The sequence below is a fragment of the Euprymna scolopes genome, chromosome 26 (assembly GCF_053919585.1).
Source record: "Euprymna scolopes isolate OS-2025 chromosome 26, ASM5391958v1, whole genome shotgun sequence".
Taxonomy (NCBI): domain Eukaryota; kingdom Metazoa; phylum Mollusca; class Cephalopoda; order Sepiida; family Sepiolidae; genus Euprymna; species Euprymna scolopes.
In genome coordinates, this window is record NC_136507.1 from 90,852,657 (window position 1) to 90,924,745 (window position 72,089).

Here is a 72,089-nt window from a genome sequence, read left to right on the forward strand (position 1 = left end):
CCTTCGACAAACCATGCAAGCAGCAAAATGCAACCCCTTAACTCTATGTATGTGCCTTCCGCTTATCTCGGCATTGCTTTCAGTCGTCCTGAAATTTCTACTTGCCGATTGAAGAGAGATATTGTTGGAGATTGCGCAAAAGTTTCACGCGCAAGTCACAGCATTATCACTGATCTTCTATTCGGATGTTTTCTTCCTTCGAATTCTAGACTCTAGAATCCCTTAAGTTTTTTTTCTGTTTTCATCACTCTACCAACATGCAATTATTTAAATGTAATGTAAACAGATATCCCACTGTTCACTTCCCTACGTCTTGCATCTGTAGATATCGCCATGAAAAGTGGGCAATAGTACATATATGAGATTTCGTCAATAGGTTTCCAGACTTTTTCCGTATGCGAACTTTTATTGAAAGTACACACATAAAACGCTGATCCCCTTCGAAGTAATCTCCTCCAGCTGCAATGCACTTGTATCATTCTAACAAATTCTGGAAAACCACATGGAAGTCCCCTTGTGTGAGCGTATCATCTTTTCGATTGTCTCATAGCGCCAGTTTCTAAGGTTTTCCTTGAGTTTAGGAAATAAATAAGAGTCACAAGGAGTAACGTCTGGACTACAGGAAGGCTTAGAAACTGTCTTGATGCCAATCTTGGTCAAAAGTTTGTTCACAAGGATGGAGTTGAGGACGGGTGCATTGTCCTGGTGAAAATGTCACCGATTCTACATGAAGAGTTCCGACAGAATCTCTTTCTGAATTCCCTTAAAACTTCAACATAGTATTCCTTGTTGACTGTCTGTCCAATGAGAACCCATTGCATGTAGATCACGCCCGTAATGTCAAATACAAGAATCATCATACATTTCAAGGTGGATTTGCTCTGTCTGGAAGAGCTAGCATGCTTTCACTAGGAAGTATGGCCTTGGTCTCTGGATCATAGCAGTAGATTCAACTATCACCGCAAGACACCAGAGAATCACGAACTGCGTGATCTGAATGAATCAGCTCGATCATCTTCCTACTGCTATATAGCGTCTTTTTTTCTTATCTTCTCTGAGCATTATTAGGACAAACATCAGGCAAAATTTCCGCATTTGAAGTTCCTGGCAAATAATTGTGTGTATGAAGCCCACAATGACATCAAACTTTGCACTTATTGTCTCTAGACACAAACGATGGCCCTTATCCATGAAATTCTTTATTTCTCCAATCAACTCTGATGTTCTGTCTTCATCATTCCTTCCACACCTTTAATCATCTCTCACAGGCTCCTTACCTTTTTTGAATATCCCATGTTACAACCAACTGATGCTCGATTCAAGCTAAATGGTCCAAACGCATTCTCAAACATTCCCTACGTTGGGCCATTTTCTACAGGCATTCCCTACGTTGGGCCATTTTCCAAGTTTTATTGCATATCGTTCTTCTAAAGTATTCTTACGTTCAAATTGCATTTATGAAATTCGCCAGCTGTGCCATCAGGCTTAAGTAGGGTGTAATCTAATTACTGCTGTGGATGTTCCTTTGCAAATGAAATCATAAAAATAAGTCAGTCATCTCAAAAGAAGTGCAGCGATAGCATACCGAATTTCCAAGATTTACGACAATTTTAAATGCCTGTACAATATATATATATATATATATATATATATATATATATAATTATTTACCAGTAGCAGTTCAGCCCGACTGTGCTCAGGCCTTATGTACTGTCCATAGGTTGTCTACATGTAAAATTTCAAACGTTTAGACCAGAAATTGTCTAAGTAATTTGGTATAGACCGAAAAGGTATTTTTTTTAAAATTTGACCGTAATTTTGAATACTTGCCATTTATTGCTTTGGTCTCAAATCAAAATAAAAAAAGTTTGACCAATGTCTAAGCTACCTACATCAAAAATTTTAAGTGTTTAATCACAAAATTGGCGAAGAAGTTTGGTAATGTTTGCAACGGTAAACTCCTTCAATTTGACCTTTTTGGCAGCGACATTTTCTCCCCAAAACTTATTAGAATGATTGCCGCATGTCTGAATACCCGTTATGTAAAATTACAAATATGTAGACTAAAAATTAGCCGAGTAGTTTTCTAGAAATCGTAAAGGTGAAATCTTTTGAACTTTGACCCCTTGACAGCTAAAATTTTCGACCCAAACGGATTAAAACGCTTGCCCTATCTCTGAATACACTTTATGTAAAATTTTAAATGTGTAGTCCATAAATTGGCTGAGTAATTTCGTAAAGACCGCAGAGGTCAATTCTTTTTTTAACTTTTAAAACTTAGCATTCATTTTTTATTCTCAAATAAAATTTTAAAATTTGACCCATGTCCAAGTAATCTACATTTGAAATTTCAAGTGTTTATACCCAAAATTGTTGAAGGAGTCTGGTAGTGTTTTCCAAGGTCAAAGCGTTGAACTTTGTTCCCTTATGGCCGAGAACTGATTACATTGTTTTTTTCAAACCTCAATACCCCTTATGTCAACTAAAATTGACAGTGGTGTTTGGTAGGGAAACACACACACTGGTAATTTCACATTTATAGATATGCTGCGGTTCAGCCCGGCTTAGATCGGGCTCTATGTACTGATCATATGTTCATGTGCATATTTGTATATATATTTAAAAGTTTGACCATGTCCAGATAACCTATATCTACAATTTCAAGAGTTTAGACCCAAGATTAACGAGGGAGTTTAGTAGAGTTTGCAAAGGTCAAGTCTTTCAACTCTTGGACGCTAACTTGGCGCCGAAAAATTGATTAAAATGCTAGCTGCATGTCTCACTACTTTTTCTGTGAAATTTCAAATTTTTAGACCCAAAATTGACTTAATAGTTTGCTAGAGCCTGCAAAGGTAAAATACTTTGAACTTTGCTTATTTGGCAGCCAAATGTTCAGCCAAAAACCGATTAAAAAGCTTGCCTTATCTGAATACACTTTATGTAAAATTGCACATATTTAGGCCCAAAATTGGTCAACATTTTTTTAAATGTTGACCCCAATTTTATCCCGTTCACGTTTATTGGATTCAGCTCAAATCAAATTTTAAAGTTTGATCCATGTTCAAGGAATCTGCATCTAAAATTACCGGTGTTTTCACCCAAAATTGGCGGAGGAGTTCAAAGGTCAGATAGTTGAAATTTGTGCCGTTTGACAGCCAACTTTCTGGCTGAAAACCGATTAAAAAGATATTCCCAAATCTTAATACCCCTTATGTCAAATCTCGATTCTGTAGACTGTAAATAGACAGAGTTATTTGGTCGGAAATGTACACACACAGTAAATTTCACTTTTATAGATATATAATAATTATTAAATACCTACAAACACTAGTGTTTCATCCCTTCAGGAATCATCAGTGCAGGATGTCACGATTAAAATCGGTCGATAGATTCGAACCCGGCAACAGAAGCCATCTCTGACTCCATTAGTAAGGACCTAATCCAGTCGGCAACCGTATCACTATAGTTTATTTTCTCAGAAATCAATAGGATTAATTCTTGGGGCGAACACTTAATCTCTTGATATACATACATACTCGAATACTCCATTAGATTTTACTGTTACCTCTATGGCAATTGAATTAGTAAAGAATCTGGCAACATAATTTCTATCTTCTCAATTGGCTTTTTAAATATGTTCTCGTATTTCTTGTAATATTTTTATTAGACTGGATTTCAGGACAACAATTCAACTAGTTTGGTAGAGTATCCAGTGTCGCGCTGTTACATCACGTAAAACGAGTTGGAGATGGTGAACTATTTTTCATAAAAGCCAATGTAGGTTACTGATATCGGGCCAGGAGTACTATGTGATATTGAACATTTAGTAAGAATTAACTCGTATCTAAAATTTTTCTTATGTCAGTTTGTTATGAGAAACCATTATATTGGGACACTTGGCCAATCGTGGATAGTGTCTACTAAACAGTCACGCTTCCTACATCTGTGTGTACGTATGTCCGTGTCTGTTTTCCTCTATAATATAAATCTCACCTGTCCGTTTAAATGCATGTATGTTTTTTTTACATAGGCGTCACCACTTATCAAGGCCGAGAGGCCACTCAATGATAAGGGTACAGTAGTCAAAAGGATAATATAGTAATCGATAGTAATGGAAGTTCGGTAAATTTGTTAACTTAAGTCTAACGGCTCATCAGAAACTTGTTCACGTTGGACTTGAAGACAACCATATTATAGACAGCTGGAAAGCAGGAAAACGGAGGACAATTCCACAGGCGTGCAGTTCTAAGAAAGAAGCTTTCATCATGGAATCTACGTTTAGGTGTAGGCACAGATAAAGAGTGAGGGAATTATTGATAGTGTTTTCAGATAGACGAGTGTTTCTTGTGAAAGTTTGGCGATGGAGGACCATAGATTGAAGCTCAATCGAACATTTTCTATGAAAATAATGATAAAGCAGAGACACACTCGCAACATCTCTTCTGTGAGAAAGAGGTTGCAGCGAAGAGAAAAGGACATCTCCCACCAGGCCACGAAGTCTATTTTTAACTTTATCAAGGCAGTAAAAGTCCTTTCTAGCAACTCCTGCCCAAGTGTGGCAACAGTATTTCATCCTTGGACGTACCTGGCTCTCATATTTAAGATCAGTAGTAATGGTCAATCACAGAAGCTTGTCAAAATTTGAGACCTACCCAATCCCTGAGTGGCTTCCGGGCCTTGATAAGTGGTGATCACTGTGTAAAAAAAAAAAAAGACAAGAGCCATTCATTTTATTTGATGCTAGATGGGGATCAGAACGTTGATGATGTAAAGATAGACGCTTGGTTTTAGATGCATTAAAAGTAACCAGCGACTCCTTTCCCCATTGTACAACGTGATCAAGATCAGAGGAGAGAGAATCGGAGAGAACTTAGTCGTTTACTTTCTTAGATGTGCTACGATAGATGGTAGTGTCATCAGCAAAAATGTCTACAAATGATGTAAGGGTGTGATTTGAAAGATCATTAATGTAGATCAGGAAAAGAGTTGGGCCCAGGATGGATCCCTGAGGGACTCCAGCATTAATACTGTGAGCTTCTGATTTTCGCCCATCAACTACTACTCTTATGAACCTATCAGAGAGAAATGATTTAATAATTGAGAAGACTTTTCCAGCTATACCATAGCTGGAGATCTTGTGAAGTAAACCTTTATGCCATACCCTATCAAAGGCCTTTGATATGTCAAGAGCAATTGCCCTAGAAAGGTTGCCTCTGTCGAGATATTCGATAATCCTATGAGATATAATTATAAGCACATCTGCGGTAGATCTAGTAGAACGGAAACCATATTGTGTGTCACTAAGAAGGTTATTTTTGCTGAGATGGTTGATTACTTCTCTATTTAACACAGATTCCAGCAACTTACTCATGACGCACAGAAAACTTATTAGCTTGTATCTAGAGGGGGATGAATGATCACCTGAATTCTTAAATACAGGACATACTGTTGAGATTTTCCAGGGTAATGGGAAGCAATTCTCCTTAAGACAACGGCCGGTTGCGTTAAAGGTTTTTGCTTAGCTTGGCAACATCACGTACAGATATTGGTATATCACATAGCGTGTTTTCTGATACAGGAGAAAATATTAGGGGTTGGCGGCCTTGGTCGCAAAGGGTAGAATTAGCGGCAAAGTTCTTGGCAAAGAGTTTAACTTTGTCTGATGCTGATGAGATTAACTCAGGTCCATTGATGATGGTTGGGATAGAGCACGCGCTTCTGTTCGGGATTCTGTTTTCTATTTGCCAAAACTGGTGGGAACCAAGCTGCTGATCAGATACTTTGGACTTGACGGACTGCGTATATAACTCTCCTGCGTTCTTTATTACTTTCTTCCAATGGTTGCTGGCAGTCTTGACAGCGGCTTCAGTTTCCATACATCTATTACGTTGGAAGCAGTGGAAAAAGTGATTTCTGTGCGCAATAGCAGCAGCATATTCTGGAGAAAACCATGTCTGGCTGTTAGGTTTTTGCTGGAACGTTTTCGAGGGTATGAAACGGTCTATACGTACAATTAACCATTCCGTCAGGTCTTATACTATAGAGGACACATCCTTTGTAAAAATGGAACGCAGAGGTAGATCAGATATAAATGTACGGAAGCTATCCCAGTCAGCCATAGTGTATCGATATACCGTACGATGGAGAGGTACGTCTGAGGAGTTATCACATTTCATTTTTATCTTAATTGATACAACAGCGTGGTCGGAAGATAAAAGTGGGGACAGAACGGAACCTGAACATAGTTCAGGGCAAGTTGTGAGAAAAAAGGTCTAGGAGACTCGCATACTGGACGTCATTGTTTGGCACACGAGTGGGTTCGTGAACAATCGTAGTGAGGTCATAAGCAATGGAGAAATCATAACAGAACCTCCCCTCATCATCGGTCTTGTTTGAGTGGGTCAACCATTCCATATTGTGAACATTGAAGTCTCCACATACGTGAATGTAAGCTGAAGGATAAGCTGATAGGACAATTTTTTCAGATATGCTTTTAAAGATAGTAACTTCGCTGTTATTGGGTCGATAGAGAGTAAATATTAATGCAGTAGTGTGAGCTAATGCAACCCGGAAGCACATATAGGGTAAGTTAGGATCTTCTCTGGAGTTGTCCCTACCACATGGAAGGCCATCTTTAATATAGGCCTATATTCCATGTCCATGCCAATCTTGGGGGTCAGATTTGGATGTTAAGTTAGAGTATCCCTTAATTACGAACTCATTTAGGAAAATATTCTGTCCAATGCCAGTTTCCCTTAAAAATAAAAAGTCTGGTTTAGTCTCCTGTAATTGGGCTTCAACATCTGAGATGTTAGAACGTAGACCCCTGATGTTGGAGAAAGAGACATGGTAGTGGGGGGGTCTACGTTGGAAGTTGGAGATCCGGGGTTAATGTATGTATGTACGTATTATATGTGTATGTATGTATGTATGTATGTATGTATGTATGTTTCGCAAAAGCTTTCGACAGAGGCGACGGTTTTTCACGATATCGGTATCATTTTGAGGCTCGACTTTTCGGACGCCAAATATCGAAAAATATGCCAAAAAATTAATCCTTTTACTCTCAACTGGGCAGTTTTCTACAGGGAGGGCTGTTTTTTTTTTTCGCTGATATTTTTTTTGCAAGTCATTCAACCCTCGCTTCTACAACGTTGCATAAAAGTCGTTATTTCGACCGCCCGTGACGTCACAACCACGGTAGGCACATCGTTACGTACTCGAGCCTGCTTACTACTCCTATTTTTTGTGCTCGAAATTCTCCTTTTTCATTTTGCTCAAGCAACACCCTTACATACACCTCCGCTTTCTTTTCCGTCTTCGCATCAAGGGTTCGAGCCTGCCTGCCTATTATAACTTATTTTTATTTGCTCAACCCACACCTACAAACACCCGGGCAACGTCGGGCACCCAAGCTAGTATATTTTATCTGGCAACTTCGAATAAATTATTGACTATAGTAATTTTTTGTTACATTTTTCACGCACATATACGCGCGCACACGCACGCACGCACGCACGCACGCACACACACACACAAACACACACACACGCACGCACACACACACACATATATATGCATATATATATATATATATATATATATATACGTATACTTGTAATGGATTGTAAGGATATACATCAAACCAAACTATATTATTTCTAGTGGTTATCTCAAATCCGAACTAGTTGACCAAAAAGAAAAAGAAGGTGCTCGTGTCAATGCCGCTCGACATCCGGTTTTGGTACATGTAGATAACGCCCATTTACAGACCTCTTCATTGGGATAATGAATGCTGATTGATAAAATCGGAACCACTGCCGACAATCCGGGCACGCGAACACATGATAACCTTTTGACCGTCACAGAGTAGAGGCAACTTTGTCATTCGCCTGGCACTGAGCGCTTAGCTTAAAACTATATTCCGATAAATTACTAGCCATGCGGATTAGTTTTATTCATCTATCGGTTGCCACGCTAATATAACGTCTAACGTCACGTCAAGATGCAAGGGACGTCATACTACTTACCCAAAGATATCCAGTCGATATTCAGTTTGAAATGGTGTCACCCCACACTTTTTTTTTTAAAGACGTGAAATAATTCGGATTATTTTAATTGTTCGGACTATTGTTTTTTTTTTCTCTTGGGTTTTCTTTTCATATTTCGGTGGATGTAACGTTCGGCCTTAATCAGGTGTGTCTTGCATCACTTTAAAATCGAGAATCTTTTAATCGAATGGAGGATAAAGTTTCATGAAATTCAATTTTTTTTTCATAGGAGTCACCTTCGTTACCACAGCCCAGAAGCCACTTGAGGATAAGTGTTAAAATGTTTACAGTAGTCAATGGGATATTATCGTAGTAATCGTTAGTAGGTGAATTAGGGGACGGCTCATCAAGAACTTCTTCACGGTTGACTTAAAGAGCTTCATATCACATTGTAGTCAGCCGGCAAGCAGGCAAATTGAAAAGAGTTCCACAGGTGTTCAGTTCTCAGAAAAAAAAGCTTTGTTCATGGAAACCACGTTTATGATTAGGCACAAATAAGGAGTGGAGGAAATTATTGGTCGTGGTTTCAGTAAGAAGAGTGATTCTCGTGAAAATTAAAGGTGGGGGGGACTATGAATTAGAGCTCAGACAAGGACTTGCCATGAAAATAACGATAAAGCTCTAAGAAAGAATTTACATGGAAGAGAAAAGGGCATCCCCTACTAGACTACGAAATCTATTAGACAGATAGGTTTTTTATCAGCTCCTGCCAAGATGTGTCAAAGTACTCCATCCTTGAAGGTACTTATTTCTTATAAAATGTTACAAGCTTCTGTGAGTTGAACGTTTTATTGCACAGTGCTGGCGACACTAAAACTATAATTGCTAGAAACTTAGGACCTCTACTTAGTCGTGAGTGTTAAAACGGAAGCATGCTACCCCTCCCCACTCCGTGGATTAATTATAAGGTTCTCTTTAAAAGTCTGTAATGATTTGGCGAAAATAGTAGTCTGAATAATCCAAATAATATAAAATAGCGGCACCTGTGGACATTTAATAGGGGACTCATTCATATGCAATATACTGATGTCGGCATTCTGTAGATTTTTAGCGTAAATGTAGACGCTCCAATATCATTGCAGCTCTTTTCTTAAAGTAAATGTATTTATCTAAGCTAGCAAGGATGACCGGCGTAACCCAGTAGTAAAGTACGCTTAAATAGGATACTTTAATTATTGTAGATTTCGTATATATTATTACAGAGTTAATTGCCTGTCGATTTTTATATATTATAAAGTTGTGATTTCAAAGATAAAAAATATATCACTATGACTTGATGTTAAGGAACAGTCGTCTGTTCTTGTAAGTAAGTAAAAATGAGATAGGATAGCCGAGAATTCGAACCTGGGAAGCTAGGTTTGGAATTAAGAATTCCGATCATAAGTTTAAAATAAATAATATTTTATATATATTATACAGATATTTTATTGAAAAAGGAATTTTATATATATTGTACAGATATTTTAATGAAAAAGGAATTAATAAAATGAAATGAAATTAAAATTGAGGTTACCTAGATCCGAACAATAGAAAATGTTAAACATACTTGTAAAGTAGGTTAATCGAAAATTAGGTTAGAGAAATCGGCCTTTGTAAACGTGTGAGGAACAGTGCATGTTTAGACACGTGTGGCATGTCAGACCACGGGATCGATATGCATGTTCTTTGGTCATGTAATGACATCATGAGTTCTCAATATAGTTAGAGCTTGGCAGGGTCGTCAGACAAGTCAGTCAGTCAGAGAAGGCAGAGGCCGGGGCAGGGTCGAAGAGACAGAGCTGACATCCGCCTTGGAAGCGAAGGTTAGAAGAAGGAAATCAGGTAAAGATTTTGAATTCCTTGATGCGAAGCCATTGACGGGTCGAATGGAATAAACGAACTTCCTCACTTTTGTAACAGTCATCCTCGTGTTATGTTATTCTACAGACAAGGCATTGTGATTTTGTATTATAAGACTTGTGTTCCACTCATCTGTATTATAAGAACTTTGTGTATAAACTCATCTTGGAATGTGTCTCTATCATCTTAAGAATGCGTCTCCCCCTCAGCTATTATATGTAATGACTGTTCCTACATTATGATAAAAGACCGAACATCCTCATCTCAAAAATATATGTGTTAAAGAAATATAATGTTCATAGAAACACTACCAGAACTGTCAAACTTTATAAATGTCAATATCTCTATGTATCTATCTTCTATCTTCTATCCACCTCTCTCAATGTCTATTAAAATGTCCCCGTCTCTGTATTAAATATAACTATCTCTCTCACCATATTAACAACAACAAATATATAATTCGTCATCCCTTTTAATATAACCTCTATGTAACATTGGGTCCATCAGCTTAAATTGAAACCGAAACGAAAACTTATGTAAAATGTATATATATATATATATATATATATATACAACATAAGTTCTTTCAGATTTAATCGAAACTGAAACCAAAACTTATGAAAAATTCTTGGTAAAATTATTTATAAGAAAATAAATGACTTCAGTGCCATCTTCTATAATATAACTCTCACCTGTCTCTCTAAATGTGTGTATGTACGCTTTTTTTTACTATCTTTTCCTTTTTCGCGGTACGGGTTCGAGTCTGCCTGCCTGCTACCTCTTTTATTTTTGCTCCACACAAACGTCCAAACATCCAGGCAACGCCAGACACCCAGGCTAACGAGTTATAATCGAAACCGAAACCAAAACTTATAAAAATTGTTGGTAAATTTATTTATTACAAGAAATAGTAGTCCATAACAATTAAACGACAGTCAATCGGATGTAAGCGTGACACACACAGTAGCTAAATAACACACACGATCATATTTATATATAGATATACATATATACATACATTAAATCACGAAATATAGACATCAGATTACTTAAAAATCTACGTGCATAAACGATGTAAAATGATTAAAAAATATATGGATATTAAACAGTTACGTTATTTCGTGTTTGTAAGCAAACACTTAATTTTTTTTTAAATGGTCATTTGTTTTCACTTTATTTCGAAGTTAATGCGATAATATAGCCTCATTGGGTGCTATTTGTTGACACCATTCTTATTAAAAGGCCATTTACAATGAATTATGATAGGGCTGATTTATTTAAAACTAACCTGGGTGACCGGCGTTGCCCACGTGTTTGTAGGTGTGTGTTGAGAAAAAAAATTGTAGTAGGCAGGCAGGCTCGAACCCGTGACGCGAAGGCGGAAAAGAAAGTGGTGTGTGTAAGGGCGTTGGTTGACAAAAAAAAAAAGAAGGAAAATTGCTCAAAAAAATGGTAGTAGGCAGGCAGGCTCAGCAGGAAAAAAATAGTGAAAAATAAATAAAATAAAACATGGCGCGTTAGCTGTGCGCCCCTCGCAAACCGGAACTGACCTAGGTTTAAATTAAGGCTAGATAATCGAAAAGAGGCGATGACTTTCGAAAATATCGGCAAAAAAAGCGATCCCTCCCTGTAGAAAAGTGTCCAGTTGAGGGTGAAGGAATTAATGTTTTGACCAATTTTTCCATATTTGTCGGCCGGAGGGTCGTACTTAAAAAACAATACCGATCTCGTAAAAATCTGTCGCCTCTGTCGAAGGTTTTTGCGAGACACACATAAATACATACATACATATATACATCCATTTAAACAGACTGGTGAGATTTATACCATAGATCACTTTTTTTATATGAAAATCGTTTCAAACTCAACGTTAAGCTTCTTGATGGCAGGAGCTAACAAGAACGAAAGATTATTATCGAAGAGAGAGAGAGAGAGGGAGACAGAGAGAGAGAGGACTTGCTTATTGAAAAGACTATATCTATAAGTGGAGAGGTAAATGGTCGACAGGATTTTTTTTTTATTACATTTTCACCCCAAACAAGGCACATTGCCACTTTGGTGTAGGGGGCTACTATCAGGGGAAACATCTACTGGGGTACTATGTAGGGATTAGTGCAGCGAGATGTTGGTTCACGTTGCACTTGAACTTATGCATGTCAGTGCAGTTGGGGAAGCAGTGACCTGGAATGGAATTCCAAAGTCTAGCAGTTCTTGGGAAGAAACTACTGGAGTAGAAAGATCTTTTACATCTAGGGATCTCTACAGTGTGGGGGTGGGATTTTGCAGCTTGTCGGGTCTGTCGAGGGTGTTCACGTCGTGGGGGCACAAGTGCTTGCAGTTCATCAGAGCATTCACAATTATAATACTTATAGAACAGGCAGAGGGATGCAACGTTTCGACGATGGGACAGAGGCTGAAGCTTAGATGCCAGTTTAGGGCCTATCAGATTTGGGACTCTCTTTTGAACCCTGCCAAGGAGAGAGAGACTAGTAGCCGATGCACCAGCCCAAATATGACAGCAATACTCCATACATGGGCGAATAGTGGCCTTATACAGGTACAGGATACTTTTGGGTGTTAGAAGTTTTCTAGCACGGTAGAGAGAGCCCACCTTTCTCGCAGCGGCCCTGGCAATGCTCTCGATGTAATTGTTCCAACTCATGTTTCCTGTGAACGTTAGGCCAAGGAGATTGAGAGACGTACTCTCAGATAAAGAGTCGTTGGCTATTGCTATAGGTGGTAGAGAAGGTTTCTTATAATTATTGAATGAAACCAGTTTTGTCTTGGCGGCATTGAACGTGACCAGGATGGCAGTTTCACTAGCCTAAACTATTTTGGGGGCATAACCTACTAGAATGGGAATGTATTAAGGAGTAAAACGAGCTGTAACAAAGGAAGCAGGGGATATGTAAGAAAATTCTGAAGAACATTGGCATAATGGTATTCATAGGTCAAACTGAAACTTATAACATTTTTGGAAAGAAGCTCCTGGAATAAAAACGCAGTATTATAATAAGGTATCAAAAGCGCGACCCGCTAGATTCAAACGAGCGGAGATAAAAGCAGCAAGATATAGGTAAGGTAATTCTAAACAGCATAACGGTATTTATAGAAAAATTGAGGCTTACGGCATTCATTTCTCTGAAAGAGATGTTACATAAAAAAAACAATGCATGACCAATTAAATTACAGATAAATTTCTGTACCGCATCAAGGACTCTGAAATTGGATAGAAATTCGCCAGATATGACACCATTTTTCTTACATTTTATATTGATAAGTCGTTATTTGAAAAAAAATAAATTACTACGACTTTACGGAATTTATACTAAAACCTGGTGTGGATGTCTGTGAAAGCAAGAGTGTGTGATAGAAAGGAATAGAGAAAAAAGGAGAAACTTACTATTCATTGTAATTTTATGTAGCAATTTAGTTTAACAGTGCCTACTAAAAATAAACCGAGACTCCTATTTCTAAGGACTGTAATGAGATCATCTGCGGTGATTAGAAGAGCACGAAAATGTTTAAGATTGATCATCTAAATGTTAGCGACATATAGTGAAGGGTTGTGTGTAACGGTCTCGTTTGTAATGTGCCTGTGGTTATTTTGATAATTGCAAAGTTGTTGCTAAAATGAACATATAAACATTTATTTACTATCGTTTAAATTATGCGGGATTGGAACAAGAAGGAAAACAATGTTCGGAATTGCTGTCATCGCTCGGAAAATTAGGAAAAACAACAGAATGTGATTTGTAAACCAAGGTGAGCAGACGTTCCGCCTATTTTCTGCATCAGTCGTTGCTGGAAATCCGACTGCAAAACAAAACTGAATAGACGAAGAGAATGTCGGCATTTTACTAAAATAGAATGTTATAAAAACCTGTCTTTTTTCGACGTTTTCATTTATCTGCATCAACTTTTACATTTGGGCATCACTACAAGGACGGTGATAAATATATAGATCGAAGCAAACAGAATAAGATAGCTGCCGAAACGGTTTTATGGCGTTGGTTTATTTTGTGTTCCTACTAATTAAACGAGAAACAACTTAGAGTTAAAATTAATTTAGTATTCCACATGTACTCTGAAGAAAAACATTCGATATGCGGACATACATTAGTAAATATAAATGATACTTTTACAGAACCTGGAGTGGTTTTGTATTGCTTTTTTTTACAAAGGAGTCACCACTTATCAAGGCCCTGAGGCCGATCGAGGATAAAGGTGAATAAGTGTACGGTAGTCAATGGAGGAACATCGTAGTAATCGTTAGTAGTGGAAATTGGGTAAATTGGATTATTTAAGCGGATGGATCATCAGGAATTTGTGTTCATTGGACTTGAAGACGACAAAATTGTAGCAAAACAAACAAACGGAACAGTTCCACAGGTGTGCAGTTCTCATAAAAAAGCTTTGCCCATGCAATCTACGTTTAGGTTTAGGCACAGATAAAGAGTGGATGGAATTATTGATAGCTTCAGCTAGACTAGTGTTCTTGTGAAAGTCAAGCAAGAAGATGCCAAAGACGCGCACTTACCATGTTTTATTTGTATGGAGGTAGGGATAAATAAAGAAATACATAAAACCGAGGGGGACAATGATTGAGGAAAGATTAAAAATGGCTTATCCAAGTCATACACATTTCCCATTGTCATCTAAAAAATAATTCTGAAATATAAGCTTATTTAAGTTACATATGTAGCATCATTAAGTTACATATATAGCATCATTAAGTTACATATATAGCATCATTAAGTTACATATATAGCATCATTAAGTTACATATATAGCATCATTAAGTTACATATATAGCATCATTAAGTTACATATATAGCATCATTAAGTTACATATATAGCATCATTAAGTTACATGTATAGCATCATTAAGTTACATGTATAGCATCATTAAGTTACATATATAACATCATTAAGTTACATATAAAGCATCATTAAGTTACATATATAGCATCATTAAGTTACATATAAAGCATCATTAAATTACATGTATAGCACCATTAAGTTACATATATAGCATCATTAAGTTACATATAAAGCATCATTAAATTACATATATAGCATCATTAAGTTACATATGTAGCATCATTAAGTTACATATATAGCATCATTAAGTTACATATATAGCATCATTAAGTTATATGTATAGCATCATTAAGTTACATATATAGCATCATTAAGTTACATATATAGCATCATTAAGTTACATATATAGCATCATTAAGTTACATATATAGCACCATTAAGTTACATAAAAAGCATCATTAAGTTACATGTATAGCACCATTAAGTTACATATATAGCATCATTAAGTTACATATAAAGCATCATTAAGTTACATATATAGCATCATTAAGTTACATATATAGCATCATTAAGTTACATATATAGCATCATTAAGTTACATATATAGCATCATTAAGTTACATGTATAGCATCATTACGTTACATATATAGCATCATTAAGTTACATATATAGCATCATTAAGTTACATATATAGCATCATTAAGTTACATATAAAGCATCATTAAGTTACATATATAGCATCATTAAGTTACATATATAGCATCATTAAGTTACATATATAGCATCATTAAGTTACATATATAGCATCATTAAGTTACATGTATAGCATCATTACGTTACATATATAGCATCATTAAGTTACATATATAGCATCATTAAGTTACATATATAGCATCATTAAGTTACATATATAGCATCATTAAGTTACATATATAGCATCATTAAGTTACATATATAGCATCATTAAGTTACATATATAGCATCATTAAGTTACATATATAGCATCATTACGTTACATATATAGCATCATTAAGTTACATATATAGCATCATTAAGTTACATATAAAGCATCATTAAGTTACATATATAGCATCATTAAGTTACATATATAGCATCATTAAGTTACATATATAGCATCATTAAGTTACATATATAGCATCATTAAGTTACATATATAGCATCATCAAGTTACATATATAGCATCATTAAGTTACATATATAGCATCATTAAGTTACATGTATAGCATCATTAAGTTACATATATAGCATCATTAAGTTACATATATAGCATCATTAAGTTACATATATAGCATCATTAAGTTACATATATAGCATCATTAAGTTACATATATAGCATCATTAAGTTACATATATAACATCATTAAGTTACATATATAGCATCATTAAGTTACATATATAGCATCATTAAGTAACATATATAGCATCATTAAGTTACATATATAACATCATTCAGTTACATATAAAGCATCATTAAGTTACATATAAAGCATCATTAAGTTACATATATAGCATCATTAAGTTACATATAAAGCATCATTAAGTTACATATATAGCATCATTAAGTTACATATATAGCATCATTAAGTTATATGTATAGCATCATTAAGTTACATATATAACATCATTAAGTTACATATATAGCATCATTAAGTTACATATATAGCATCATTAAGTTACATGTATAGCATCATTAAGTTACATATAAAGCACCATTAAGTTACATATATAGCATCATTAAGTTACATATAAAGCATCATTAAGTTACATATATAGCATCATTAAGTTACATATAAAGCATCATAAAGTTACATATATAGCATCATTAAGTTATATGTATAGCATCATTAAGTTACATATATAGCATCATTAAGTTACATATATAGCATCATTAAATTACATATATAGCATCATTAAGTTACATATAAAGCATCATCAAGTTACATATATAGCATCATTAAGTTACATATATAGCATCATTAAGTTACATATAAAGCATCATCAAGTTACATATATAGCATCATTAAGTTACATATATAGCAACATTAAGTTACATATATAGCATCATTAAGTTACATATATAGCATCATTAAGTTACATATATAGCATCATTAAGTTACATGTATAGCATCATTAAGTTACATATATAGCATCATTAAGTTACATATATAGCATCATTAAGTTACATATATAGCATCATTAAGTTACATATATAGCATCATTAAGTTACATATATAGCATCATTAAGTTACATATAAACCATCATTAAGTTACATATAAAGCATCATTAAGTTACATATAAAGCATCATTAAGTTACATATATAGCATCATTAAGTTACATATAAACCATCATTAAGTTACATATATAGCATCATTAAGTTACATATATAGCATCATTAAGTTACATATAAACCATCATTAAGTTATATGTATAGCATCATTAAGTTACATATAAAGCATCATTAAGTTACATATATAGCATCATTAAGTTACATATAAACCATCATTAAGTTACATATAAAGCATCATTAAGTTACATATAAAGCATCATTAAGTTACATATATAGCATCATTAAGTTACATATAAACCATCATTAAGTTACATATATAGCATCATTAAGTTACATATATAGCATCATTAAGTTATATGTATAGCATCATTAAGTTACATATATAGCATCATTAAGTTACATATATAGCATCATTAAGTTACATATATAGCATCATTAAGTTACATATAAAGCATCATTAAGTTACATATATAGCATCATTAAGTTACATATAAAGCATCATTAAGTTACATATATAGCATCATTAAGTTACATATATAGCATCATTAAGTTACATATATAGCATCATTAAGTTATATGTATAGCATCATTAAGTTACATATATAGCATCATTAAGTTACATATATAGCATCATTAAGTTACATATATAGCATCATTAAGTTACATATAAAGCATCATTAAGTTACATATATAGCATCATTAAGTTACATATATAGCATCATTAAGTTATATGTATAGCATCATTAAGTTACATATATAGCATCATTAAGTTACATATATAGCATCATTAAGTTACATATATAGCATCATTAAGTTACATATAAAGCATCATTAAGTTACATATATAGCATCATTAAGTTACATATATAGCATCATTAAGTTACATATATAGCATCATTAAGTTACATATATAGCATCATTAAGTTACATATATAGCATTATTAAGTTACATATAAAGCATCATTAGGTTACATATATAGCATCATTAAGTTACATATATAGCATCATTAAGTTATATGTATAGCATCATTAAGTTACATATATAGCATCATTAAGTTACATATATAGCATCATTAAGTTATATGTATAGCATCATTAAGTTACATATAAAGCATCATTAAGTTACATATATAGCATCATTAAATTACATATATAGCATCATTAAGTTATATGTATAGCATCATTAAGTTACATATATAGCATCATTAAGTTACATATATAGCATCATTAAGTTATATGTATAGCATCATTAAGTTACATATAAAGCATCATTAAGTTACATATATAGCATCATTAAGTTACATATATAGCATCATTAAGTTATATGTATAGCATCATTAAGTTACATATATAGCATCATTAAGTTACATATATAGCATCATTAAGTTACATATATAGCATCATTAAGTTACATATATAGCATCATTAAGTTACATATATAGCATCATTAAGTTACATATAAAGCATCATTAAGTTACATATAAAGCATCATTAAGTTACATATATAGCATCATTAAGTTATATGTATAGCATCATTAAGTTACATGTATAGCATCATTAAGTTACATATATAGCATCATTAAGTTACATATATAGCATCATTAAGTTACATATATAGCATCATTAAGTTACATATATAGCATCATTAAGTTACATATAAAGCATCATTAAGTTACATATAAAGCATCATTAAGTTACATATATAGCATCATCAAGTTACATATATAGCATCATTAAGTTACATATATAGCATCATTAAGTTACATATAAAGCATCATTAAGTTACATATATAGCATCATTAAGTTACATATATAGCATCATTAAGTTATATGTATAGCATCATTAAGTTACATATCAAGCATCATTAAGTTACATATATAGCATCATTAAATTACATATATAGCATCATTAAGTTACATATATAGCATCATCAAGTTACATATATAGCATCATTAAGTTACATATATAGCATCATTAAGTTACATGTAAAGCATCATTAAGTTACATGTATAGCATCATTAAGTTACATATATAGCATCATTAAGTTACATATATAGCATCATTAAGTTACATATATAGCATCATTAAGTTACATATATAGCATCATTAAGTTACATATATAGCATCATTAAGTTACATATAAAGCATCATTAAGTTACATATATAGCATCATTAAATTACATATATAGCATCATTAAATTACATATATAGCATCATTAAGTTACATATATAGCATCATTAAGTTACATATATAGCATCATTAAGTTACATGTAAAGCATCATTAAGTTACATGTATAGCATCATTAAGTTACATATATAGCATCATTAAGTTACATATATAGCATCATTAAGTTACATATATAGCATCATTAAGTTACATATATAGCATCATTAAGTTACATATATAGCATCATTAAGTTACATATATAGCATCATTAAGTTACATATAAAGCATCATTAAGTTACATATAAAGCATCATTAAGTTACATATATAGCATCATTAAGTTACATATAAAGCATCATTAAGTTACATATATAGCATCATTAAGTTATATGTATAGCATCATTAAGTTACATATAAAGCATCATTAAGTTACATATATAGCATCATTAAGTTACATATAAATCATCATTAAGTTACATATATAGCATCATTAAGTTACATATATAGCATCATTAAGTTATATGTATAGCATCATTAAGTTACATATATAGCATCATTAAGTTACATATATAGCATCATTAAGTTACATATATAGCATCATTAAGTTACATATATAGCATCATTAAGTTACATATATAGCATCATTAAGTTACATATATAGCATCATTAAGTTACATATATAGCATCATTAAGTTACATATATAGCATCATTAAGTTACATATATAGCATCATTAAGTTACATATATAACATCATTAAGTTACATATATAGCATCATTAAGTTACATATATAGCATCATTAAGTTACATATATAGCATCATTAAGTTACATATATAGCATCATTAAGTTACATATATAGCATCATTAAGTTACATATATAGCATCATTAAGTTACATATATAGCATCATTAAGTTACATATATAGCATCATTAAGTTACATATATAGCATCATTAAGTTACATATATAGCATCATTAAGTTACATATATAGCATCATTAAGTTACATATATAGCATCATTAAGTTACATATATAACATCATTAAGTTACATATATAGCATCATTAAGTTACATATATAGCATCATTAAGTTACATATATAGCATCATTAAGTTACATATATAGCATCATTAAGTTACATATATAGCATCATTAAGTTACATATATAGCATCATTAAGTTACATATATAGCATCATTAAGTTACATATATAGCATCATTAAGTTACATATATAGCATCATTAAGTTACATATATAGCATCATTAAGTTACATATATAGCATCATTAAGTTATATATATAGCATCATTAAGTTACATATATAGCATCATTAAGTTACATATATAGCATCATTAAGTTACATATATAGCATCATTAAGTTACATATATAGCATCATTAAGTTATATATATAGCATCATTAAGTTACATATATAGCATCATTAAGGTACATATATAGCATCATTAAGTTACATGTATAGCATCATTAAGTTACATATATAGCATCATTAAGTTACATATATAGCATCATTAAGTTACATATATAGCAACATTAAGTTACATATATAGCATCATTAAGTTACATATATAGCATCATTAAGTTACATATATAGCATCATTAAGTTACATGTATAGCATCATTAAGTTACATGTATAGCATCATTAAGTTACATATATAGCATCATTAAGTTACATGTATAGCATCATTAAGTTACATATATAGCATCATTAAGTTACATATATAGCATCATTAAGTTACATATATAGCATCATTAAGTTACATATATAGCATCATTAAGTTACATGTATAGCATCATTAAGTTACATATATAGCATCATTAAGTTACATATAAAGCATCATTAAGTTACATATAAAGCATCATTAAGTTACATATATAGCATCATTAAGTTATATGTATAGCATCATTAAGTTACATATATAGCATCATTAAGTTACATATATAGCATCATTAAGTTATATGTATAGCATCATTAAGTTACATATAAAGCATCATTAAGTTACATATATAGCATCATTAAGTTACATATATAGCATCATTAAGTTACATATATAGCATCATTAAGTTACATATATAGCATCATTAAGTTACATATAAAGCATCATTAAGTTACATATATAGCATCATTAAGTTACATATATAGCATCATTAAGTTACATATATAGCATCATTAAGTTACATATATAGCATCATTAAGTTATATATATAACATCATTAAGTTACATATATAGCATCATTAAGTTACATATATAGCATCATTAAGTTACATATATAGCATCATTAAGGTACATGTATAGCATCATTAAGTTACATATATAGCATCATTAAGTTACATATATAGCATCATTAAGTTACATATATAGCAACATTAAGTTACATATATAGCATCATTAAGTTACATATATAGCATCATTAAGTTACATGTATAGCATCATTAAGTTACATGTATAGCATCATTAAGTTACATGTATAGCATCATTAAGTTACATGTATATCATCATTAAGTTACATATATAACATCATTAAGTTACATATATAGCATCATTAAGTTACATATATAGCATCATTAAGTTACATGTATAGCATCATTAAGTTACATATATAGCATCATTAAGTTACATATATAGCATCATTAAGTTACATATATAGCAACATTAAGTTACATATATAGCATCATTAAGTTACATATATAGCATCATTAAGTTACATATATAACATCATTAAGTTACATATATAGCATCATTAAGTTACATGTATAGCATCATTAAGTTACATATATAGCATCATTAAGTTACATGTATAGCATCATTAAGTTACATATATAGCATCATTAAGTTACATATATAGCATCATTAAGTTACATATAAAGCATCATAATCATCACGTTCGTTCCAAAATACCCTCTATTTTTGTATTCTACTCGAATGGATCAGATGGGGATTACAAATTCCATTGCTATGCTAACTGAATTTATGCATTTAGGATCTAAAAGTTTCATCTCTCTGTTGCAGATATTGACGGTAGAAGACTATAAGAAAGCAACCGTGCTATGGCCGTTCCTCCGAAGTATGGTGCGATATTGAATTTCTGGCAAAAACAAATCACTGAGAATAATCTTAGGTAGAAAAATAAATTCTAGAGCAGAAATATTTTAATGATTTCACGCTTTGCTTTACTTTGTAGCTCTTCAACTTTTTCAGTTAAAAATAAGAAGCTGTACTTTTGAAAGAACCCTCGTGTGACAAATTGCGCTCCGGATGTTCATGCACAATCATCGTTTATTTCTGGCAAAAGTCCATAGAGGATGTGGTGACTATGTAGAAAAAATAAATGTTGCCAAACAAAATGCCGCTCGTTTTAAAGATTCCACTCTTCAATTCTTTTAGTTAAAATAATATATGGAACGTCATAAAAAGAAAAGCAATAGCAAAAAACAAGTAATAATCAAAACAATTTAATGCTTGAAAACAATACTAAAGCTAAAATTTATAATCAAACGTAGACACATAGGCATACATTCACTTGCATCACTTGCTTAGATTGAACTATTTTTCTCATCTACAATGTTATTTGTGCAACGTTTCGGTCGGTGGAGCCTCCGACCTTCGTCAAGCATCGTGGAAAAGAAAAGACAAAAGTTACTGGCTTCGTAAATCGTTTCGTATTCTTCGAGTTGTTTTTTGTTTTCTCCGCTGTGGTTTCGTACGTGTGAAAAAAAAAATGATTCGACAACTTTTAAAAAACGTTTGACAAAATTGATCCCCTTTTTACCCTTGAGTAAATTGTTTAAAAATTTGAGGGGATTGGCTTCCTTTTACAGTTGAAATTCATAGAAGGGGTTGTATAATCTTTATTTAGTTTTATAATAAAAAGGTTCTAATATATAATTGCATATATCTTTTTTGAGCATATGTGTTGCTTTTTTAAAGTCATTTAATTTAGCATTTTCTATCCATTTTTTTAACACATACGCAACTACGGCGAAGAAAACAAAAACAATTTCAATAATACGAATCCATTTACGGAGCCAGTAACTTTTCCCCTTTCTTTTCAATAATGCATGACGAAGGTCCGAGACTATCCTGACTGAAACGTTGAAAAATAAGGCCGAAGAAGAACAATAGTCCTATTAAAACAAATAATGCAAACATCCCTAAAATAATTCCCTCATTTAAAAAATTCAGAACTGTAAATATTCACTATTTTGTGAGATCTGATAAGAAATAAATAAAAAAAATAATATAATGTACGGGAATAAATCCATAACTTTAAAAAATTCCCATACAATTAAGTCTGAATTGTCATATATTTTCGAAATATAATAAATTAAAAATATTTGTTTTAAATATTTCACATTAAAAATGAATAAAACAGAAAATCTCCTTCCATAGCATTACACATTTTGAATAAATAAATGACTTAAAATATCTATAGTATCTCTTAATGTAGGCATATAAAGTTTAAATTCCCTAAAGAAGTAAGTGTTGTCAAAATGGCCGCACTTCTAAAATGCAAATGTATAGATTCGTAATGTGCCCAGGGTTTTAATTAAAAGTGATACAATTTACTCAGGAAAACTATAATGTGTTACACTGACCATATACACTGCCTCTTAATATTTATACATCCCGTACAACAAGTATGTAAAACTCAAAATCCCACAAGAGAAATACGGCAGTTTTTGTTTTCGTTAGTCCCAGATTTATACAATTGCAACTGAACTTGTTTAATAAAAATTATTACAGAATAGTTTCTTTTAATTTAGAAACATGCAATAGTTTGGTCAAGACTAAAAGTACGAGCGTACATGTAGTTCAACAGAAGAATGTAAGTAGAAAAAAGTGCATGCATGCAGCGGCCATATTCTTTTAACATCGTCGGTGACCACAGCTCTCCAAATGGGAGAGCTGTGGTAATCTCGGGAAGATATGTAAAGACAGTAATTTCCCTGTTGCTTTTAATCTTGGTTCGGGGATGTATCCCCCTCCTCTCATGGGTTAACGCGCTCACATATACCTACCTTTAGAGTTTCTACGTGTCAGTACGGTACAAACAGCGCCTAGCCTTCTCAAATCATCACTCATCTGTGATGGTCAGGCTCTAACGAGAACCGGTGTGCCAACGAAATTGTGTCGTATAGAAAAAATTACCGAGGGATAAAAAAATGTGTTGTTTTTTTTTTTTTAATTTCTAATGGAACGAAAGTTTAAATTAATGGTTCAGTTATATCTGAATGCAACAGCAACAATTCTAATGCTCATTAAATAATTCAATATAGACAACTAAAGACAAAAACAAAAAAAAAACGTTGCTTCCATGCCATTTTAACGCTTCTATCACCTGATTCAATGTAAAGAAACAAACAACAATTTCCCTAAATCTATCACTGATGAGAAATTCTCTTTACTTTTTTGACACATCTTGTATTTTTTTATCATCCCATACATGTTTATAAAGTTGCTGTCTGTGCAGACCTGAACATAAGCTTTCAATGGACAGAATGTCGTCAGGTGACGAAAGTTTCACATGCCTAGTTTTATGCATGCCCAACTTTTATAGAAAAAAATTAAAGGAGCACGTTGACGTCACACGGTATACATTTATAAAATACGGATATTTAACAATTCATTTCGTTGGCCGATTTAAATTTGAACAAAACCCTATAATAATGTTAAGTAGTCTGGTGATGGTAATGCCATGAAAGTGCAGTAAAATATTTAGACTGCCCTTATTTATTATATATCTATTATTGTTAAACACTCTACCCGAACGGATATCGAGCGCGTTTAGTGTAAATGATTCCCGTTTTATTCTTCATCCTTGGAATTTTAAGAAGAAATAGTTCATGTCATATGTATAGATGCGTTTATGATGTATTTATGATGATCTTTTGTCCACAATCTGAGAATATCTATATATGTATTCATACGATCAAATCTCTCATCAACATCATAAAGTGTTAAGGCACGCGAATGGTAGATAACCTTTGACATATACAGTGATATAGGCAACTTTGCGTATACGTTCCACGCTACCTGGCGCTGACGGCATATTTGGATCAAATGCGAGACTTGTTGATTACTTTCCTTTGTCAGATGGCCCCAAATTACTGAACTGTTTCCTTGAGGCTGTAGACCATTTTATGGGCAGACATAAAACAGTCATAATAGAATAATACAACAGTAAAAAGAAAATAAGGCAAATATTTATTTTATACAGTTAGTTATTGTCGATAAAGGAAACGGAGTAACAATCAGTCATTTAGTGAGGCATTGTATTATTTATTTCTTTACTTCTTTCAATCCATACATCAGTCTCTCTCCCTCTCTTTCTCTTTCTCTCTCTCTCTCTCTATATATATATATATATATGTGTGTGTGCGTATGTGGGTGTGTGCGTATAATGTTATATATATTTATAACATATCTATCTAGACTCCTATTAATTTATTTTTGTGTATCAATATTCATATTAAAAGCCGTTTTTTTCCCCTATTTATTGTTAAAGAAAATACAACATTTTTATATACGGGGCGCAACAGATTTGCAAAAATCTAGTTAATTTGTATATTCTTTTAAACATTCATGTTAATAAATTCCCTATCGGTTTTGTCAGTGTTTACATGGGATAATCATCTGTAGTAAACTATTACGTGGAATTATATTCCTGCTGATGTTCTACATGATTTATACTTGACGTAATACTTGCATAAAAAGGTTATAAAAACACAAAACTCTTTCTATATATATATTTATTGTATAGCTGGGGTCATATTTCGGAATATATATCGAGGACGTATAACGAGTACATGTAATACAGAATTGACGATGATGAGAGAGAGAAAGAAGGAAGACATTTATACGTATTACGGTTCTGTGGATTCTTATAACATATATTAGCGAGGAGAGAGAGGGGGATTAGTTCTTTTACCACAGGAGGGGGAATCATTTCTTATTGATGGAGAGGGGACACATTACTTGGAAGGGGGTTACACAAAGTTCATATATAGATGATTAACACATTACCTTCAATTGTTGAATGATGACACGAAGACAACAGTTACAAAAATCGATGATGTTCTTTATTTCATTTTACCAGTCGAAATGATGTTGACGTCAGGAATTCAAATTCGTTTCTACATGGTTAAATGTTCTCCTTTCGCTTCTAAAGGGACCCTCCTCTGATCAATTCAACTCTTTCCCATATCCTTTGCTGACTGCTCGATCCTGCCTCCCCGACTGCTCGACTGTCGACTAAGCTATATTGAGAAATTCCCTTTCTGCTATGACGTCAGATGTGTGGTTCTAAAACGTGACCACTCACGTTGCTAAGCATATATTTCCAAAACACACTTCTGCAAACAAAGAATCCTCACTAATCTATTTTCAACCGAACCTATTTTTTCAATATATTTTTAATTTGTATTGTTCATTCTTTCTTAGCTGATTTTTTAATTCAGTTTTCCTAAAAGAAGAACAATTAAATTCCCTTTACAATACAAACAATATTTAACTATTTCCAAAACAATATCTCATTCCAATTTCTTAATCTTTCTCTGAACCTTGCTTACCAGGTTCGAGTCTCGGCTTATCCTAATATCATTTTCCACTTATCTAATGCTTTTCTTACTTACAGAAAAAGGGAACAGCCTTTTCCTGTAATATATTTATGTCAGCGTATATATATTTGTTTAAAAATGTTTGCCTACCAAACTCCTCTCTCAGTTTATGGTCTACAGAAATGAAACTTAATATATAGGGTATTCGAGCCCATGCGAAACTTTATAATTGGGTTTTACTCGGGGAAAATCGGTGCAAAAGTGTGAAAATTAAAGAAATGAAATTTGCCACGTGGAGGTCGAACGACGACATTACGAACCTGCATGCGTAACGTAATAGCTATTGGTTCATGTTTTAATTTTTAGCTTCGAAGCAAACATTTTATAGCTCAGGCATTAACGTCAAAGGAAAAAGTAAATGGTAAGCTAAACATTTTGGTTCCGAGTCATTTAAAAAAAAAAAACTTTTTAAATCATTACTATATATTAGGTCCAATATAAGATAATAATAATAAATACGATATTTGCATTAATTAAAATATCCTGTTTAAGCATATTTTACGACCGGGCCATGTCGGGTGGCCTACTATAATAATATATAATATTTGTAATATATTATATAGATAATAGTTATAGTATGTAAAATACATTTTATACTTATATATTAAAATATTTATGTTAACTAACAGGGATACCCGATGTGGCCAGGATTGAATGGTAATAAACGAATGTTTCACACACTCATACGTTTAGTCTTATTTAAATATGAGATATGGTCCATTTTGTAATCAAATCGATAAATTGCCTACTCTAGTCGGGGACCAGTCGCGGTGCGCCAGTAAAAAGTTTCACATGCCTCCATGTCGTCTACAATACATTGCTCTTAGTTCACAATATATTATAGTCTACATTACACTGTAGAGAACTTAATGTTTAGTGCATCATCTTGATGTACAGAATTGAAATTTGATGTATAGTGTATTTGGATCCACGGCGCGCTTTCGATTGTGTCATTAGACGGCATTTATAGCTGCAAAGAATCAAAATTGAAAACAATATAGTTAACCTCGGCAAGAGTAGTCGAGTTAATCTGTTTTTTTTTTTTAAATTCTATTCAAAATAAATGTCTTCTAAAGTGTGTAATTACTTTTCGCTTCATATTCATGCCCGCAGCTAGGGCGACGAACACGTTAAAATAACTGCCAGCACGTACATTTAAATTTTTCTTCCCCAAGGATTACCTCCCCCTTATAACAACAAAATGAAGAAAAAAAAAGACGGGCTGGACGTTAAATCCTGATGAAGCTATTTTTTTTTTTTTTTTTTTTTTTTTTTACCGAAATATAGGAATAAAACACCAAAGTAAATAAAAGTGATTTTATCATTTCATGACATTTAAAGCTTTCTAATTCATCTTTAACGCTATTCTTTATCTATTTATATGTGCACGCAGGTGGCTCAGACGCTAAAGAATAAGGCTGGAGTGGTGAATGTTTTACTTTCGATTTTAGCTGATGGCACACAAGTCATATTTTTTGTTTGATATCACTAATATATATTAGGTACAATATAATAATCAAGAGAGAATTTGACCTATAATAATACATATGTCATCTGCATGAATTAAAATATCATATTAAAGCGTATCTTACGACCAGGCAACGCCGAGTAGCTTGCTAGTGTATAAGTGTGTGTGTGTGCGTGTTTAAGCATACGGCGGTTTGAGAGTTGAATCAGCGGATATAAAGCAGATATAAACTAAGGAAGAGAAGAATGAAAATACGCTGAGAAGAATCGAAGTCATTATGAAGAACACGAGTGACAGCCTGTTATTTGAACAAAGGCGTCCCAGTGTTTTTCCGCGTAGAACAACTTCTGTCGACGGCAGTGTTTACCCAACGCCCGGATGTCAGCAAGCGATGACCATCCACGGTCGTGCCAAGTCATCCATACAAATTTACGCACTGCTTAATTTGGCCAATCAACCAAAAAAAAAAAAAAAGAAAAAAAAAGTGGGGTGGGGCAGGGACTCAATGAACGGAAATGTATTGTGACGAATCTGAGGTTCCATATGTCGTCTGTCGGCTGAGCTGTGAGAATTAGCCATTTTGGTTTTGGTAATTCGTTCTAAGTGTACATGAAAAAGTGTTCGATAGTTTTAAGCAGGCAAGGATACTGAATCAAACGTCAGTCAAATACGTCATCAAATGTCAGTTTCGACTTTTTCTGTAAGGGGAGATAATCATGCATAGGTCGATTATCTCCCCTTACAGAATAAGTTAATTATGGGCTTGATTCTTTATTGGTGTTTATTAAACATTAGCGTCTACCAATAAAAATGGAATCCTTTTTTCATCTGTTTCTGTTTTACTGAAAAGTAACCTCTTATTAAGGCCTGAATTCACTCAACGATAGAGGCCAATCAGATTTAATGCCAGCCAGTTTAAACTGAAACTATATCATGTGCTGATCGAGAATCGAAATAAATTGAACGAATCAAGTTTGTTTTTATTTGTGGAGACACAATTAAACAAAATCTGCTGACGTCGCATTGAAAGAGGATTATATTGTAATTTGCTGAGAAGCAGTACCGCAGTAACATATTTCAAGACATTCGGAGAAACAAGGCAAGGTTATTTTTCATTGCCGTAGCAAAGTAATTTCGTGCTGTGAATGTTTAACAAACTGGAACCAGAGCTTGGAACTGAGTCGAACCCAGAACTCTTAAGATTTCCGAATGTGTAAGGTTACGGCTAATCTCCTGAGGCGCCTATATCGATGAATACTAACGAGGCGGTCCAGACATGTTTTGCAGTACTTTTCTCTCTAGGGCGCTGGCTCTTTAATCCCATCGTCCCGACTCTTGTGTAACATCTTTCAACTGCGTGAAAGAGATAAATATCGAGTATCTTTCATGAAAGTAAGTTAACGTGAAGAGAATCTAGCGATGCCTTGAAGGAACTATCGGTAATGTAAGAGATCACCCACTCTCATTAGATTTCGCAGTCGATTTTGAACAATGTCAAGGCAACTAATGTTACCCTTTGGAGACGTAGGCTCAGTTACCAACCTTATTATTTCAAACATAAGCGTGATAGACAAACGGACACACGCGAATTACTAAATTATCGACTGAAAAATAGTTTTTACCTTAAATTCCAACGAAAATGATACTACACTCTGCCCAATAATAAACATGTGCAACTTAGCCATTAACACTGAATTAATATTGATGAAAAGTTCTGTACATTTCAAGATTTTCTTTATTTACGTTATTTATTTATTTCCGTGATCATTTTAGTGCACTTACACTGTAACTACCTCTCTATCTCTATCTCTGTCTGTTTATCTATCTCTGAAACGCGCCTCCATTGAGAAATTTCCAACGGGCTGCCAAAGCAATTTTGTTTGGCTAGGGTTCCTTTCTACTAAGGCGGTCGATTTTAAAATCCCACTTTCCTGACATTGTATCTAATTTTTCGCTGTGGGAGAGAAATGAATAAAAACAAAAACTAACTTTAAAAATAAAATATAATAAAATCAAACTACATTTATAAAAACAGAAGTAATTCACGCAATACTGTCCATTTCACAATAACATTTTTTTTCTTCAAATATCCTTTTATTATCCTTTTTAGCGAATGACACCATTTTTCTGTTGCAGCCGATATTGAAATGTTATTGTATTTTTCAAATGTTTATTATAATGTCCACTATTAATTAAACACGAAAGAGTAACATTAGTCCAATATTAAAAATTTACAAAATATATTTGTTTAAAAATCAAATATCCCAACAAAGGCGACATGATTTAAATAAATATTTAAATTTTATGCCACACATATTATAAGTGAAACTATAATATCCTGGGGAAAAAAGGATCACATTTGCATTCTTTAAAGAGGAGGTTCAAAGCTTTATATTTCACGATCAAATAAATATCTGCTTTCGAATGCAAATCAGAAAGGGGAGCTTGGATTTAATTTCATCAAACTACTAACACTCGCTTCCCTTATTTTGTCCTTTAGTCGTCACATTCCAGAGCCTACGTTTTTGACATAAAGGGAAGAATTGCGGTTTTCTGAGTCAGAATCTATATATCGATATTTATTTACAGGCATTTATTTACAGATAATTTCCGTGTCGCCCTCAGCCACCGGGCATAAAATGTTTATTTCCGTCCTTCCCTGACGCGATCCTTGAATACCTTTGGAATATCGTTCCCAATTTTCTGAACACGTTCTTTATGTCACCGTTACCAATCGTGCAGCCAGTATAGTCATTTGCATATCGCAGCCATACATGGACTCGCGCTCTGTTACACAGATATACTGCCTTTGATTTATTTCAAGTACAATGTGTCCCAAAAGAAGCCGACGGATCCGAAACTTAAATTCAACTGAAAGCGCCACTCTATGATAGATATCGACTCCTTGATGGTGTAACGATTCATGAAGACTTTTGTAGAGTTAATCTCTTAAATCTTTTTTCGCTAGTTTGATGGTTTTATTGTTCTATTTCATATTTGATTAATTCAGCTTCTTTTGGGACACCCTATATAATTGGGTTGCAGAAAGCATTGTAGTTTCATGGGTAGAAACGTAACTGGAATACACTAAACTCAATGAAAAGTGCATAGTTTAAGAGAATAAATATCTAATATCTACCCAATTCTTTCTCAAAGCTAGTAACGATTGCTACACAAAAAAGCTACGCCATTTTATTAATTAGTATTTGTTCTTTAACACCATATTGCAACTATGACATCGAATATGTAAATATTGCCCTCGTTTTTGTTGTAAATGTCACCATATTAAATTAAATATTTAAATGTCCATCTTTTTTGTTCAATACAAATTTTATTGGTATAAAAAGAATTTGCCGATTTCTCTATACAAATCACGCGATTTCAAATAATAAACAGTTATTGTTCTCTTTAAAAAAAACAAAAAACATTATTAGATTTTAATATAACACATTTTACAGCTGGGATATATTTATACACTGTTTTACACTTCCTGAAAAATAAGTGTTCGCTATATCTGTACATTTTAAATTGTAGAGTAACGTCGGCAATTTATTTTATGTATGCATCATCATCATCATCATCATCATCATCATCATCATCATCATCATCATTTAACAGTCATCACACAAGCAATCATCAAATATTTCTCTTTGAGAACAAGTTCTGATGTTTTCTGAGGTCTAAGTGACAGCAAGTCTCCCCAGATTTCCAGTACTCTCCACCACTATCGATACCGTTTTCAGATGAATTTGCGCTATTATTATTATTATTATTATTATTATTATTATATTTTATTTATTATTATTATGATATATAATAATAATAATAATAATAATAGTAGTAATAATAATAACATTAATAATAACAATAATGATATGGTGATGATAATAATAAGACTAATAATGATGATGATGATGATGATGATGATAATAATAATAATAATAATAATAATAATAATAATAATAATAATAATAATAATATTGATAATCAAATCGAATATAGGAAAAATACAATCACCGTTAATTTTTTTATTATGTAGTGTTATTTTTCACATTCATTTCAGGCGGGTTTATTTGAGGTTGTTATCTAAATTAATATTCACTTTTTTTCTTCCTTTAACCACTTGCAATCATTCTTCGGCTGCATATAAAATACTATCTATCTTTTGCCTGACGGTCTGGATATACATATTAGATTGGTGTAAAAATAACGTCGTTTTTCTTCCGATATATATACAGTATAACTCCCATAATTTGAACACCCGCTTCGTTCACATTAGAGGATGCTGTTCAAGTTCCGTGATAAAAGAATCTGCTGTTTTAATTTAATTAACTTTAATTTTCTAAGAATTAAGAAATAATAAATGAAATTCATTGCTATATGATACTTCAAGCATATATTAAGTTGAATTTACGATATATTGCAAGTAAAAATTGTTTAATATCATTACCAGGAACAAAAGCATTGGTAATAAGTTAACTCTACTCTTACTTATTAGCTATTTATTGCCTAAGTTATCATATACAGAAATCATACATTTATGTAAAATACAGTTTTTTTTAGTTATTCATTGAATGCGTCTCATTGCAATTTCTATTTTCATCGATTGAGCTCTCGGGCGCTGCCATTGTATTCCGTAAGCGATCACGAAAATCTACAATTTCTTGGTTCTGGAGCTTCTTTATGATTATATCTCTTTGGAGTGACATTGAAGCAGCCTTCAATATTTCCTCCTTTTTCGTTTTGATGTAAAACAGTGTACTTTTTCCAATCTTATAATCTCTCAATATAACGCTATTTTCAACTCCAGCATCTAATTTTTCCATAATTTGACGTTTTTCGAGTAAAGACAGTGTCACTTGTTTTCTTTTAACGTTGCAAGCCATTGTGATGGGTTGTTTTACATTATTAATATAGCAATTTGAAAAAAATTACAGTTAGTGTAAAGTAATGATCAATAGCTAATCTACATTAACTACATAGTACCAATATTAACATTTCTGCGCAATATCTGACTAAACCATGTAAACAGTTTTACTGAAACTCCGCATTTAATACACTAATACAATTTCAATGAAGAGACAGTTCATGATTTTACTGTATATATATATATATATATATATATATATATATATATATATATATATATATATGTAATAAAAGATTATTTTTGTACCAACCTAATATATATAAGAGAAGGAGGTGAAAAGAGTAGTTAAGAATTTTTCATAAAATTATTCATAAAAAAATAGATTACTGGAGTGCCATCAGCTATGCTCGAAACCGAAACAAAAACGTATGAAGGATCCTTGGTAAAATTATTTATTACAAAGAAATGGAAGACCATAACAATTTAACGACAGTCACTCGGATGTAAGCGTGACACACAAAATAAATAACACACATGCTATCCTATAATATATGGATAAGAGTATCGTTTTTTTAACACTTAAGTTTTAAATAACAGTTTTGTCGGTCCGTCACACTTAAGTTGAAAATAATATTCTAGTGCGTCTGTGATGCGTATATTTGAAATAGCATTGATTTCGCTGAAAGAACAAGTGTTAAAAATAGTAAAGTTTTGATGAGTTTAGAACTGCGTCAACAGGTTGCCGTTATTCATTCTTCAAAAAATGAAACCGTTACAAAAAAGAAGTAACAAGTTTACAAGGCACCATGGATAATTCGTTTCGGCAGTGCACCCACATTTATACCAGTGACGCATATCCGCTGAAGAGGATGTCATGACGCGTGGATGGACAGGAAAATGGGAGGGTAGGATTTTTATTTTTTTAAATTTTGTTTTTAGAAAAAAAAAGCTTAACTAAAATGGTAAATAAGTAAGAAATAATATTGAGCCTTGTGTTGAGTGGGGTTGATTAGAGTTGACTTGGATGGGATCCGAGGTCGGCGAGTAAGAGGATGGTGATGGGGGCGATATACGTTGGGGTCTACAGACGAGATAGGCAGATTGTTTACGGCACCGGAGGTACATCAGCAGTCGGCTATCTTACGAACAGAGACGGCCAGTGTTTTCTTGTGAATAATAACAAAAATAAAAAAATAACATAAATTAAAAACGTCGCCACATAAAAACTACCGCACACTACACACCCAAATCCCTTGTCAAGCTAGCAAAAAAAAAAAAAAAAAAAAAAAAATTCTTTCAAACGAAGTGCCCCTTCCTATCATTCCTGTTATAACCTACGCCGCCTAGGCGGGCACACACACACACACACACACACACACACACACACACACACACACACACGGCTCGCCAATATGACGTCACGCCCGCCTTATCTCTGTTTACATACGTGCTGGGCACTGGTCTCTCCATGTAAGGTGGTGAGGGAAGGTACTAGAGGGACGACGAACGTGCGTATCAGCGCACGCCTTATTTTGCGCGTGCTTCTTGCGGGCAGGCTGGACGAGGAAGCTAGCTGATTGGCGACACGACCGTCGATATGGAGTCTGCTGTCCTGCCTCTTGTACACGCCCAGAACGGCCAATCATCTGCCGCGTCTTTTACAGAAAAAATATAAAAAAATAAAAATACATATAATAATATATATATATATATATATATATATATATATATATATATATATATATATATTATTATTATTATTATTATTACAGAAAAAAAATAAAAAAATAAAAATACATATATATAAATATACATATATATATAAATATGCATATATATAAATATACATATATATATGCATATATATATATGCAAATATATATATATATATATATATATATATATATATATATATAATGATTCAAGCTCAAATTGAACGACCGTTACGTCGACAGTTCAAAATACAGGATATATATATATATATATATATATATATATACGCAAAATACAGTATATATGTTTTATATAGGCATATATATATATATATTTTTATATATGCATATAGATACATATATAAAAGTATATATATATGCAGGGATAAAAGTATATATATGTATATATATATATAAATACATGCATATATAAAAGTATGTATATATATATATGCATTTAAATATATATGTGTATGTATATATATTATTCAAAAAGGTGAGCTATGTTTACGAAATGAGACATTGTGTAAACTCGAAAGAATTTAAATATTAGTAGTAATATTAATAGGTTATTCTAACAAGATGGAAAGCTTAATAAAGCCAAGATGGGATAGAGCTTGATATAAGGATATTCTGTAAATTAATATTTACAGAAAATTATTATTCGGCAATTAACACGCAATACACAGTAATAAAATTCTCATTGCGCGGCGTTTCAAAGAATTCCTTTTTCTCCTCAAAGGAAATATCTTTGCAAAAGATCATTTGTAAATAACCTGTGATTTTGCTGTTTAGCACATGAAATGACACTGTAACATATGAAGCCAATCATATTTACACAAAGGATAATGAAAGAAAAGTTTTTGAGAATACAATGCACAGGTGATAGCATATTTAGATGGAGTTCAGATAAGGCGAGAATATATGATTGAATAACCAAGTAAAAGAAGATTCAAGTAAAGACGATCATCTTAAGAATCCACTGGTAAATCCGGGATGATATTCCATATGTAGATATACAGTTTTTTTTTTCTGGGAACGATTATTTTATCCAGAAACATATATACATGGTCAGAATACACAACTCAAGGCAGTAAGATAACTAGTCCTCGCGCGAAAGAGCAAGACACAAAATGTTTTAAATAATAATAATAGAATAACAAAAACAAAGACTTTCGCTGACGAGGACTACTATTGATCATAAACACTTATACAGTCTTTTGAAATGTTCATCTCTATTTTTCTCGTTATGTACTGAATATTTGTTAATGAAACCTATATGAAATATGTTCCTTATTAAATATTAAAGATTTTCTGTTCTGAAAGAAGTTTTAAAAAAAATAATCTAAAAAAGGTTATTTTAAAGTTTTTGTTAAAAAAAGTTCAGATTTTCTCATTATTCAGACCTGTATTGCAAAGAGGGAGTTGCAAAAAATGAGTTGTGGTGTGAGGAGAAATACAAACTGAAACAGAGAAAATATTCAGACCTGTAATAATACAAAGAGGGAGTTGCAAAAAGGAGTTGTGGTGTGAAGAGAAATACAAACTGAAACAGAGAGAATATTCTGACCTGTAATAATACAAAGAGGAGAGTGCAAAAATGAGTTGTGCTATGAGGAGAAATACGAACTTAAATAGAGAGAAGGGGTGTTCTAAAATATAATCTTAAAAATATAAGATACAAATTAGAAAAGCATTTCATCCAAGGCATGAAAATTGTTGAACAAAATGTTTTTACTATAGGCTTCAACTTGAAATTTGTTTATCTTCAAAGTGCAGTTTTATAAATTTTACAAAGTAAGGTATAAAAATTTAATTTAAATTGAATCAAACATTACCTTGGACTTATTTTATGTAATGTACATTTTGTTGCAATTTAAAAGCATTATCTTTCATCTAGCAATTAATGATATAGATATAAAATTTTCAATTACTTTTTTTAAAGTGCAACAAAATGTACATTACATAAAATAAATCTAAGGTGATTTTTTATTGAATTTAAATTAATTTTGTTTACCTTACTCTGTAAAATTTATTAAAGTGCACTTTGAAGATAAATAAATTTCAAATTTAATCTTTGGCAATGTTTCTATTAAACCCAAAAGTCTGGACAAAATTTCCCTTTCCCAACATTATGCGACCATGACTGGGACAACATTTCCCAACATTATGCGACCATGACTGGATAAAGATCCTAAGTAATTCGCAATTGTTCGTGTTAGAGTACGTGGAAAAATCAAATGTAAAAGTGATATTCCGCGTAAGTTTGAAGGTTCAATTCTCAGTGAGGGCGTTCGAAAAATACAATTACATAATGCGAATTACTTAACACCTCTATCCAGTCATGGCTGACAGAAGGATAGTATGCTATTTTCGTGAAGTAAATAAAGGGTTTCGTTCAAAAAGTCTTGGGGTTCCCGAGTTCGACAGAAATCTTCCCGAATTCAATAAAATGTACGTGAAGAAGTTTAAAGGTTATATCGACGGAAACCTTGTTAAAATCAATATGAGGACAGTAGTCTGATGAATCCAAATAATAAGAATACCCAATTATTTATCTAAAAAATTCCGAAACGTAATGCATCATGGGTCATATATACTGCGTATGTATATGTTATTTACCTAATAAATTTAAGTAATGTGTGTATTGCTACGAAAAAGTTAGCTTATTTATGAATCATTAGAGGGACATTCCACAGTGGACTCTTTCATATGTAATATGTTGATGTTGGCATTGTGTGGACGTTCAGCGTGAATGGGACACCCTGATATTATTGTAGCTCTTTTGTTAAAACTGCAAAAGTATTTATCTAAGCTAGCAGGGGCGCTCGCCCGTAAAATACGCTTAAATATGATATTTCAATTCTTACAGATTCCGTATATATTATTACGGTTTCTATATTCTATCGATTCTTATATATTACAAATTTGTTATTAATATATATATATATATATATATATATATATATAAATAAATATATATATATATAAATATATATATATACATATATATATATCCATATGACTTTGGATATCAGCTTGAATCGAAACCGAAACCAAAACTTTTGCTAAATTTTTAGTATAATTATTTATATAACAAAAGATGACTTGAGTGCCATCAGATACATTCGAAACTGAAATCAAAACATATGAAGAATTCTTGGTAAACTTATTTATTTCAAGGAATAGTAGGTCATAACAATTAAACGGCAGTCACTCGGAAGAAAAAAGATGCAAGCGTAACACACTAAATAACACAAACGTTAACCTATAGTAATTATATTATTATAAGTAATGTGTTCTGTTTTTTTTTTTAAATTTAATTCATCAATTGCTTATACGTTAATATAATACTTTGTTCTCTTTACGACTCTTTTTATTTCGTAGACAAATTAGTAAATTAATAGACTTCAGAAATAATAATGATGGTGTTTTTAGTTGTTTTGGAAGGACTGCTGTTTATGAACGACTATTTTTTTTTTCTTTGTATTCTTTGCAAAATATGATTTGATTTTAACAAGTTGGTATCCATTTAGAAATTTTAAGTTAAATAGAAAATCAACACCCTTCCTTATTTCACCAAAATATTTCTTTACATTCATATTTGAAAATAATATTTGAAAATAAATAAATAATATTTATATGAACTAGCAAGGCACGAGGAAATTTCACGGAATGAAGAGTGTATTTAATAAACATATATATCTGATATATTTCTGGATAGCGCAAAAACTAGGTTTTCGGACAAAAGATAAGCCAATAACACACGAAAAATATGAGACTACTACAATTTTTATGCTCATGATATTTTAACTATAGAACTGACTCAGATGAGATGAGTTGATACGTACAAATAAATATCCAGAAAGTAATATTATACTACATAATTTCTTTCGAGTGTTCCTTTTTATGTAACGTCTCACTGACTTTTTTTCTTTATGTGAAGAACAGCTGCACGTCGAAATCACTGAGTTTCTTTCTCACATTGTTACAGCTATTATTATTATTATTATTATTATTATTATTATTATTATTATTATTATTATTATTATTATTATTATTATTATTATTATTAATGATAACAACAACAACCACAACCCTTACTTGGATTGGACTAAATACACAGAAGATACTACAAAAAGTTGATCTCTCTCTTTATCGCAAGAAAACTTATCACGCTGGTCATTATTCTATACCTGTAGAAAACCAGCATTCGTTCATATATCTGGGATGGCGCAGTAACCATTAGTCACTCCCTTTTCAACAGGATCCACAAAATTATCTTTAACCTATTAGGTGCCACATTGTCTAAGCAATTTCAGCCACGGTTCCAAAGCTGCATTCTCACATCCTTGTGTTTATTTGGTAAGTACTTCAACAAAATGAGATTTGGAGAACTTTCTGCGTTTTCACGCTCTTTCAACTTAAACAAGCGGCAAAATGACATACCGGTCACTTCAAAGGTCCCAGATTTCTAGTCGAATAATTTCCTTCCTCGAACCAATTGCCTTTCATAATCCCCTTGCTTCCTGGTTTCGTTACTATGGCAACTTGTATAACTTTCAATGTAAGCAACACTAGCTCTCGTTGCACAGCTCCCCACTCAGTTTTCCCTTATAAAATTGACTCCTAATTCACAGCACCCCCTTACAATTCAGTGAATCTACTGGGCGGATAAATTCATAGATTTTTTAATGAAAGTTTCTCCAGATAAAACATAAACCACTTAATGTAAGTAGCTAAAATACCACTTCAAAGTAAACAGTTACCAATAATATTAGGTTGGCGCAAAAACAATTTCGTTTTCTCACATATATTCTTTATATATGCTTTCTGAATTAATCCATGATATATATAGCCATGTTATATATTAGCTTGCAGTGTGTTTCGCTCTATTGAATCGTGTTATTCGTTACCTTTCTCAATCTCTTCATTCATTATTTTTTTTTGCAGGCTTTCCGACAGCAAGGATAAAAATTCAAATCCGCACGATTTTCTTGTTCCAGTTCAAACTAGGCCGAAAAGCTGCCGCGACAGCTCGTGATATCAATGATGCCTTTGGCCCAAGAAAACACTAATGAACGTGTGGTGGTTAAAGAAATTTTGCAATGGCGACGAGAGCCTCGAAGACGAAGACTGCAGCCGGCAGACTGTGGTTGATAACGAACATTTGAAAACCATAAATGAAGCCGATACTCGCAAAGTTGCTGTTGAGATCGATATCGATCACTCAACAATCGTTCGCCATTTAAAGCAAACAGGGAACTCAAAAAACGTTGAGTAAATGGGTGCCGCATGAATTGAACGATGATAAAAAAACGTCGTCGTTTGGAAGTGTGCAAAAAATATATAAATAAGTAAATAAATAATAAATAATTAATAAATGTCCCATTTCTCGAGCGGATTGTGACGTGTGGATCCTCTATGAGAACCCATGACGTTTGGCACAATGGTTGGATGCCAGAGTAGCGCAACAACACTTCCAAAAGACGATATTGCACCAAGAAAATGTTATGGTGACTGTTTCGTGGTCTGCGGCCGGTCTCACCTATCATAGTTTCTTGAATCTGGGCAAAACGATTACGGCGGAGACATACTGCAAAAAAAAAAAGAAGAAAAATGACGAAATGCACCAGAAGCTCAAATAGATGCGCGCGAGATTGTTCAATATGAAGGGACTACTTCTCCATGACAACACTCGTACGCATGTTGCTCAGCTGACCTTGCACAAGCGAAACTAATTGGGGTACAAGACTCTGCCTTATCCGCCATATTCACCGGATCTCTCGCCCACTGATTATCGCCTTTTCAAGCATCTCGACAAATTCATGCACGAAAAATGCTTTAAAAACCGAGATAATGACTGCATCACCCCCAGAACTCCAGATTTCTATGCTAATGGGATGAACAGACTTGTTTCTCGTTGGCAAAAATGTGTCGCTTCTAATGATTCTTATTTCGTTTAATAAAGTTCATTATGAAAAGCGTTATGATCTTTTGAAGTTTAACGTAAAAAAAACGACATTATTAATAAGTGTTAGATGAATAAGACTCGAACCCCCTGAAGAGTAATTCTTCCCCCTTTGTCAGAAAAAAATGTCGCTCAGTGAACGTGAAGACTAAAGAATAAAATAACAGAAATGGACAGTTACCATACTGCCGAAAGTAAACCCCAAATTGCGGTATTTTAGTCTACTAAAATTGAATTCATGCAAAAATGAAAGAGTGGGACCGTAAATGGATAGTAACATTTAATGCTACTCAGACTATTCCCCTTTCCTTATAAATGACAAAAATATTCTAAACCATCGATTACCATGACATAGATGCCTGAGAGCTTATTGTTCAAACACCTCGGTTAAACCTTAGCAGTCAACACGAGTTTCAACAAATACATTACCGCTGCTGCAAAGACGATGAGCTCCGTCTACAGCGCTAGAAAATTACTAACACCTGAAAGTATTCAATATCTCTACAGTCGCTATTCGCCCATGCATGGAATATTATTGCTTCATCTGGACTGTTGTTTCTACTAATAATCACTCTCTTTTAGGCAGTTTCCAAAACATTTTGAATCCAATTTGTCCCGTTTTATCGGAGAATCTCAAACCCATGTCCTATTACCGCCATGTTGCATCCTTGCGCCAGTTTCACGAGTACTTTGATTAAATTTTCTTTGATGAAATTTTCTTTGATGAAATTCCGGTAGTTGTACTCCCCTTCGATTTATGTACTCCCGGCAAACTTGACAGGCAGCAAAATTTTACCCCATCACTCTTTTAGATAGTGTGGATCTTGCGAGACTGGAAAGTAATCTACTCTAATTTTTTTTTCTTTTGGAATCTTTCTTGTTCCTTGCTTCCTTGATGTTACTAGCATGCAGAAGTGCAAATGTTTTGCATAATTTCCTTTGCTTTTCCCATATGTCTGGCTTACTTTTTGTTTTTTAAATGTTCTTCCTTTGAAAATTTTTACGCTGGATATCAGGCAGCCAAACCAGCTGCCAACATTGCCCTGCTTTTTATTGAAACCAACCGAGAGCCCTTTTTAGTGTCCTCGCTGTTCCCTTAATTGCAATTGTCTGGATCTCTTCTGCATTTTGTTCACCAGGAATATTAGTAAGTTAGGACTTCAGGTTCTTCTTCATAAGCCCTGTGGCACATATAATAACTGGTATGATTGATATCTTCCTAAGTTTCCAGTTTATTTTCATATCATACAGGAGACCTTGATATTTGGTTTGTTTCTCTCCTTCAGCTATGTTCAGACCTCCACCATCAGGGCCACTCATTTCAACATTGCCACACTTTCTGACTTATTCCATATAACTATGTCAGGTTTGACAACAGCATTTTCAATGTAGGTGGCTGTAGGGATTACATGGTCGTAATGTATGGTATGTGTATGGATTATAAGCCATTTCCAACTGTTCTTCCAGGTTGATGTTCCCAGGAATTGCTGCTACACTGGATTTTTAAGTTTTTACAGATGGTGCAGTGAACGTTCTTACATACTCCATCATGTCTTGCTGTATAGTAGCCGTCCTCCAAAAGAGCCTTGCAACTTGATATCAGATGACTAACACTTTCCAAATCTGTATAACGCATATTCGTTCTGTTTTAGGTCACGATGTCTGAGTCCTTGTCTAATGTCTGTTCTCTTTTTTTTTCTTTTTCCCCTTTTTTTACATTTTTCTTTTCTTTCTCTTCATTCCATGTTAGGCATAATCCCAAATTCTAGGCCCGTGCATTGCACGTTGCAATGTACTTGTTTGCGATGAAAACGAGTTTAAAAAAAAATACGACTGTGTTCATGCGAAACATCTTGTTTGGAAAACTACTTCCCATAGTTTAAATGAAGACTTTTTTTGTTCGAGTAAAAATACATTTCTACATAATTGATACACGCTATTTCCATCTATTAAGATGTATCGCAATCGGCGATGTACCATGAAAATGTTGTCTGGCTAACACTACTGAAAAGAACATCCCTTTTTCACTGTATACCTTTAGTAAATATAAATTCTCAAAGATATTTTTCCAACCAAATCTTATCTGCTCTACACAATGTCAACGGACTATTTCTCTGCCTGCTGCCACATAGCTGTCTTTAAGTCTAGTGCCATGTCAAGCCTTTCTCTTAAGTAATCAGATTCTACGTTTTCGTCAACTGTTTAAAACGCTAATAATCTTACTGTTCCGCATCAAACTGGCAACCTCATTAAACCATATCCTCGGGTTGCTTTTCCCTTGATAAGTGATGAATCATTCATAGTTAAAGGATTAACAGCTTATGATCTGTCCTAATCTGTGTGTATCTATACTCATGTGGGCATGTGTGCATGTTTGAACGAGTGTATATGAATGCCAGCTACATTCCTAGGTGGATTAAACCTGCTTCCTTCAAAGGAGGAAATATCCAAAAAATATTAAATTCACAAGCGGTAGTCACATGTTTATCTCGGTCAGGGTTGATGACCACGTTATATTTCTTCTGCTCTTGCAAGGAGCTGTTGACATCCTCCTTCATACAGCGCCTGATATCCCCAAATGGTCACCTATCTGGTTCTGACAGTATTCATCCTGGCTTAACTTGAATGATCTAACGAGCGTAAGCATGCGGTTTAACGACTAACAATATACTAATACCTTTAAAAGAGAGAATGGAAAAACCTGGGAGGGTGGACATCCTAGAAGTACACAGGACTAAAGCCTCAGTCAACAGAGTAATGGCTGTCTTACCAATGATTCTAGTGATAAAAAGAAATAGCAAGGATCAAAGGGTAGTATTAGTTCTGATACGACTTCGTCTATTCTGTGTTTTGTCAATAAAAGACGAATACTTCTAAATATTATAATTTCTTTTTGTCTAAATTTGGGGTGAACCGCTTTGAGATGATGAACATTTCCGATCTTAAAAAGCCGACTTTGCGTCTTAACTCTGCCCTTGAAAGGAAGTGGGGGTAGAGGGCAAGTATAAGTAATGACACCACTTTAAAGTATAATATTTATATTACCCCCCCCCCACTAAAATAATGTTATCTTTCAGTGTTAATTTTAATTGCACTTCTAGTCTTATCTATGTATACGGCGGGTTCTTTCTGTTTTTTTTTGTCTTTTTTTCATTTTTTGTTTTTGATGAAGCCTTTGTCCATTAACTCCACCCACTCCTCTCAGTCTATCGCTGACGGCCCGGCCCTCATCCTTGGGTACCAAGAACAATCGCTGTCAGTGTGAAATTACCTGGCGTGAAAAAGTGCCCCCTTCCACCGTGACTGATCTTGATTGACTTCCTAGCGGCCGTTTTACGTCATAACGAGAAATCCGGATAATTAAGAAGTGCGCCAACCACCAAACATCTGATAGCCATCTTATCTCATTCCCAACCCAAGACACTTGAAAAAAAAAGTTGCATCTCATTTTTCTTTCTTTTTCTTTTTATTTTCATTTTTTTGTTAATTTACAACGAAAAACACCTATTCCTCCCAGCTATGACTTTTGCAGCACTCAAAGCCCGAAAAAAACAAAAACAAAACAAAAACAAAAACAACTTCCAATCCCACTGTCCCTAATACTTCAATCTGTTCGAGCGGCGAACATCCTGTTGTTACTAATCAATTCAAAATGAACGTTGGTTTCAAATCCGTCGATGAAAAGCGGGATGTCGGTGGGCGTTTCTTTAATCCTTTTAAATTATCCGTCAAGCTTAATAAATTATTGTTTAAAAAAAAAATGGCTTCGGGGAAGTCGACTGTTGTCTAGAGGAGAGAGTTCCGATCAGAGCTTGAGGAACTTGCTTATCTAGCCACAGTAAACAGTCGTGATACAGCTAAATAGTCGTTTTATGGATGACTAAAGTATGCCCAGTTTAATGGTTTGAGCTCTCTGATAAGTAAAGTTTATATATACATATATATATATACATATATATATACATACATATATATATGTATATATATATGTATATATATATATATATATATATATATATATATATATATATATTCTAGCAGGCTTTCTGATGTTGCACGGTCGTAAAATAGGCATAAATATTATATTTTAATTAATGCAGATTTCTTATTTATTATAAACAGAAATGCTTTAGGCATCAAACTTAACGTTGTATTCCTTTAAAACAATTAAGTAAAAAAACAAACAACAAAAAAACAAGTTGACACGTGTGCATGCGACTATTATGTTTTTTCGTAATAGTTCACTAAGTAAAGGTCCTGGATATGACCTTAAACTATATCCAGTGGTGAGGCCCCAGCTTGCGGGCTTTGGGGAGTGTGGAGGCACCCTTTAATTACCATTGCTCCCAAGTCCACTCTGACCCGGAGTGGTAGTACCTGTTAGAGTTCCAACTATGCGTTAAATAGAAACTGATTTGAAAACAACAAATATATTCTATTAAAAAAAAATTCTTCAAAATCTTTGGATTCGGCATTAAATAACCCGAAAAGGGTTGATATGCCGTAAAACAACCAACCAACCAACCAACCAACCGACCAACCACTAAGTAAAAGCAAAACAAAAAAAAATACTTGAGGCGAGATCGAAACAACATTCTAAAGGTAGTGAGTAAAGCAAGATAACCATTAGGCAAGCTTGACCCGTCTTTAAAAAATGTTGTCAAACCTACTTAGTCTTAACATAAATCATCTGTCACGTGACCCATTCGCGCATGCGCATTGGTGAAACAGTTGACGAACAGATAAAAATGTGATGACCCCCTCGCCGCCTCCCACGTAATTTAAAAAAAATTTGACCCCTTAGCAGCAGTTTTTTTCTGGATGAAAACAAATTAAAAAGATTTTCACATGTTTGAATAACATATATACCAAATTTCAAGTCTATAGATAAAATATCGTTTTATTCTATAGATTGAGTAGTGTCATCCCACACACACACACACACACACACACACACACACACACACACACACACACACACACACATATATATATATATATATATATATATATATATATATGATTAAGAATTTGTCTTGGGCACGAGTATTTAAGCTATTAAGCGAATCCCACGATTAATTTGTTTGTAATCAAACTTATGGTTAGAGCATGTGTTTCGATGGACGAGTGTGGATTTAATACACACTCTAGAAGAAATATTTACGGCACTGATGGTGAGACCTGCCAACAGTCACCGCAACGGTTGTAGATTCGATCCACGGCTGAGGAAAGGTGTATGTCTAGCCGCACTGATGAGTTGTGATAAAACGAATCAGTACTGTATGTGGATGAATATATATATATATATATATATATATATATATATATATATAGTGCCACGCAAAAGTATTGGATACATTACATTTTTCTTCATAACTTTAATCAGGGTTCAAGATTTTATCAAACATTTAGTCGGTATATTCCTATTACTGTTCTTACTAATATTTGGGGTAGTAATTACAAAATTAAAGTTTAGAAAGTTTATATTAAAGGAAAAATATAAATCAACTAACGCAAAAGTATTGGATACATTGATTTAAGATTTGGTTGTATAGCCTTTATTGTGTTCAACGTCTTCCATTCGCTTTCTATAGTTGCACACATGTTTTTTGCAAAGATATGCAGGTATTTTGCGCCATTCTTCTTTGCAGAACAGTTCTAGTTGTTGAATATTTTGTGGATTCCTCTTGTGAACATTGATCTTCAATATTTTCCACAAATTTCCAACTGGGTTGAGGTCTGGAGACTAACAAGGCCAAATAAGAACGTCAATTCTGGTTAGTTTGGCAGTATGCTTTGGATTATTGTCCTGCTGAAATACGAAATTGCTATTATGTCCCAACAAATCAGCAAATTTCTGGAGGTTTTTCTCCAAAATCTACCTGTATATACGCCATTCATTCTACCATTGATGATTTCTAGTTCACCAATACCTTTGAATGCAAAAACACCCCCATACTATAATCGAACCACCGCCAAACTTTACCGTAGGAATGGTATTCTTTTTGTTATAGGCGGTTCCATTTTTACGCCATACATGTGTTGTTGTGTTTCTTCCAAAGATTTTGATTTTCCTTTCGTCTGACCAGGTTACCTTGTTCCAAAATTCTTGGGGTTGGTCCCCATATGTTTTAACATAATTCAAACGTGAGCTGACATGTTTAAGCTTCAGTAATGGAACTTTTCATGGGGACAAAACCTGCACGATTTAGAACTCTACTGATTGTATCCTTGCTCACATTAATCCCAGCTGCTCTGAGGTTTTTTTTCTATCTTTCTGCTTACCCACCTTGATTTTTTTCGTTTAATTTTGTTCACCAGGGTTTTGAAACTTTCTAATAACGTTTCCAACTGTACTAAGTAGTAGATTAATTCCCTTGATATTATTCGATACCCTTTTCCTTCTTTGTGCTTATCAATGATTTTCTGACGAATGTCTTTTGACAACTCTTTAGTTTTAGGCATTTTTATAAATGAATTGGTCGACTTTGAAGGACTGAGCCCAAACTGGAAGAATATCATCAAATTTTTTTAATATAACGCTCTCTGATTAGTCAGTTATAACTCGTTTGCATTATTGCAACACGCTAAGCAAAAGTCAGTTAAATTTATTTCAGGAAAAACAATTTTTTAAAAGTGTATCCAATACTTTTGCGTTTGTTAATTCATATTTTCCCTTAAATATAAACTTTCTAAACTTTGATTTTGTAATTACTACCCCAAATATAATTTAGAATAGTAATAGGAATATACTGATAAAAGTTTAGGTAAAATCTTGAATATTAATTAAAGTTATGAAGAAAAATGTGATGTATCCAATATTTTGCGTGGCACTGTATATATATATATATATATATATATATATATATATATATGTTTGTTTGTGTTTTAGAGAGGAATTAAATTATTGTGCAAATAATTAATTAGAAAGTTTAATATTCATAACCGATGAATATTAGATAGGTTTAATTCTTTCCTTATTAAATAGAGTTTTATTGATGTTGTTTTTTTCTAAAGGCGGAAGATATTTAGAAAAATAATTTTTAATAAATTTGTTTTAACTTTGCTATTAAGCGCAAAATTTGAAAGCTGCAAAATTTGAAAAAGTATAAGGATGACAAAAGGATATTAAAATTGACCACTGGAAATAACTATATACAAGGTATGAAACCACTTGATATGAAGAGCTGAGAAAAAGTTCAAAAACCTGAGAACAAAAAGAATAAGAAAGATAGATTCTGATCCGGAAAACAGCAATTCTTCCCCCTTTGTTAGAAACATTGCTCATGGAATGTAAGGACAAACAAACAAAATAATGGAAAGCGAAAGCTAATAGGCTGCTGAAAGTATGAAGATGAAGATGAAGCTAAGAATAAAAAAGATCTAATTAATGAAGTTAGAATTTTTAGATGGGGTATATCTGTAGTTCATGGGAAACTTAAATTGAACTTTCTAGTGCAATTATATATATATATATATATATATATATATATATATATATATATTCATATAAAATAAAAATTACAATTACATTTACCAAAATGATCCAAGATGGTATTATAAATATTAAAGAATGACTATTTATAAAGTAATCTCAATCAGATGTAAACGGCCGAAAGTTTTATTTGTGCAAATGGAAATTTAACTAACTTTCTTGGATCTGCATTTTTCGATTTTACCGTCATTGGATATTTTACCTTTTACCAAACTATCCATTCACGTGAAATTACCCTTTTCTTCACCCTATTGCGCCTGCTTCAATTTTTCTTATCAGGTAAGATCTTTGACTTACTTGCAGTTTCATCAAATACTTTTGTAAGCAAAATCCGATCCGCATTTTGCTAAATCCTATCCTCTGATGAGAAGGAAAGTATTTCTTCGAAACTCCGCAGAATAAGGACTATCCATTTATTAAGTATTTCTTTTTCAAATTAAATATATTCTAACTCTTTTTCAAAGTGTGTTTAACAAGTTTTATAAACTATTTGCTCTTATATATATATATATATATATATATATATATATATATATATATATATATACATATATATATATATACATACATGCACGTATGTGTGTATTTACTCCGTATATATATATATATATATACTTTTTTATTACCGTTTTATCTGTTTTAGTTACACATGTTTCTGCTACCAGGTCGTATTTGCGATCCAGCAACTCCTTTAGACTTGAACAGAAGTAGTTATTATTATTTGAAAATACACTATTAGGAAAAGACGATGAAAAAAATGTGTGGAGAATCTCAATGTTGATCTGACAGCATTTAAGTTTTAAGATTTAATAATTAAACAAAAAAGCAACGGATACGGGCAAAGTTGAGTTCAATAATTTTAGCCAGATAGACACGGATTTCGAGTGTATGGAGAAGGGAGAGAGAGACAGAGAGAGAGACAGAGAGAGAGAGAGAGAGGAAGAGGGGTAGGTGAAGAGAGAAGACGGGATAGGTAAAGTTGTCGTAGTGTCATGATGTTTACGCAGATTGGTAGAGGGGGGACTTGTCCGAAGTAACTAAGATGCGTCTTCTTAACGTAAGCAAAAGTTATAACAAATTAAAAAAAAATTACCTATTTAAATGCATTTGCTATAAAGGTCTTTAAGAAATTAAATAATTAAATTGAAAATTATATATATATATATATATATATATATATATATATATATATATATATTAGTGTTTTCACGATTAATAGGAATCCAAATCAAGAATCGGAACTTTGAGCAACTCGAAATCGGTATCAAAATCGGAAAATAATTGTGTTCCTTTGTTTGTTTTTTATTTATTTTTTTTATTTTTGATAATGTTGGCAACAAAATCCTCCACTACCGGTAGTATTGATTAAATAATAAATGTTTTTAATTTTAAACTACCAATGAAATTAAATCGAGAGATTATCCCTCGCAAGTGTATTTTTATATCTGCACAGTTAAAATATGCTATTACAGTAATTGAGAAAAATAACAACTCTATAGTTACATATTTAGAGATTTATAAAAAATCGGAATCGGAAAAAAATCTTGGAATGACATTACTGATATATATATATATATATATATATATATATATATATATATATATATATATATATATATATATATAATTTTCAGAATGTGAGGGATGATATAATTATTTTTACAGTGAAACAACGTTGCAGCTCACAAGTATCATTACAGTCAACCGGAATTCTAAAACTCGAGTTTCGCTCTAATCTCGGCTCACAAGTAAAACACATTCGAACTCGGGACTCGAAATCTCCTCCATGTGAAGCGAGTACTCTTCTACTTGCGCAACCGCGTCACAAACAAGACAGTCTATTAACACAGATCAAGCAAACCGCGACGAAATCCGACTATGAAATGTACCTACTTCGTTTCGAACAACGGGCATGGCCATCCATCCAACAAGAAGCCAAGCCGATGTTTCCTAAGTGGCAGAATACTCGCCTCGCATGCAAGAGACTCTGGTTTCGAATCACGAGTTCGGATGCGGTCAGCTGATAGGCCCAAATGAGGTAGGAACTTGTGTTTAAACTTTAGGTTCTTTGACTGGCATGGTTCTTGTGAACTGCAAGTTGTTTTACGTGGAAATTAGTATATATATATATATATATATATATATATGTATATATGTATATATATATGTTTATTTGTTTTAGCGATACTTTCTTGAATGAATTCAAGTATTTATACGAAAGTGCATTTTTACCTAAATGATTGTTTAGAATATTTTTCAATTGACCAATCTGGTACCCCCTTTAATGGGGAGCGGCATCAATATTATTTTTTTAAAATATAATTATTCACTCGCACGTGTTTCTTCGTCCATGACTCATCAGATGGCTGACTCTATCTATCTATCTATCTATCTATCTATATATATATATATATATATATATATATATATATATATATATATATATATATATACTAGCAGGGGGGCCCGGCGTTGCTCGGGTGTTTGCAAAAAAAAAAAAAACTTTGACCCCTATCATGACCCCTTAAACTTTATTGTTTCGAGCTCAAATCACTTTATTAAGTTAGATCCTGGTTCAAGGAACCTATACCTAAAATTTCAAGTGTCTAGACCCAAAATTGTCGGAGGAGTTTGGTAGAGTTCTTAAAGATCAAATCGTTGAAATTTGACCCCTTAACAGCTAAATTTCTGGCTGACACCCGTCACATCGATTTTCCCAAATCTCGGTACCCGGTATTTCAAATTTCGAGTCTATAGACTAAAAAATTACAGAGTTATTGCGTAGGGAAATGTACACAGACAGATCACAGACACACATACAGACAGACACGTTCACTTTTATATATATATATATATATATATATATATATATATATATATATAGTGTGTGTGTGTGTGTGTGTGTGTAGTATTTCAATGTTCTGAGGGTTTTTTGAAGCATGAAACCAGTATTGTTATTTTTTGTATTGGATATTTTATTTTTTATATTTAAAGCGGCCCTCCGTTATTGTTCACAAAGCAGGATCGATACTTTTTTTTTGTGAACAAGAACGGATGACCGTTTTAAAAGAAATAAATATTCAATTAGTTCAGGACCTTGAAATTACTATTCTGGAAGCATACGAGCACTTTTTGACATTTTTTATATATATATATATATATATATATATTGATATCCGGACCCATAAAACCATTGGTATATTTTAGATATGTAGACGACATGATTTGCCTATTTGATAGTAATTCTGAGGCAAACGAATTTTTCTCGTTACTAAACAGTATGCATCCGGCGTTAAAGTATACGCAGGAAAGTGAAGATAATTCCGCCCTGGCGTTTCTACATGTTTTGGTAACGAAAACCCCATCTAGTTACCTTACATCGATTTATCGCAAACCAACATTCACTGGGCTGTATACACGCTGGGATTCATTCTGCCCTAACAAGCGCAAATATAATTTAATTTTGACATTAACACATCGTGCCCTAATGATCTGCTCGCCAGAAAAATTGGATGAGGAATTAAATACAATTACAGATGCTTTGTCGAATAATGGGTATCCTTTAGATGTTATTGAAACCACCATTAAAAGGAAAAGAGCATATTTTTTATGAACAAAACCCAATATAAATATCCGGTTTATATTCGATTGCCGTGGTTGGGGAAAGTAAGTGAAAAATTCACCAAACAAATTAGTTCAACTGTTGAAGGATGTTATTTTGCTTCAAATGTTCGTGTTGTATATGATACAAGACCATTTATGGCTTCCAATAAAAAAAGATGTTCTACCCCCTCATCATATTAGTCATTTCATTCATTCATTTAAATGTGGTTGCGGTGCCGACTACGTAGGTCGAACGTCTTTAAAATTTGTAAGTCGCATAAAACAACATGTACCGAACAAAATCAGGAATAGAACATTCCTTACCTACCGACGCTGTAAACAACACATATGGATCCGCTATAACGGAACACTTTATTAAATACCGGGATTGTGCAACGAACTTCAGCATCGACTCTTTCTCCGTATTGAATCAAGCTCACTCCGTATATCATCTAAAAGTCCTGGAGACTGTTCACGATCGCCTTAGGAAGCCTTCCCTTTGTTAGCAAAAGGACTGCTTGTTGGGTTTGAACGTGATCAGCCTCTAAAATTCATCCCCATACGATTGCTCTTGCTCCCGTCTCTTTTTAGATTTTATCATTAAGGAAAACAAATTACTAAAAAATAAATCCCTCGATTTAAATTTTGATGAGTGATGGCGAAACATGTAAATTGACCCGTTTTGATTTTGTTTCTATTTTCCTACTTTTATTTTTTAATCGCTATCCATTTTCCCTTTCTCTTCGGTCTTTTTTTTTTAATATAAAAGAATTCCGAAGGAATACGTCTTCCCTTCATGATTGTCTTAATAAAGTTTTGGAACCTCAAGAAAATCATGAAATATATACAGACATATATATATATATATATATATATATATATATATATATATATATATATATATTTAAGAACAAATAGTTAATGAAACATGTTAAAAACATTTTGAAAAAGAGTTAACAACATATTTAATCTCAAAAGGAAACGCTTAATAAGTGGATAGCCCTTAATCTGCAGAGTTTCGAAAAAATTATTTCCTTCTCATCAGAGGGTAGGAAATGAGCAAAATGCGGGATCGGATTTTGCATACAAAAGTAATTGATGAAACTGCAAGTAAGTCAAAGATCTTACTTGATAACAAAAAGTGAAGCAGAGGGAGTATGGTAGAACAAAATAGTGATGTCACGTGAATGGATAGTCAGGTGAAAGGTCAAGTATCAAATGATGGTAAAATCCAAAAATGTAAATCCAAGAAAGTTAATTTAATTTTCCATTCACACAAGTAAAATCCAAGGACATCGCGTAATTGGAAAATGTCCAAAATAATCCAAAAGGCCGAAATCCGTGGAATAATTCAAAACTATATTTTCCCATTTTCCTTGAACATATTTGTCAATTATTCCACGGATTTCGGCCTTTTAGATTATTTTGGACCATCTTCAAATTACGCGATTTCCTTGGATTTTTCTTGTGCAAATGGAAAATTAAAAACACTTTCTTGGGCTTACATTTTTGGATATCACCTGACTATCCATTCACGTGAAATCACTCTTTTGTTCTACCATATTCCCTCTGATTCACTTTTTGTTATCAAGTAAGATCTTTGACTTACTTGCAGTTTCATCAATCCCGCATTTTGCTAATTTCCGGCCCGATGTATAATATCTGCAGCAGGTTTTTTTTTTATTTTGGGGGTGCGTTCGAAATGAATGTTTCTGTTTCGAACACAATTGCACTGTGGTACTTGACTTTTTAATTTTTAAAATTCATTCAAGGAATTATACATAGATACTTTTTATAAAATCCAGAGTAAGTTCTTTATTATGCTATGTATTTTGGATTAAATCATTGCGAGGGGGCATATGAAGCTTACTCTCGGTGCACCACAATGGGTCCCTAACTAGAGTAGGCAATCAATCGATTTGATTGAAACATAATCGAATACACCGATTTCGATACCAATAAAATATGGGAGTGTGAAACATTCGTTGGTCATCATTCTGTCCTGGGCAATGTCCGGTCTCCCTGGAACTTTATTATAATTTGTAACCTTGGCTTTTAAATGGTTACAATAACTAACTCATTAAAATTGAAGTACTTATACAGATTGGAATCGGAAAAAAAATATTGTGCCTACTTTCAATGCCAAAACGATTCGTTAATTCTGCTTTTTTTTTTAATTTGATCTTGTTTCAAGCAAAATCTTCCATTGCTGGTAGTGATGATAAAATAATGAATATTTATTGATTATTACTATCAGTAAAACTAAAACTATTGATCACCTCCCACGAATATATATTTTTTGACGTTTAAGAAAATGACTGCATAATTAACATGTGGTCTTTACGGTAATCTGGAATAAATAATAACATTATGGTAAAAAATTTAGAGATTTATAAAGAACTGAAGTCGGAATCGGTAATTGGATCGGATTTGGGAATTTCTTACGGAATTGGTAATTGTACCTATTTACTATGCCTCCCCACGGGACAGAGTTAGACACCAGGGTCGTTTTTTAACGTGGAGAAAAGGTACAAAAATAAAAATTGTCACAGTCGTGAAGGATTTCTCCTCCACCGAAAGAGAACAAAAAATGGAAGTGCAGCATCTGAAGAACAGATGGTATTTATTTGCTCCCCCACCGAGCAAATTAGGCACAAGGCCGATTTTTAATGTGAGGAGTGAAGGGAGGGGGAAGGGAAAAAGGGGACCAGCTCCCGAGAGGTAGGGAAATGGGAGCTGGTTAAAGGTCAGGCATGTGGGGTTGCCCCCACATCTTGTCTTTGCTAGTCATAGCTAGTCCTAGCTAGTCATAGCTTGCAGTATCTGCCGGAACAGATGGTATTTATTTGCTCCCCCACCGAGCAAATTAGGCACAAGGCCAATTTTTAATGTGAGGAGTGAAGGGAGGGGGAAGGGAAAAAGGGGACCAGCTCCCGAGAGGTGGGAAATGGGAGCTGGTTAAAGGTCAGGCATGTGGAGTTGCCCCCACATCTGGTCTTTGCTAGTCATAGCTTGCAGTATTTGCCGGAACAGATGGTATTTATTTGCTCCCCCACCGAGCAAATTAGGCACAAGGCCAATTTTTAATGTGAGGAGTGAAGGGAGGGGGAAGGGAAAAAGGGGACCAGCTCCCGAGAGGTGGGAAATGGGAGCTGGTTAAAGGTCAGGCATGTGGGGTTGCCCCCACATCTGGTCTTTGCTAGTCCTAGCTAGTCATAGCTTGCAGTATCTGCCGGGACAGATGGTATTTATTTGCTCCCCCCACCGAGTAAATTAGGCACAAGGCCGATTTGTAATGTGAGGAGTGAAGGGAGGGGGAAGGGAAAAAGGGGATCAGCTCCCGAGAGGTGGGAAATGGGAGCTGGTTAAAGGTCAGGCATGTGGGGTTGCCCCCACATCTGGTCTTTGCTAGTCATAGCTTGCAGTATTTGCCGGAACAGATGGTATTTATTTGCTCCCCCACCGAGCAAATTAGGCACAAGGCCAATTTTTAATGTGAGGAGTGAAGGGAGGGGGAAGGGAAAAAGGGGACCAGCTCCCGAGAGGTGGGAAATGGGAGCTGGTTAAAGGTCAGGCATGTGGGGTTGCCCCCACATCTGGTCTTTGCTAGTCATAGCTAGTCATAGCTTGCAGTATCTGCCGGAACATATGGTATTTATTTGCTCCCCCCACCGAGCAAATTAGGCACAAGGCCGATTTGTAATGTGAGGAGTGAAGGGAGGGGGAAGGGAAAAAGGGGATCAGCTCCCGAGAGGTGGGAAATGGGAGCTGGTTAAAGGTCAGGCATGTGGGGTTGCCCCCACATCTGGTCTTTGCTAGTCATAGCTAGTCATAGCTTGCAGTATCTGCCGGAACAGATGGTATTTATTTGCTCCCCCACCGAGCAAATTAGGCACAAGGCCAATTTTTAATGTGAGGAGTGAAGGGAGGGGGAAGGGAAAAAGGGGACCAGCTCCCGAGAGGTGGGAAATGGGAGCTGGTTAATGGTCAGGCATGTGGGGTTGCCCCCACATCTGTTCTTTGTTAGTCCTAGCTAGTCATAGCTTGCAGTATCTGCCGGAACAGATGGTATTTATTTGCTCCCCCACCGAGCAAATTAGGCACAAGGCCGATTTTTAAAGTGAGGAGTGAAGGGGAAATGGGGACCAACTCCCCGGGGAGTAGGGGAGCTGGATAGTGACAATTGGTATGAAGGGTTGCCCCTACATTGACCAAGGTCTTATATGTGGAGTTGCCCCCACATATGGTCTTTGCTTGCAGTATCTGCCGGAGCAGATACTACACTTTGATCTTGGACCGAAGGCCAAGTATTAAAACGGAAATATATATATATTACGACGGACGCTTCATTTTCTTTGGGTTTATTAACCCTGCTGCAAATTTGCAGTTCCTCTTTTACTTCTCTGCTTTCCCAAAATACCTCTTTTGTTTAAAAAAAAAAAAAAAAAAAAAAAAAATTGAGCATAGACGAACTCAGGAAAACTTTGGATTTAAAAGCATGACACCTCCTTCTATAATCCCCAATTACCACTTTTTGAAAGGGATCTTTATGACCTAGCAAGATATATTGAGTTTCACAAAAAACAAGAAATTCTTCCAGAAGAAACAATATGTTAAAAAGATTGAGACATCAAATAATCTTCTCGTAAAAGCTCATAAAAGTAGTTATTTTTATATCCTCAATCAAAAAAAAAAAACCCCAAAAACAAAAAAAAAAAAAATAAATAAATAAAAGCAGATATTTAATCATAAAAATAATATATATATATATATATATATATATATATATATATATATATATATATACGAAAGACAATGGATACTCCCGTAGGGGCAGTTGCGCGTGTAATTGTGAGGAAAGGGTGTCGCAATCCCTAACCACACCTCTCCCGAATCGACAATGTTTGGGTTCAGTGGCAAGGAGAAGACAAGGACGAATGGAAACAATGCCGAGATAAGCAGAGAGCAGATACAGCACCTGGAAGTCCCAAATAGTCACCCATTTAGCACTGACCAGGCTATATATATATATATATATATATATATATATATATATATATATATATATATATATATATATATATATATATATATATATATTGGGTACAGTCAAGAATGGCCAAATAATGATAGACGGACATAGTTTTGAAAGCCGATATATCATAATTTTTTTGTAAGTATCCGACTAACTTTTGATTGTGTTTGAAAAATGAATGACTTAAAGTAATTTACCAAAGGAAAAATATATTTGTACACATAAAGAAAGAGTAACAAAAATGTTTTCACTATTAGGTAACTAATTCAGCTAAATTGTGAAAGTTAAATAAATTCATTGTAAAAATCCTTTGAAAGATAAACATTAGTTTTCACTGTCTATTTCAAAGATAATTAGTAACGGCCTAAGATATTTAATAAAAAAAAAAAACCTTGTTCGTACAAAAGTATTTTAATTATCCCCCTAAATCGAGAGATTCTGTCTTTCGCAAAATCGCAACAAACAGAAGTTTTGAAAACATCGATTATATGGAAGTCCCAAATCTGAGACAGTCGAAAGGCTGACTCGAAATTACGTGATGTAATTAAATAGAGGTAGGGGTGCTGGTTTTCTTTTTCCCCATACGTGCATACGTACATTCATATCCCTAAGGTTTGTATCATTTTTACCATTATTTAATTTAATTATTTTTCTATGTTCCTGTTTTTAAATTAGAAAAAAAATATTTTTATTTTTCAAGAATATGTGAAAATTATGTTACGCCAGTAGTTCCACATTCATGTAACCGAGGAAAATATTATAACCTTACATATAAAAATAATGTGAAACCTGTAATTTAAAGAAACGTAGAAATATTTTTTGCAATGATATTTTTTTTGTGTGAAAATATTAAATAAAAAATTCTCAATTCAATGATAATATCGGTAGTTCGAGAAATTAAAAATTTCTTCTAGTTATATCGAATTCATTAATGAGGACTTTAGGGGCTTTTTTCATAACGTTTCTGTAAAAAAAAAAATTAAATTGTTATAATTTATGATGCTGTATTTTCATGAAAAAACTGCAAAAATTAATTCATTCACTTTTTTTTACTACTGAAAACCATAACTTTAGTAAAGATATATTTTGTTTAAACAAAATAATACATTTTTACTAAGATTTAAATAGAAATAATCGGTTCATTAGATTTCACGATCATTGTTTAATAAATACTAATAATTTCATTAAAATTGGTTAATTTCCTGATTTTTGTTTAATTTTTAAGTAAAGGGAGGGGTTAGTTTGTTTATACATGTTGAGCATCGGAAATCATTTTGCATGTACCTAATATATATATATATATATATATATATATATATATATATATATATATATATATATATATATATATAAAGAGAGAGAGAGAGAGGTGGGGGGAGGAAAAATAACCTAAATATGGGAAGATGTATTATATACCACCGCCAAGAATTGTAGATACAATTAATTCCAAAAGTAAAGAGACAAAATAAGAGAATAGGACAGAAACACAACGAAAAGAGAGAAAGAGAAGGCGAGAGAAAAAAGATAGATAGAGCAACAGAAAAATAGAGACAGGATGATACTGCTAGAAAAAGAAAAAAAGAAAAGAGAGGGGGGGAAATGTACGAGCGAGACATAAGCAAACATAGAAAGGGAAAGTAGATACATTAAAAGAGAGAGAGAGAGTGTGTGGGGGGCGTGAGAGAGAGACAAGGGGATAAAGAGAGAGAAAGAAATGACTAACGAATAAGGGAAAGATTGATAGAAAAAAGCGCGGGAAAGCCGTTAAAGGTAAATGGAAATATGGAAGAGAAAATTAAAAAAAAAAAATACAGAATGAAAAACAAAGAGGGCGTCGGCAGCAAAAAAAAAAAAAAAAAAAAAAAAAAAAAAAAAAAAAAAGAACAGAATGAAAAACTGAGAGGGCGTCGGCAGCAAAAAAAAAAAAAAAAAAAAAAGAAATAACCGGCAATTTTATCTGCCTGCTGACCCTCCATTTCCTCCCTCCTCTCACGATAATCGTTGCCGCATTGAAGCATACGACACCGGCAAGAAGGGATCTGCGCGGTCGACCTGATGAAGAGCAGTAGGTCTACGCAACAACAAAAGTCCCGTGGATGTGAAGAGGGTATTCAATCGGTTATAATACCCAGTAAAATATTAAGTAGTCCGGAAACACTATAGGCTTCTTCCGTATAATTTAATTGTAGTGCCATGGGATTTGTCGCTGTCAAATCAAACAAAAAACGGGGTGATGGTAGGAGGGTAGTTGTGTGAATAAAATGAGATGTTTCTTATAATTGTTTTCTTTGTAAAAATGCAACGGGAATAGATGGTTTTAGTAGGGAAAAGGCGGTTGGTCATTCATTGTTAATATTTTAACTCGCTTTATCGAATACATATTTTTTGAATGGTATTTTCTTTTTGTCATCGCAACTCCGATCAATTCTATTCACAGACACGCTTAAAGGCCACCTTCTGTGCGGTTATTAAAACGTGTTTCAAGTTACCGTTAAACATACAAGTTTTCTGTTCTTTCTTTGTTTATTTATCTCTCTTCCTTTTCTTTTTTATTGATACTAGCTGGAAGCCCTGCTTTACACGGTCGCACAATACGCTTAAGCATGATATTATAATTTATGCAAATTGCATATGTATTATTATAGAATTAATTATCTAATAATTGTTATATATTACGAGAAATAATTTTCCTGTTGGACTAATTCGCAATAATAATACTCTTGTCAATAATAAAGATGAAATACTTGGCCTTCGGGACACGATCAAAGTGTAGTGTCTGTTCTTCAGATGCTGCAAGCAAAGACCATATGTGGGGGCAACCCCACATATAAGACCTTGGTCAATATAGGGGAAACCCTTCATACCAATTGTCACTATCCAGCTCCCCTACTCCCCGGGGAGTTGGTACCCATTTCCCCTTCACTCCTCACATTAAAAATCGGCCTTTTGCCTAATTTACTCGGTTGGAGAGCAAATAAATACACTGTTCTTCGGATGCTGCACTTCAATTTCTTACTCTCTGTCAGTGGAGGAGAAATCCTTCACGACTGAGACAATTTTTGTTTTTTTTCCTTTTCTCAGCATTAAAAAAACGACCCTGGTGTCTAACTCTGTCCCGTGGGAGGCATTGTCAATAGGAATAAAAAAGATGAAAGTTTATGAAGAAGGTGTTCCATTTTCGCCGAAAGATGAACTATGGATGAGGATTTTGGAAGTTTAAGCTATAGCATCACATCATCTCAAATCCATCAATTGACATCATCAGTTGACAAGAAGCTATTCAAAGTGATTTTGAAACATGGGATTGATAAATAAACATTTCCTTAAACAAAATAATGTAAAAGTCATTCTTGTTTTTGGTTAATATTGTTACTGGATATTTTCTTTATTTCATATAAATAGAATTATGAAATATTGTTTTATTACTGAAAATAATTTTTAGACACTTGCAATAAAGTGATACAAACTTAAAATTATCAGAAAATAAAAAAAATTGCACAACTTTCTAAATATTTGTTCAAATTCCTAAAAAAAACACAAGGAAATAAGGCATCTTGTTATGCTCTTCCAGTGTATCAAATTTCACTTCTCTGCGTTTCATAGCAATTTTAAAATTAAAAAAATATTGACCTGCAATAAAGCGATACACAGGGTTTATATACCATGCTATTTCGAAATCATATGCTGCTCATCAGAAGAGGAGAGAAGAGGCTACATAACATATTAAAAAAAAAAACATATTTAACAACAAATCTATAAATATACAAACGAAAATGTATGTGTATGTGTGTGTTCGCTTTTTCTGCTGTCTACAAAAGGCTTTTTTTTCAGAGAAGCGGTTGGTCGCTTCACAACATTTTACAACTTTTTATATCACATATATATCACAATATCTCACACTTAACAACGAAACTCGCCTGTCTATTTAATTTGCTCGATTTCGGGGAGATAAATATTCAACATTTGTCGCTCGCCGCATGTGGGATTTGAACAATTCATTTTAAAATTGCACACCGACTTTATGGACCCCCAGTATATATATATATATATATATATATATATATATATATATATATATATATATATATATATATATATATATATATATAGTGGGAATGGTAATTAATAAAAACTGAAGAAAGTGCTCAGTATTGTTGTAGAGCAAATATCCCATAATAACGCACATTTCTATAAAAGTCGGAGGAAGCTACGGCCGGGTAGCTGAAACAATAATGTAACTTAACAGAAAGATACGGTGATAAAAAAAAACGTATATATATATATATATATATATATATATATATATATTTAAATAAAAACATTAAACAAGTACTCATCAATAATCATTTTCGTAATTACATTGTCAATGAACAAATAAAACAAATACTACAAACCCTTGAAGGCACTAATATTAGCCAACACTGCAATGCAAACCTCATTAATAATTTTTATCAAAATCAAATGATACTGAACTTCAGAATCGAAGAAAACGCAATTATAAATATCATACATAGATTCTTGAAGCCTGTTGACAGTAATTCTAAAATTAAATTTATTATCTACTACAAGAAGTTTAGAACACAAAACCTTGTGGTTAGAAACAAATCCTCACCGGCTATAAAAACGTTGGAACAAACCAATGTAGTGTATAAATTAAAATGCTTTATGGGAGAATGTAATCCGAAAATAATACATGCATTGGACATACAACGACAACGTTGTATCGGCGAATAACCATGCATGTAAATAAGACTAGTGTTATATATAAACATTTGATAAAAGAACATAACTGCCCCCCTCCAATCTTAGAAAGGTCCTCGTTGAAAACATACAAAATTATACAACACGAAAATGATATTAAAAAATTAAAAAAATGCTTGACGCGTCATATATTAGAACCCTTCAACCCACTTTAAATGATATTGCATTCGGGAAAATTAGTAACGTTCTAAAATGTCTTGCGTAGTTCGAAGTGGGCGGACTTTGTTAACAGTATCCATGAACTTGCTGATTTTTATACTGCGAACAGTTCATTCAGACTCAACAGTAAGAAAAAAAACAAAAAAAAAAACAACCAACTGTATATAAAGAAATGGAGGTTATTAATGGCAGGTAACTAGGCAAACACAGGTGCTCGCCTAATTGGTCCAGGTTGAAAACAACACATCAACCTGAAGGGTTATGAAATGGAGTGACTGAAACTACTTTGAAGAGGCTCGATACCAGAACGATAAAAAACGACCCTGGTGTCTAACTTTGTCCCGTGGGGAGGCATAGTAAATAGGCACATTGATGGTAAAATGTATATTCCATTGCATATCAAGTAATGCCCGTGTTTTAAGCTTTTTATAGTTAGGATAGTTTGGGTCTACACACTTGAAATTTTAGATATAGGTTCCTTGGACATGGATCTAACTTAATAATTTGAGTTGAGCCCAAAACAATAAATGTTAAGGGGTCACACTAGGGGTCAAAGTTAAAAGAAATTGACCTTTTTTTTTGCTCAACATACACCTCCAAATATCCGGGCAACACCGGGCACTCATGCTAGTATATCTATAAAAGTGAACGTGTCTGTGTCTGTTTGTGTATCTGTCTGTCTGTGTACATTTCTCTACGCAATTCTGTCATTTTTTTTGTCTACAGACTGAAAATTTGATATACAGGGTACTGAGATTTGGGAAAATCGATGTGATCGGTTTTCGGCCAGAAATTACGCTGTTAAGGGGTCAACGATTTCACCTTTGAGAACTCTACCAAACTCCTCCGGCAATTTTAGGTCTACACACGCGAAATTTCAGATATAGGTCCCTTGGACATGGATCTTACTTAATAACTTGATTTGAACCCAAAACAATGAATATTAAGGGGTCATAATTGGGGTCAAAGTTAAAAATAATTGACCTGTGCGGTCTCTTCCAAATTACTCAGGAAATTTCTGGTCTAAATATTTAATAATATAAAATATATAAATGTACGTATGCATGTTTTCATGTCTGTCTAAAACTTTTAATAGAGGCGACGGATTTTACCAAGAGCAGTATTGTTTTGAAGTTCGACCTTTCATACGAAAAATATCGAAAAACTGGCTAAAAACATTAATATCTTCCCCTTCAACTAGGCACTTTCATACAGGGAGGGTTCACTTTTTAAAAAAGTTATCCTCTCCTTTAGATTGTCTAGCCTTAATTTTAAAAAATGTCTCTTCCGGTTTGGAAGTGGTCGTAACAGCATAGACGTTAGGTTTTTGCCCCGTTCTTTTCCTCCTTCGTTGTACGGGTTCGAGCCTGCCTTCCTACTACCAGATTTTTTTTTCAACAGACATATCCAAACACCCGGGCAACTCCGGGCTGAAATGCTAGTATGTATATATATATATATATGCATATATAAAATATATATATATTTTACATATATATATATATATATATATATATATATATATATATATATATCCACTAGCAGTTCATCCCGGCTTTACTAGGGCCCTATGTACTGTTCATAATTTGCCCTACGTGAGAATACACGTTATGTAAGATTTCAAATGTTTAGACCAAAATATGTCTGAGTAATATCATAGAAACCGCAGAAGTCAATTTATTTTAACTTTGACTCCAATTTTGACCATTAACGTATTTTATTTTCATCTCAAAATTGGAGGAGGAATTTAGTAGAATCTGTAAAGGTCAACTCTTTCAACTTTGAATATTCGTTATGTATGAATTTCAAATTGGCTGAGTAGTTTAAAATTTCAAGTCTAATACCCAAAATTGGCAGAGGAGGTTGGTAGAATTTTCAAAGGTTAAATCGTTGAACTTTAACCACTTAACAGCCAAAGTTCTGTCCGAAAACTTATTAAAAGATTTTCCCAAATCTCAATACCTCTTATGTCAAATCTCACGTCTCTAGACCAAAAATTGGCAGAGTTATTTGTTAGGGAAATTTACACAGAAACAGACAGACAGACATATTCACTTTTATAAATATATAGATTATAAAAATCCATATTTTTGTGTTTAGTTGTTAACAATGACGTCATAGCATTTATCTATGTATAATATATACATAATTAGCCCCACGTATTACGTCATAGCATACATGTATATATGTATAATATATACATACATGCCATGAGGTCATACATGACGCTGTGCCGTCACACATGACGTCATAGCAATATTTGAAAAGGTGGGCTAAAAGATTTCCGGGCAACGCCAGATAAATTATTTAGTACATATATACAGTTTTTGAAATATAATTATCCACTGACACGTGTTCTATGGTCTACTACTCATCAGAGTGGCTGAATTTGGCGAGAATAGAAATCAGCGACCCTACAATAAAAAGCCTAAGCTTCTACCACCGGACCATCTCGCACGATTGCCGGTTTGTTGCGTTTCTTAGGTACATGTTGTTTGTTGTTTGCGATACCTTTTTGAATGAATTCACTTATTTATACGGAAGTGCATTTTTACCTAAATGCGAGTTGAACAACGTAAGCACGAATATTGGCTCGTCTGTGGTAAATAATTTCTTCTAAAAATTCAATGTGTAAATAATATTAATCGGCGTGAGAGAACAACACCTTTCTTTAATATAATGACGCTGATTGATTTGTATCGCCTGGATCGCCTGGATCGCCTGGATCGCCTGGATCGATTCTCTTGAGACTTGACACGCATAATGGAATCAAATATTTATAAATATCAATCAGACAGAACTGGTTCCGATTGTTATTTGTTCGATGTCAATAAACAGTGATTAACTCGTATCGAACACAGCAGGATAATTTGCAAAATTATGTATTCTTTTATATTTTTTGATGAACTGAATTAATAGAATTACGTCTGTTGTTTCAAAAACAATAACGCATGCATAGGTTAGATGCGGCTACTTGACGAACACGCCGTGTGCGATGAAAAAAACAAAACGCTTTCAAAGTTAAACGTGAGAGCCGGGTTGATCGTTTGTTAATGAAAAGCGTGACCAAGCCACGAGTCTGATATTTGCCCGCGAAAATAATCTGGTCTGCGCAAATTTTTTGCCGGTTAAAATTCCACCTTGAAAAGTATAAAAAATATATAAAAAACACGTTTGTTTTTGAAAGTCTTTATTCATAACGCGAACGAACTTTGCACTCTGGAACTAGATTCTATCTGTCATGAAGCTTATAAATGCATCGCTTGTAAAATTCTTTATGTTTCAATGTGAAATATGAATCTAACTTATGTTCAGTCTCTTCTAGTGATGTTAACTCAACGCAATCTTCATGGTTTTGTAATCTTCGAAATACGTGATAATCGGAGGGCGCTAACTCAGAAGAATATGGAGGATGGGGCAAGATTTCCCAACTACATTCTCATAGAAGATCTTTGGTCAATGTTACTGTGTAAGGACGCGCCTTATAATGGTGGAAGATAACTCCCTTTCTACAGACTAAAGTAACCATGGGTGAGAATATTGTATGAAATATATAAATACTGCTTCAATAATCAGAAAGTAAAAATTATAAATTAATCATGGTGATATGCTTAAGTAATAACACTATGTATAAAATAATGTATAATAGTTTTTAAATAGCTTGTGTACAACCAGACAAACATTAGCACCAATCTGATATTACGCCAAACTGATGTTTTGGACTATTCGGATCATTCCGATTGATATTCTCGCCATGGATATTATTTTCATAACTTTTCAACCGATGTAACCTCCGACGTTCTCCCGGAGCATAATTTGGAGCTAGGATATCTTTATGTAGAACCCGGAATAAATTTTTTTACTGGACCTTTTTATTTAATAGAGAAGGAAGAAATAGTATTATCATTACAGTGGTGATATTGTCTATCCGTTATGTTGCGGGAGACATATATTTCGGGAACTCATAACAGAGGATGATAAAGACATTTATATACATTATACACACAATTCATATTTATAAAACATAAAAGATGTAAATTCCTTATTGAAGGGGATGTGTAATACAGTTCCTTTACATCGGAAGGGGTGAATCATTACTGATGATGGAGGAGGCAGATAATTAATACTTGAAGGGTGTTATAAAAACTTCATTTAAGATCATAGGCAAAACACATTTTCCTTTTTGGGGGTGAAATAATGACAAATGAAGACAACAGTTTAAAATAGTTGATAATTATTTTCTCATACAAGCTGGGTGATTGATGGTTGTAAGGGATTCAAGCCTTCACGATTACATTATCTCCTCCTCATCCCTTTATCTTTAAGGGCCATCAGCTCCCAGTATGACCGACTCTCTCTCTCTCTCTCTCTCTGTGGCTCTAACTCTCACGTTCTGTCTGCATCTCTCTTAATTCGAACCCTGTCTCAATATATTGGCAATCTCCTTTCTTGATGATGTCAGAGGTCTGCTTCTCCCTGTGAAATTTATTCACATAGATTTTACCTATGTTTGTCGAAACACACTTTTGACAAACAAAGAATTCCCAATTTTAATTGTTGCAGATTTAACCTATTTTTAATCATAATTTCTGAAACTCGCATTGTTAATTTAGTAACTGACATATTTAATATCCAGTTATTTCTAAAAAAAACAAAAACAATCGACTGAATTCCCAAATTAATTATCTATCTCTGACATAAGTAATATTTGGTTATTTGCGAGAACAATGACAATCGTTCTGCATTCCTAGCATTTCTAACCTTTACAAAATCTCATTTTGAAACTTATCTAGTTTGCTTTCTTACTGGGGTCTGCTCCTTCATGACATATCATGATCTTTGCTCAATTGTGTATTCCGTCTAAAACCTTTAATAAACAGAGAGCTAGAGATGAAGAAAAAGTTTGAGAAGACACAAGAGAGGCAAGAGAAATAGTCTTGGAGTATAGAATTCAAGCGGAGTTCAAACAACATACAGTGGAAAAGAGTGGACGAGATAGATACTAAGAGAAAAAGTCACGTGATGCCTTATTGTAAATAAAGGATTATTAATCGAATAATATTTCCTACTTTCTATTTACGTGGTTTGGCTCTCTTAAACGAATATACTAAACTGTCGTCCAACAAACTCTATGCACTAACTATATTGTATTTCCCTTAGTCTGCAAATCTCTTTATCTGTGCCTAAACCTAAATGTAGATTCCACGAAAAAGCTTCTTTCTTAGAACTATGGAGCTCTACTCCATTTTCCTGTATTCCAACAACGACAATATAGTGGTCTTCATATTCAACGTGAACAAGTTCTTAATTAGCCGCTCCTTAAATAATCCAATTCACCCAATTCCCACTACTAACGATTACTACATTTTCCCATTGGCTACTGTACACTTACAAACCCTTATCTTCGAGTAGCCTGCGGGCCTTTATAACTGGTGTTTATTTGCTTCCTCACTGAGCAAATTAGGCACAATGCCGTTTTTTTAATGTGGGGAGGAAAAACCAGCTCCCCCAAGGGGGCATTCTGGCATGGTCCAAAATTAGAAATTGTCTGAGATGAAGGGTTTTTCCCACATTGACCAAACTAATTGACTTAAAAAGCAATTGTCCGATATGAAGGGTTGCCCCCACATTGACCCGAACTAATTACTTTATTTTCCGCTCCTGGCACGAAGGCCAAGAACAGCCTCTGCGCAATAACTATCTGTTCCACCTTTTTGCATTAACTGCTGGGCCAATCTGGCTGAAATTTTGTATGTTGATCAATTATAAGTGACTTTGGTACCGTCAGATAGAATCGACAACCAAGCATTTAGGTATGCAGCTTATTCGTTACCGTCCGTTCTAAATCCACACGCATACAAAAACGTTTTTTAAAAAAATGGTTTGATGATATGTACTGGCGTGAAATATGAAAAGTATGGAGTTGAACCTGTGAAACAAACTCGACTTGATTTTTAAGCAGTACAAATATATGCTAACGAGTTAATTAAAAACAAACATGGTCAGCAGGCTGGCGTGAGTCGACTGTAATGATTTTCTTCGCATGAGCAAATATATTTGCCCAGCAATTTGTACCGGTTAAAAATCAAGTTGAATTTGTTCCGCAGGTTCAAATCCCTTTATCTCAAATTCCACGTCTGTAGATCAAACTTTGACAGAAAAGTTTGGTAGAACCTATTCCTCACACAGACAGACACAACTCCTTATATATATATATATATATATATATATATATATATATATATATATATATATATATATATATATAATTAAAATTCCGTAAAAATAAGTATGTAAATAGGCTCATTATTATATATCGTTTATATTAGAAGAAACTAGAATATATTAATGTAATAATTGTTCTGAATTTGTTTTTTAAATATTTTTATTCATACAATTGTTTCTGTCTATTTCAAAATACATCTTTTTCTTCTAGAATAATAATTGTTGGGGGTATATATTATGTGAACTTATTGATACGTATATACATATATATATATATATAAATATATATATATATTTATGCATCGATAAATATAGTGAAGGATGTACTCATTTTAGTGATACACTGTATGTATAGTGTGTCTTGTATATATATATATATATATATACATATATGTGTGTGTGTGTGTGTGTGTGTGTGTGTGTGTGTGTGTGTGTGTGTGTATGTATGTGTTAAGATTTAGACATCGCATCAAAACACTAGGGTATTTGGCCTTTTTTTCTCCGTTCTACAGCATATGTTTTAGATGGCCTCCATTTAGCTTTTGTTTTTTTTGGGGGTTCACCCTGTATATAGACGTGTCCTGTATATATGTATAGTGTATTATATATATATATGTATTGTATATACATATATATATATATAACTACTTCATTTACTCACATAAATTTAATATACGAAAGTATAGATTTATGCGTAAACTTTAAGTATTTACTTCAAAAGTGCTCAATACGTAGGTAGAGCTAGTTAGTAATTTATAAAATATATATGGCGATTAAGCTACACTGAATATTCTGCGTTTCATCCACTATAGGATTCGTCAGGCTTATCTTATATATATATATATATATATATATATATATATATATATATATATATACGTGTCTAAATTCTTGTCTCGTCTTGTGATTAGATTGCACTTTTTATAATTTACTTCCTTTGAAGATTGCAACGCAGGGTATGAGGCAGCCAAACCAGCTGCCAACATTGCCCACCTTTTATTGAAATTAACCCAGCGCTCGTTGTTCCTTTAAGTGCTATTGCAGGGATCCCTTTTGCGATTGGTTCCCCAGGAATATTAGTTAGGTAGGACTTCGGGTTCTTATTCATAGCACCTATAATAACTGGTACGATTAATATCTCCCTAAGATTCCAGTGTTTTCATATCATACATGAGACTTTGATATTTTGTCTGTTTCAACTCTGTTCAGACCTCCATCCTTAGGGACACTCACTTCAACCAAGGTTGCAACTCTGTCTAACTTATTCCATATAACTATGTCGGGTTTCACAGCAGCATTTTCAAGGTGGGTGGATGTAGAGATTACATGGTCGTAATGTATGGTATATAAGTCATTTCTAACTGTTTTTTAGGTTGATGTTTCTTAGACTTGCTGCTACACTGGATGTTTAATTTTTACAGAGAGTGCATATACGTGTGTTTGGCTAATCTAGACTTTCTTGTACATTTAAATACTGTTCGTAACGGAATCAGAATATACATAAATACCGTTAAAACACAAATGGCAAATCAAAATTATTTGGGGGTTCAGCGTCTGGACAATGGGGAACATACCAGGTCCATTTTTGGTCTTTACTTGCCTGATCCTTGGAAAAGCCGCAAATGAAGATTCGTACTACTCGAAGTCTTGCTGGCATTTACAGAAGATTAATTCTGAATGTTTCCATGTTTGGAAAGTTGCAACGCTGATCCTAGACTTCTACAGTCGCCATATTCCCATATTTGGAGCCATAACTGTCCGTCTTTTCCCCTTTGGCTACCGACTTGGTCTGCTCTCTCTCTCTCTCTCTCTCTCTCTCTCTGATTCCCAACTCTTGATTAACTGATATGTCATTTTCAATCTCTCTCCTAAGATCCATGTCTTATCTTATGAGACATTTACTCCAGACTCCAGAGGTCAGCCATATTTTTAGAATTATAGTGTGTACTTGAATATTCATAATAATTGTAGACTAACACCTCTTCGGATATTCCTTGCTAATATCTAAGACTATGTGCTTTGAGATGAGCAAAAACAATTTTATGGATAAGATAAAATTTTATTTTTAAAAATGCAAACATTTAATAAATTATTTAAAAATACTAAAAAAAAGAAGCAAGTGTGATAACCTTGTGTGATAGGATTCCATAAATTACCTTTAAGCTGTTTCGATAAGATAAAGAAAATGTTTCAAATTTAAAATATTTCTTCACCGGTATAATTATTTTCAGAACAAAAAAAAAAAAAAAAAAAAAAAAAACCCGAAAACAAAAAAATACTAAAGTTAAAAAGAATATACTCCTGTTCACACATAGTTATATGAAAAACGTTAAAATTAGGCTTTTCGAATCAAATATCCAACAGTTGGACAGATGGCGCTTTATATCTAACTTTTGAATTTTAACAATGTAAAATGTCAGCTAAGCATCCACCAACGAATACTAGTGCTAGAAAAAACGCATGATCATAGCACGAACACACCTTGAAGACGATTTATTTCGCTCTTGTTGTTTATATGTACTTATTTATAAAAGAAAAGGAAATAAAAATATCAACCCTACGTGAAATGACAACTTACCGTATCTTTTGATGGACTCTAATCTCCCCTGTTTAAATAATATATATATATATATATATATATATATATATATATATATATATATAGGGGTGAGACAACAGACGCACGTGTGCACACACAGACATACACACACACACACACACACATATATATATATATATATATATATATATATATATATTGGTGTTTCCTTTCATGTTTATCTTTCTTCCTTATTTATTTATAGTTTTTTCTAGCTATCATATTGAACAGATTCACGCATCAACCATTTGAACCTTTAAATCGCTTCGCAGCGATGACAACCTATATTTCATATTCAGACATTTTTTTTTTCAATCTTTACATTTCGCTTCTTTTTTCACAAGTTTTAAACGACCGGCTGTTTAGGTGACGATTTCTTTTCAATAAAACTTTAGCGATCAACACAACTGTTATTTGACGGGCAATCAAGAACACAATCTATGAATCTGTGGATTAACCATCTTTGAAGTTGGCGAATTTAAACACTGTGACTACTTCCTCATCCCCATCTTTTTTTCTCATCTTCTGTCTGCCCTCTACCTTCTTTTTCTCCTTATATATATATATATATATATATATATATATATATATATATATATATATATATATATACTAGCGGGGAGATGTACCCGGCGTTTCCCGGGTGTTTGTAGGTGTGTGTGTATTGGGGGGGGGGCTAAATCAGAACAAAAAGGAAACTTAACGATAGCTATTTTAAAAAGGAAATACAGAGGGAGAGGTTGGTGGCAGTTAGGCTATAACCCGGAGCCTTGAGGCCCATAGGCCGAGCCTGAAGACCTGCGCTACGGCGACAGTGGCAATGTAAGAGCGATTGAAAAGTCAGTCGAGTTAAAGAGGTTTGATTTACAGGTTGCCGCTTAATGAGGTCATAACGGGAGCGTTACGACGACGTAAGCAAATTCAGCAGTGAATTTTTTTATGACTTTTTAATTATTTTTTTGGGGGAGGGGCCGAAGGAAAATCGGCTACCCCGTTTATTATTAGGGGAGGAGTAATAAATCAATTTTCTGATATGACGACGAAGCCGACATTGACCAATTCGATCCAAAAAATGTGGAATATTTAACGTTTCAAAGTCAGGTAATTTAAATAGACAGTCGACCCCCGTTGTTAACTCGTAGATCTTATGATATAGACGTGATATAAGAAGTTTAAAAATGAGGTAGCCGAGCGAGCAGCCCCCGGAAAATAGCCTTTTGCGGACATACACAAAAAGTGCACATACATTCATACATACACACACACACTTTCGCTTTTATATTCATAATAGCGGGGAGTACCCGGCGTTGCCCGGGTGTTTGGAGGTGTGTGTGGTTTTAGGTAAATTAAAACTCCGGGGGGGGGGT